The sequence below is a fragment of the Cololabis saira genome, chromosome 10 (genome assembly GCF_033807715.1).
Source record: "Cololabis saira isolate AMF1-May2022 chromosome 10, fColSai1.1, whole genome shotgun sequence".
NCBI classification, from domain to species: domain Eukaryota; kingdom Metazoa; phylum Chordata; class Actinopteri; order Beloniformes; family Belonidae; genus Cololabis; species Cololabis saira.
In genome coordinates, this window is record NC_084596.1 from 6,331,782 (window position 1) to 6,399,551 (window position 67,770).

Below are 67,770 nucleotides of genomic sequence, written 5' to 3' on the forward strand. Positions count from 1 at the left end.
TCACCGATCAAAGAGGTTTTAGGAAATAGTCAAGCATTTGTTTGCATGAAAAGTTCATATGTTGCTGACATCACGTTCATCTGATGTTCTGTTCTAGGCTGGGTGATATGAATAAAATCAGCACCATAAATGAGGCTCGCCTCAGTGCACTGTCAAGTTTAAATAAAGATTACAAACAAATAAAAACTAAATCAAACACATTTTGACCAAAAACCTTTGAGAGAATATTATATAGATGACAATTAGTGCTTTCAAACAATATTGACATATTATGGATATATCACCCAGTCCTATTCTGTTCTCTTGTTCCGCATCATAAGTTCATATGATGCTCTGTTCTCTGGTTCTGATGTTTTTACAGTCTCCTGTTTTGTTTCTGTTGGACTTCAGTGTTTTCAGTTTTTAGCGGTGTCATAATCGTATGTATAGCAGTGTTCTTTTGTTTTCTGTTTTACTGTTGTTACACTATTGTTCCTTGTTGCTTTATTATCTGTAAATGAACAAAGTCATTTAGTGCTGTCTTATGGTTATTTTGCTCTGACATGATAATATTGACAAAACCATTTCTTGTGAAGGTACCTATCTGTCTTGGGATTTATCATCAACATTGACACCCTGATGTTGATGATTCTGGAACAGCTTCAGCGACAGCGGTACATCTGCACCTACCACTTTAGCCAAGATCACTTGGAGCTCCTTTTCAATTCCATCAGGGCATCAGGTAGGGATTTAAATTTTAGTTTTTCACCGGTTTTTCAATGGTTTGATGTCTGTATTCATGCATGCATGTCACCATGGTAACTGTGTTGTCATTACATCAACAGATTGACATTCATGTATTTCTATTTTTTTCAAACAAAAGTCAGACTAAAAAGGTAATTTATGTGAAAGTCCTGTGTGTGTGTGTGTGTGTGTGTGTGTGTGCGTGTGTGTGTGTGTGTGTGTGTGTGTGTGTGTGTGTGTGTGTGTGTGTGTGTGTGTGTGTGCGTGTTTCTCAGGGGGCTGGAATAACAACCCTTCAGCAGGCCAGTTCCAAGCCATTTTCCACCGGCTCATGGTGTGGTGTGGGGTGTCTCCAAGCGGATCAGGAAATGTGGCGATACAGGATGAGACTGTCTGTTCCTGTCTGCTCTACAAACATCTTCTCCAGCAGAAACAGGAGAAACCAATGAGCTTCCATCCCCTTCCACCAGCATCCCTGCAATTGTGCTGGACTTACCGAAACCTGATCAAATTCATGAAGCTGTTTGGAAGATTGCCTGTGAAATGAATCAGGATGACATTTCCTTAGTAGTAAGGAGTGAAAGAGACATTATTAGCCTTGGTGAGTCACTCTACAATGCCAGGAAACCACATGAAAAAAAGGAATGATTACATACGCCAAAAAATGAGAGAGATGGCAAGATTATTGATAACGGCAAGAGCTATGACACCTTTGAAGAGCACAGAAGACCTTGTTATGGCTAGTAACTTTCCCCAGGTCATACAAGCAGTCAGAGCAGTTGCTGGTTATGAGTTGGAAAGCAACTCATATAAAACCCCATCCTTGGCTTTGAAATGGGGGCACAGTTTGGCCAAAGTTGCAGGCATTGGGCAGTGCAATGCCATCATTGCAAATCGCCATGATGTTGCAGAGTTAGCCAAGCAATTTGCTACTTTGTGTGAGAAAAAGTGGACAGAGTCCATTTCAGCTGCTGCATTGGGTACACTTAAACAAGCCAAATGGAATAAACCAAAGGTTTTACCATTTACACAGTATGTAAGAAATGTTGAAATGAAATCACCAATGAATAAAATATAAATATAACAAAAAATGCTTTCCAAAAAGAAGAAATATTCTATTTGATGTTTTGAAAAAAATCTAATCACTTTAATGAAAAATAAATACAAATATTTTTTTATGAAATAAAATAAACAAAAAGGTGTTTTTTAATCGAAAACAACTAAAGAAGGTGTTCCAAATGAAGACGTTTGGACCGTCTCTGGGTCTTCCTCAGGCTGTTAACAGTAAAACTGTGAACAGGTTTCTGGGGAGAGAGATGTTGTCGCTCTGAATGCCAGAAGCAGAAGTGTTGCCAACTCCTCAGTAAGGAAAGTAGCTATTGGCTGTCCCAAAAGACGCTAGAAGTCGCTAAATAAAGTCATCGCCTAATTTGCATAATTGGCAATTTGCATATAACTGTAATGGACGCTGTAGGAGAGAGGAATAACGTCGTGGGAGAGACAAAAGTGAGTAAAAAACACCCTAAATATGTTTAGAACTACAAATGTACACAAATAATGTCAACATTAACAACATTTAATGATTTGAATGCTTTGTCTAGATCCACATTACACACATCAGTTTTGTCCTGTATTGTTAAATGTTATAACAGCAAATTTTATCAAAAGATTGTTATGTAGGGTGAAATTGCTAGCTCTACAACCAACCCTCCTCCTTTATCCGGGCTTGGGACCGGCAAAGTGACCCAAAAGAAAAAAGAAATGTTTACATTTACATCCCGCTCTGCAAGCCAGCGGCGGCTTTACGCAAGCGCATTTCATTTGCAGTCTGGACGCGGATTGGTGAGGGTCTCCTCTCTGCTCTGCTCTGCCCACCAGATAAGTCTCCAATAACACCAGAAAAAGTCGCTAGATTTGTCGCTAGTCGCTTTTTTGAAAAAAAGTCACTATAGGGGTCTGAAAAGTCGCTAAATCTAGCGACAAAGTCGCTAAGTTGGCAACACTGAATGAGCCTCCTGGTGGCTCCGCCTTTATACCCTCTGTTTTTAACCGTCTTTACCGGCTGTTTTACCAGCAACTTTACACATAAATGATTTACTGTCTTAACCCCTTCAATACTCAATGGAATATAATAGTTATTTTATTATTTTAAACCTTTTAACCTTGTTTTTAATAAAAATGAATGTAATGTTTATTTTAATTACTTATTTCAAAATAAAGAACTTTTGACCTTGTTTTTTAAATAAGACTAATTAAAAAAAAATTAATGCCATACTTATTTTAAAATTAAAATCTTTTTAACCCTGTTTTTAAATAAAATAAATGTAAGACTTGAATTTTAGACGAATGGGATTAAGGTTAGGGTTAGGAAAAGGAACCTGTCCCCCAAAGACAGGAGGTGTCCGGTCTGTCCGGGCAGCTCCCAAGGATGGTTGTCATTCATCACTATCATGATTTCTTTATATAATGAAAGAATAATTAGGAAAATGAAAAAAGTGATTCATAATCAATAAAACAAACGTGTGTCAACTCAAATAAATGTGTGCCTCAACGCAACGTTTCAACTCGTTCATTCTTCAGGCAAAGACACAGAAACACTGGCTCAGAGCTGTGAAGCACGTCTGCACTGTCCCAATATAATATATATTAATATAATAATATATTAATGTAAGCTCCTCCTGCTCTATTTATATCTTCCTGCTGCTCTGTCGCTGCACTAACCCTAATCCCAAATCTATTTTTGTGATTCCAGTTTTATTTTCTAATACTAACCACAATTTTATTTTTTGTAGGGGTGTAACAGTAAAACTGTGAACAGGTTTCAAATTCATGGATTTAGATTCAAACATTTTAAGGGACATTTCGATTAACAAATAAAAATAATTCATTCATAATTTCTTAAAATTCCAATTCTTAGGCATTAAAAATGAAAACCCCATGTTTTTATTAAAAACCTTGCAGGTGCAATAAGGTTTTGGAAGTTAAAAATAAAACAGGCGATAAATATAAAATAGGAGCAGAGGTTCTATAAGGAGAGGAACCTTCTCTCCTTCATTTGTGCTCAAGTCAGAGACGGTGAAGGACGTGAAAAGCTGCTCAAGCCTGATAGCTTTGTTGTTCATTGTTTTTGGTGCTTGGCCTGAGGAAGACCGGACACGGTTGAAACGTTGCCCCAGCACACTTTCATTTGTTAATAATTAATATAATCATTTTTAATTATTTTTTACTTTTTGGAAAAAGCTTAGTTTTAAATAAAATCTAATTTAATTTATGTTCCTCGTGACGAGTGATTTGTTTGTTTGTAATTTGTTTGTAAATTTTCTACCATTCATTGAGTATATACTAGATGCCAAAGAAGGAAAGACCTTTCAGTATATACCTATTTTGCAATCCTTGTCACAAGTTCTGAAAAATAGTGACATCCAGGAGAAGGTTTTGAAAAGTGTAAGACATTGTGGTTCTTCATGTCAGTACACTAGTTATCATGATGGTACCAACATCAAGGAAAACACGTTTCTTTGTGGAGAAGAGTTAAGGCTTTCACTTCTACTTTACTGTGATGACTTTGAAATATGCAATCCGTTAGGAACCTCTCGTAAGAAGCACAAGGTAACAGGTGTTTACTGGGTGTTTGCTGATATTCCATCTGTATTGAGGTCTACATTATCATCTATCTATTTATCTGTTTTGTGCAAGGCAGACGACATTAAGAAGTTTGGTTATCAACAAGTGCTAGATCCATTGTTAAGTGATTTGAAAAGACTTGAAGAAGATGGTCTTTTTGTGCCCTGTTTAGGAAAAATAATAAAGGGCACTGTATTTTCTGTGATTGCGGATAACCTTGGTGCCCACTCAGTTGGGGGGTTTATTGAAAGTTTCAGTGGGTCACACATTTGCAGATTTTGTGTAGGAGAAAGATCCCAGTTTCAGGATTTTGAGGTCAGGACAGGAGCATTCTCAGGTAGAACAAAAGAGCATCACAAGTTGGACATTGAAGCAGCATTCTCTGGTAACACTCATAGTCGTGGAGTTAAAAGACAGTGTACAATTACTGAAAGATTAAATCATTTTCATGTGACAACAGGTTACCCACCTGATGTACTACATGATTTACTTGAGGGTATTGTACCTTTAGAACTGGCATTGTGTTTAGATATATTGATAAAGAAAAAATATTTCTCTCTTGAAGAGCTCAATAGAATAATCAAACAGTTTCCATACAAGTGGAAAGACAGGACAAATTGTCCTCAAGCTATACCTCCAACCTTTGCCTCCCGTAAAACCATTGGTGGCAATGCAACTGAGAATTGGTGCTTATTGAGGCTACTTGAGAAGAACAAGCATGACAGTTGTTGATGACACTCAAAGATCTTGTTGAGCTGGTTATGTCACCTACTCACACAGATGAAAGCATTGGTTTCCTCGATAGCCTGATTTCTGAGCACAGACTTAGCAGTGTTCTTCCACAAGCAAACCTGATCCCAAAACACCATTTTGTAGAGCACTATCCCCAGCTCATTAAATCATTTGGCCCACTAGTGTCCTTATGGACAATGAGGTTTGAAGGAAAGCACCGCTTCTTTAAGAAGATTGTAAGACAGACTAGTTGCTTTCGTAACATTTTAAAGTCTATGGCAAACAAACACCGGTCCATGATCGCATGCCATCTCCATTCTTCAGTTGTGAAAAAGCCTGCCGTGTCTGTATCAAAGATGTCAAGAGTTCCATTAGAAGTTGTCAATGAGAATGTACAGGAATTTCTATCACAGAAATTTCCAGAAGAGACAGGTGTTAATTTGTCCAACCAGGCAGAATTTCAGGGCACCAGTTACAGTGTTGGCATGTGTGAGAAAGTGAGCAACCCCTCCCCTTCTCATCATCACCGGACATTTTTTTTAATGTGTGTGGCAGAGTGGAGGATTGGGCGTGGTCTGCGGGGGAGCAGCACACAGGTGTGCCTGGTTCTGCTAATTGGAGCCCACCTGTGTCAAATCAACATCTCCACCCTGCCTGGGGTTAAAAGCAGCGGCTGGATACCAGAAAGGAGTCTGCTGATTTGATGTAGCTTGCTGAGAGGCTATGCCCCTTTGTGCCATTTTTAGACTACAGATTTTGCCTTCACCTGTATGTCTTTGTGTTTTTTTACAATAAAAAGCCTTATTTTTTTGGCATTCTACGCTCTGCAAGGTTCTTTTTACACCTCATCACCCAGCTCCAGTTTTGCCTTGTCCCCTTGTACGTGGGGAGGCCGCTCTGGTTCCTCACAGCATGATGTTGGCATATGGCTCCACTGCTGGATTGCCTGACTTTGCTGAAATATTACATATCATCATTGTTCATGACACCTTAGTGTTTGAAGTGAAACTGGTGCATGGTACTCTGAGCATTTTAGATGTTTCAAGTTGGAGTCCACAAGAGTTGTCAAAGTAATTGAGCAGTCACAACTCACTGACATATACCCATTGGCTGCTTATGCAGTGGAAGGCGATCGTATGGTTTCTCTGAAACACCACATCTGCTTGTCAAACTAGGTAAAATAACCCAGGTTCTTCCTTTCTTCAAGACAGGTGATCTTTATTCACAAAAAAAAAGTTGTTTATATGTGGAGGAGCAGCATTTGGATCAGTAGCAGTTAAACAGGATTGCCAGAGCCTTAGTGGCCTAATGGATAAGGCACTGGCCTCCTAAGCCAGGGATTGTGGGTTCGAGTCCCATCTAGGGTGGCAATGTTTAAAATTGTTCAATTCAGTACTGAGTTCAGATACTAATTTCAAAACAGAAAGATTTTCAGTTGTATTCCTTCCCCAACCTTGGGGCACACTGTCCTGTGTGTCTCAGATGCTACTATTGGGCATCATATGCTCACACCTATCTTACACTGTTTGTTTATTTCCTGCTTTCAGCACACCCTTATACAAGTAGCTGTGTCAGAGCTGTCCAGACCTTGATGACAAGCTCATGATGACTGTTAATTTGAATCAGGTGTGTTGATCCAAGGAGCAGCACAGTGTGACCTGAGGTCCAGGGTTGGGAAACACTGCCTTACTGAATGAACCTCAGCAGCTGAAATTCTTTACTTACTATGCCTGTTGTCAAACGAATTTGACACCTGAGGACATTTTAATGCCTTTATATAGATGTCACTGTAAGTTGTAAGTTTGCACAGTCTCCGAAAACCAACCACTTGGGAAGTAACTGACTGTCAGACACACCACGTAAAGAAATACACATTTGGTCAAGAAGAAGTGGAGTACCCCACGAGTGAAGAACAGTAAAGCATTACAGTTTTTCTCTATTGCTAAAACACAAAACCCAGTACTCTAAACCAAATGACCAGTTGCCTAAACACATTTAGTAAAACTACCCCCCTTTTGCCACAACCACAAACACAATTCACCTGTAGACACTGTTCACAAAACCCATCCCCTTTTTCTCAAAACTCTAAACACATTTTACCGTGCTAAAACACATTTTGCATATAACTCTGCTCCAATATGCATTGTGAAGCTCATGTGATGCAAAATGCTACCCACAATCAGCAAAACTTGAACACAATGAACATACCTGGTGTCAATCAGTAAACACAACGACTCATAATTGAAAACACCTATTGCAAATGATGTGACCACACCTATATAAGTCAGTGCAGTTTGCTGAAGGCTCAAAAACAAAAATGGATGATCAAGACAGAAGAAGAGGAGTTCGTGTCAGACCAGCAGATTCCTGGGCCAGCTGATCTTCCCATATACGTCATCCTCTGGGACAATGTTAGCTTCCATCGCAGCATCCAGGTCAGAGAGTGGTTTACTGTAACATCAATCAGCAATTCATTACTGTAAAAGAAATCGCGCCCTGAACATGTTCTCAATTGTTACTGTACTGTATCTCTTGTGTGTAATTTTTCAATTCAATTCAATTTTATTTGTATAGCATCTAATACAACAGATGTTGTCTCTAGACGCTTTCCAGAGATCCAGAACATGAAAATAAACATAAACATAAACCCTGAGCAATTATTATGTAAACAATGGCAGGTAAAAACTCCCATAGTGGGAGAAAAGCCTTAAGCCAAACAGTGGCAAGGAAAAACTCCCCTTTAGGAGGGAAGAAACCTTGAGCAGGACCAGGCTCATAAGGGGGGACCCTCCTGCCGAAGGCCAGACTGGGGGAGTCGGGGACGTCAGCAGCACACAGCAGTCATGTGGAAGCAGCAGCGGGATGACCAGAGGTGGGGGGGGGGGGTGCAGGCAGGCGGAAGCAGCAACAGCAGACATCCACGTAGGCAGGAGGAAGCAGCAATGGGATGACCGGGGATGGGGGGCGGGGGGGGCGGCACAAGAAACTACAGGACATGACATCACTACATGATAGCTATGAGATATTTATAATAAATAAAAATGGTGATGGAGAAGAGAGGCAGGGAAAAGGAGAGGAGAAGAAGGGTGATGGATCCTCTATGGAGTTTACAGTACTCATTTTTGCATTGAGTTCTGATATTACTGCATTTTCTGCATTATGTAACTATTCCCATGAAATGCACAAATCTATAGTAAATGCCCAAAACATATTTGAGAATAAATAAGGGTTGCTCAAATGCATCATGGCAGTTGTGAAACTGTAAAAAGAACAGTCTCACACTGTGAAAATTGTGTTTTCAATTTTTTTGGTAATGTGGTTAATGATGCTCAGTAGTGTTTACATTTTTGCAAGCCTTGAGTGGTATTTTGGTGTCAGAGTTTGCTTTTGAGCATATGAGCAACTGTTTTGGTGTGATGGGTTGGTTTTTGAGCATATGAGCATCTGTTTTGGTGTGATGGGTTGGTTTTTGAGCATACGAGCAACTGTTTTGGTGTGATGGGTTGGTTTTGAAAAGAAAATGTGAGGTTTAGTGTACGTAGCTTTAGAAAAGTGTTTTGTGTTTAGAGTTTTGTGAAAAGTGAGGGCAGTATCGTGAAATGTGTTTAAGCAATAGAGAAAAACTGTAAAGTCAAGGAACAGACTATCCAGACATTAATGCCTCTCAAACAGTCCACACCTCTTAGAATAATTTTAAGAATTGAATGTGTGATTTAACTTTGGTTAAGAAACCTTCAAAGAGCCTTTCTTTTTTTTAAGCTACATGCCATTTTTCCATTTCACCACCATGAACGATGAATGAATGACACATCTCTAATCTTTCTCTCATCGTGAACAAGACCCCAAGATACTTGAACTCCTCCACCTGAGGCAGGACTTCTCCACCCATGTATGTGTGCTCCATCTCAACACTGGATAGAGGAGAAGGTGAAGACTTGATCCAAACATGTGTAAGAATCCCCATGAGTTACATCCTTACTGTTGTGAGTTTAAAGGCTCTGCTGGGAGTTGAACCCAGGATCTCCTGTTTACGAGACAGGCGCTTTGAGGTACGTAGAGACATAGATAGTGGGACACTTTGCACTAGCAAGCTATAGGCTAGCTTGAGGAGCATAGCAACCTGATAACCGCCATATATATAAATAAAATGGAATTTTGTTCCTCCTTTCATCAAGGCAGGTGATGGTGCAGATTTGAACAATTCCAGGTACATATCAAGGTTTTCTGTTGCAGCTAAAGTTAGTCTGGTTGGCGAAATCGTGAGGATGGATAAATAAAAAAACTGAAAGTTGATTATGACCCTGATGTGAGTTGAACACAAAACCTTCTGATCTGTAGTCAGACGTGCTAACCATTGTGCCACAGAGCCTTTTATGACACGGTCTGAGGTTGTTTAATTAACACAAATCTAATCATAGAGGCCAAACTACAGAAACATGATTTGGAAGTAGATCAAAGTACGTGTATATATATATACATATATATATATATATATATTTATATATATATTTATATATATATATATATATATATATATATATATATATATATATATATATATATATATATATATATAATAAAATATGATTAACCACCCACAGAAATCTGAAGAATTAACACATGAATAAGTATATAAAATTATGTTTACGTCATGAAACAATAAGCAGTATGATCTGCTCTGAAACGCTGGAGGTGTGTGCTGGAGATACTGAACTCTGTCCAGTTGCCTGCAGAACTCCCTTAAACATACACCATTTACAACAAGCCTTGTTTAGAGCAGTCTTAGGATAAACAACATGGATAATACTGAAAAAATAACATTCATTAGCCACTTCAATGTAATTCGGCACATATTTTGTAGGTAAATGTGGACTCATTTCAGTAACAATGTTGAGTTAACTTCATCGCAACCATCGACCATCGTTGTGTTAATTTGAAGGTTTTTTCAATGGAGTTCAGTATTATTTTACTCGCTTCACTGTTGGTGAAAAAAAAATTAAAATAAAAATCCCAAAGTGCATATTCTTTACATAAAGATATTACTGATATTAAAGTTACCAGTTATCGTTAGCTAATCATAAGAAGTTAGTTAGTTAGTTAGTTAGTTAGTTAGTTAGTTAGTTAGTTAGTTAGTGATTTATTCCGAACATGCAAATTATATATAACGTAAATATGAACAAGTAAAACAGAAATAATAATACAAAATAGCCGATCAAGACAATTTTACAAAAAAAACCAAAATAAAACAAAAAAACAGCATAAAACAAAAAAACAGCACAGTAATTTCACTTGCATGTCCGAAAAGGGGTGGGAAGAAGTATAACTTATTTAATCCCGCCCCTTCTCCATAAAATATTAACAATATTTATTTATGTCCTTCTTATTTTTACATTACTCTTTCCTTAATTATATATAAATACATACACACACACACACACACACACACACACACACACACACACACACACACACACACACACACACACACACACATACTGTACGTACATAATATACATATACACACAAACATACAAGTACACATACATACATACACACACATACACTCTTTTTTCGTTATATTTCTTAATTGTGCTGACAACATATAAATAAATAATAATTAACAAAAGAAAAAATATATAAATATACATATATACATATATATATATATATATATATATATATATATATATATATATATATATATATATATATACACATAAACAATGAACACATGGTGACAGTCAATAACCCTCATCCCTGTACCTTGTGAAAAATATTTTTCTATACGTGTTTTTGAAATGATTTATGTTTGAACATTCCTTGTGCTCCTCCCTCAACCTATTCCACAATTTGACACCACACACTGATATACTAAAACATCTTCTAGTGGTGCGCACTCTCTGAGTTTTGAAATTAAAACTACCCCTTAAATTATAACCCCCTTCCCTTACAGTGAATAATTTCAGAATATTTTCTGGTAGTAGCTTGTTTTTAGCTTTGAATAAGATTTTTGTTGTTTGTAGTGACCCGGGCTAATAGCCTCACTAGCTAGCTTCACTATTTGCCACATATGCCGACCATTTTCTTCAAAAAAAGTGTCTGACCAACATAAACACTCGCAATCTAAACTTTTACAAAGTTTTACCCAAATTACGCTTGAGAAAGATGTCGCTTACCTTCTTTTACGTCGAGTTCCTTCTTCCTCCATCTCTCCTGCCCGCTCTCCAACGTCTGAACGTCGATGTCAATGACGTCATGACAGGACCAATCAGGATGCAGCATGTGTGACTGACGGCGCTCTCTCCCAATCAAATGTTAAGGCTGCATCATCTACTGGGTTCAAACTTCGCAACTTAATTTGGGCTTTATGATCGTTTTTTTCCTTACCATTTTCACAAATGTATTCGCTATTGGAGGCAATGGTAGGGGTAGTAGTATTTTTAAGTGATAAAAAGTGCTATATTCTGATATTGGACTTTGTTCAAATAGTAACTTTATTGCTCTCAATTTAATTACCAATACATTAGTTGTTTTTATTTTACATTTTATATGGTTCATGGAAAAAACTGAATTACGTGCATTGGAATACTTAAAATTATTCATAGAAAATATAATTGATATAAAAGCAGAAGGTCTTTGCAGCTTACAATCATACATTTTCAATCAATTCATTCTGAGTACAGTAATACATAATTTAAAAAAAATCTGGTGGATTACAATAAAGTCAACATGATTAAAAACAACCAAAACATTGATCTAAGTCTGAGAAATCAATGAGTGCTTGTGGAGATCTCTTCATTTGTTCTGTCTGAGTTTAGTATGAGATGGATAAACTGAAGCTTGGAGGAGAATAGATTGAGTTTATGGAGAGAGCTCTCTGATTTCTCTGCATGAGATCACAGAGAGACACAAAAGTTGAGAAACTCTGAGAATTATATTAGAGCTTGTTGAGATCTCTTCTGAAACTTAAAAGGAGACTAAATTGAGATTTAGTGCATCTTATTGCTCAGGAGAAAAAGACGAGACACAGGAGAAATAACCCTTAGTCTCAGTTTGGTGTCACACAGATCTCATAGTTGTCTACTCTAGGAGAAGTAAATGAAACATTTTTGAGATCTCTTTTTGAATTTTCTTTTCCTCTGGGCTCTGCCTTTCATGCTGCAGGAGAGCCGTCACACAGCGACATCAGGTGGCAGGAAAGTGACATTACATCGAGAAAAAAAAACATCTTCTTTTTTATTTCAGTTTAAGACAAAAGATAATCAAAGCAGAAAACATGTCTTCGGCACACTATCACTCACATGCATTTAATTTAACTACAGAGGTTCTAAGTAGAACTAAAGAACCCCAGAGCGTCTTCATGTTCAATCCAGATCCAGCCGGGTTTGTGATCCAAGCAGGACACAAGTATCTCCAGGCCCGGAGGAATCCAGATTAGCCTTTATGTTGTACTGTAGTTCTCAGTCCCTGAGCAGGTTTTATTCATGGTTTTATTCATGGACGCCATATCAGCCCGTCTTTGTCTCTGCAGCCACCCAATCACGACTGCCTGATGTAAGAGAGGAAGTCTTAGAGGGTCAAACTGAGGCCAAATGTGACGGATCAGAACCAGATGCTGTCACTTTGGGAAATGGATAAGTTGCTAAATGTATTTATCTGTGCAATGAAGTTGCAATACTTGTTTTTGAGTTGTTTTTAAAGGCCATTAAAGGCCATTTCTGTCCTCCGGTAAGGAATCCAGGGTGGAACACCAGGGGGATCTAAATAGGGCTCACAGAGAATTCCCTGTTGTGTTACTTCGGTAGCACATGTACTAAAATTGGAACGATACAGAGAAGATTAGCATGGCCCCTGGCGCAAGGATGACACGCACAATCGTGGAGCGTTCCCAATTTTTCCTTTCATCCTGAATGTTTTAGATGCCACCCTTTTTTAAATGATCAAATATTGTGTGTATTATTGAAGTCCGTACCCTCCGTGAGGGTAGCTAAACCAAAGTGTCCTCTAAAGAATGAATGTGAGTTAGGAGACCAGGTCTAACTATCTGAAGGCTCTATAACCACAGAGGGACTTGAACCCTCAATCTTCTGATCCAAAGTCAGACGACTTGTCCATTAGGCCATGTGGTCCACGAGTTGCTCCTCTGAGGTGACCGAGAGGTTAGGGTGACTTACTTCACATAAAGCCAGGACAGTAGTGGAACAGGTTTGTGTACTAAATATATCACAGTGAGGTGAAATAAAGCTGCTCCAGAGGTAGAATGAACTTGTTGTGTCAACAGGGTTTTTATAACAAGTTGAAGACGTGTGTTGAGGGCCCTGTGGCTTAGTTGGTCAAAGCATCTGTCTTGTAAACAGGAGATCCTGGGTTCAAATCCCAGCAGAGCCTTTAAACTCATGAAGACAAAGGTAAGGATGTAACTCCTTTAATGTTTGAAACCACGTACTTTGTGGAAAAAAAAGTATCCAATTTCTGGGTTTTCCACACGGTTGGATAAAGTCCTCTCCTCTGTTAGGGAGGAAACTGTTTGTCAACAATTACAATGTTTCTCAGTGTAGTAAGTGCTCATCAGGGAACTGTTGTTGGCTGACCGTCACTGCCAGGGTTTTTGAGAAAGCTTTAAACCAGTCAGGAGTGCGTAGAAAAAGAGAGCTCTGTTCATTCAAATGTCAATTATCAATCTTCTCCAAGTCTATGGTCTCTTTTTAAGAGGATGCCTCTCTGGTGATCTGCCAGGCCCGTTAAAGCTTGGTTGTGTTTCCTTGACGTGCATAAAGCTTGTACAAGGTTGAAAAATGGAATGGCGACCGCCATCCAGCACATGGGTCTTGAACGTGTTAACGGTCGGCTTATGTACGTTACCCAAGCACACCTCTCCTATCACCACTCAGCCCAGATCCAGACGTTGGGCAAAGGGAGCATCATGTGTTCCGTTTATCTGCCGCCTGACCTTGTGTGCTCTGAGCACGTTCCGAGTAGCAGAAGTATTTCAGCCTCTGGGTCCAGCTCTGGAATGTGTTTGGCAATATGAAGGAGATGAGGCTGGTGCAAAACTGCGCTGGGTGTTGGAATCTCCATCCGGTTGTTCGGGATCTCAGGACACTCAAGGAGTGGTGGAAGGGACATGAGGACTTTGCTATCCAGTGACTCGATTTGGTATCCCTCTGCCTTCTTGCCATATGTTTCTATAATGCCAGAGCAAGTTCTGAGATGATACCGAGAATGGTTTGCTCTCCACACTGAACACCTCGAAGAACTCTGGTCTAGCTAAGGAACGATTGCTCTGGTCATCAAGAATTACGTAGGCTTTGATGGCTTTGTTCTTGAAACCCTTGGGATAAATCTTTACAAGGCAGATCTTAGAGCATGAATGACCCCACTGACCTAGGCCACACACTTCAGTGCAGCTTGTCGTAACATCAGTCACGTTAGAATAATCTTCACCCTCCCCGCCATTCTCTTGTGGATGTGGAGGAGCGTTGACGCTCTGAGGTGATGGGCCAGGATACATGGCTGCATCATGATAGGTGCTGTCACATTCAGAGCACTTCACAGAAAATTTGCAGTCTAGCCATTTGGTCATGAGGTCCAATTCTTGGATTGCTGTGAGATGCACTTCAGTTGCTGCATTGGTGAATGAAGACTGCCATGCATGAAAATTCTCTGGCTTATCATTGAATTGGTACAGTCCTGATGTAACAAGATCTCGTCGTGCCAAGTACTGTGCCAAGGATTCTGGGAGAGATGGTGTGATAGCTGGAGGTTTACTTTGGGGAGTGTGGTACTGAGCGTGTAAGTTTATGGGAGAATCTTCCTTTTTGACTTCAGATTTTGCCTCAACTCTGGTTGGCTCAGGTAGGTTTGATTCTGTAATGTTCACAGTTGGTCGCCATGTCTTGAAGCTGTCATGTGATTGTGCAGGTACTGGAGGTTTGACAGGTGGATCCGGTAACTGTGGGGAGGAAGACTGATTTTGAAGGTCAATCTGAGTTTGAACATATTCGCTGGTGCGTTTTATTCGAACCTTTTGTGATTCGGATTTGCCATTTTCCATTATGGCATGTACTTCTGCAGCATCTTCCCACACCTGTGCCTCCACCATGGCTGCATCTGCTTCTCGATGTAGCATTAGCACTTCCAACTCTGTGTCTATCCTAGTTGCTTCCAACTGATTTTGAGCATCTCTTGTTATCCTTTCTGCTTCTCTGGCAGCCTTTTCCATTTTCAGTTTAGCTTCTTGGTTAGCATATGATGCTCTCACCTTGGCAGCTTCGGCTTTAGCTCTGGCGCGGGCCACACTTGATGCCGATGACTTGCTGCTCCTAGAACTGAATACAGACGACTTGTTGCTTGCTTCCATCTTGACTCCACTTAAACATCAAATGGTGCCTTTTCACTGTAGTGTTCTCGTTCAGTGTGTTGAAACTCTGACTAAACACCAAGTTAAACCATCGCTAATGAAGACAGAGTCGTAGTAAGGTTGAGCGTTTACTGTCACACTTCTTCATTAACATCGTGGTGAAAACTGTGAATAAAACAATACAAAATATTCTGTTTTTAACTAAATATTGCATTGTACATGAATTTAAACATGAATTCACATCACTCTATGCACTTTAAGTAGAAATTAAAATGTTTTTTAACATGTAAGTAAATGTAAATAAAACTTCCTTTTTTCCTTTGTTCATCAAATGTAGTTTTTTAACAAAGCATTACTATTTATGTTTTTTAACATCTAAACATTTAAACATTAAATATAGGAATTTACAGCATTTCCTCTATGATGTTTTCTAGCAGACGGAAGCAGATAATGGCCCAATCCCAATCTCCACCCTCGCAGACTCGTAGACTTACGTGCGCGCTCCCACACCTTGCGTAAGGGCTTAGGGCTGTCCCATTCCTTAAGTGGTCAAGTGCGCGAGGGCTCTCGGCAGCCATTTTGAGCCCTTACTGCCCCCTTCCCGCAAGTCAGCATCCCAGCACACTCTGGGAAAGGGAATTACCCACAGTTCATTGCGTTGTGACATGAAAGGAGGTTACCAGGGAGAATGTAAACAAAACAGGGGGCGGAGGAAAAGGAACCATGTGCGACTGCGAGAAGAAAGTTCACCTGTAAATATAAATACATAAATAAATACTGGTGATTTAAATTCAGAAACTGTTGTCCCGTGATGATTTTTCAACGGCCCTATTATTTCCTTTACAAACAAGGAGCGACCAACAAACATATTATTTAACTATTGTTCTTTGGTTTAAATATATATATATATATATATATATATATATATATATATATATATATATATATATATATATATATATATATATATATATATATTTCTCTTTTCTTTTTTTTTAGCATGTTCGAAATAAAGTTCCGATTCATTCAATCGGAGGGAAGAAAACCAAAAAAAAGGACAAATGAAGTTTTGGACTTTCTTCAAGACTAAAGACCAAAAGAGAGGCTGAGGGAGCTGGATGAAAAGGAGGAGGAGAGGGAAAGGAAGAGGGATGACCAGTTATCTAAGTTAATTGACATTTGTGGGAAGATGGAGGTCAAAATGTAGTTTTCTTCATCATTTTTTCATTCATAATTTGAGGTTCAATTTCATTTGTTTTCATTTTATATTAGTCCAATGTTTTTCAATCCTGGTCCTGGTGGGCCCCAGTCCTGCATGTTTTAGATGCTACCCTGCTTCAGCACACCGTGATAAAAGTACTTGTGTCATCAACAGAGCTGTGCAGACCTTGGTGACAAGCTAATGAGGACCTTTAATTAGAATCAGGTGTGTTGGTGCAGGGAAACATCTAAAACATGCAGGACAGGGGCCCACGAGGACCAGGATTGAGAAGCACTGTATTAGACAAATCCTCAGTTGACCTGCTGGTGTTGAATAAACAAGACTTGCTTTTCTTTCATCTGAGTACAGTGTTTGAATTAAGATTCCCTTTGTTAACAGAAATGCATACATGTAAATACTAGCAAGATAGTTTTAGATCCAACACAAACAAGTCAGGCAGTTATTTAGTTATTCATTTATTTATGACCACAAAATTTAAACAATTTCAGCAAGTTGAACAAAAACGTTGCAGTAAATAGTAATAATATAACTGAAATATTTAGCTCAGGTTACAATCAATTTATACGCTCTCTTACAAAAATGAAATGACATCATGCTGAAAAATGGAAAGTAATATTAGATGGTCATAACACAGCTGGAATATTTAACTCAGTTTACACACGCTTACAAAAAAGAAATTACTCGGCGATTGATCCTGGCATACTGGATGTGCTGGTATGGGTAGATTGAAAGAAAGACAATGTTAACAAGGAAATACATATTGTACTGTGCGCATGTTTAAATTGTGTTCTTTGTTGAATTTTATGCTCCTTTATATAGGCTACCACTTTGTTTTCAAACATCCGGATGATCATTCCTAAACTTATAATACCGGTAGGTAACATTTTGATCTGACTAGGAATTTTGTAAATTGAAATTTTAAATAAAGTTTATTGAAAAAAAAACAACAAAAAAACAGACGTTTTTATCTGACTTGTTTCCGGTTTCTGCTAAGTGTGTCCCATTCCTATTTATACCATTTGGAGCCCTCACACCCTCGCACACTTGATCACGTGACGCTGACGTCACTGAAAGTCTGTGAGGGCTCAGGGCTTGAGGGTTTAGGGTGGAGTTTGGGATTGGGCCTATATTCAGAGCATGCACCACATGTCTGCCACCATTTTCTCAAGAACAGGAAGTGCTTAACAGGACGTGATGTCATCAGTGACCAAATCGAAAATAAATCATTCTTTTAAACAAGTTAAACTTATAGCAGATTAATACATCATTTCAAACTGTAATGAATACTAAATAATTATTTAAGAGACAAATAAATAAGAAACAAAAGAATGCCTTAGAGGCAGCACACTCCCATTAAAGGCCATTTCTGTCCTCCGGTAAGGCAACCATTAGAATCCAGGGTGGAACACCAGGGGGATCTAAATCGGGCTCACAGAGAACTCCCTGTTGTGTTACTTCGGTAGCACACGTACTAAAATTGGAACGATACAGAGAAGATTAGCATGGGCCCTGGCGCAAGGATGACACGCACAATTGTGGAGCGTTCCCAATTTTTCCTTTCATCCTGAATGTTTTATGCCACCCTTTTTTAAATGATCAAATATTGTGTGTATTATTGAACTCCGTACCCTCCGTGAGGGTAGCTAAACCAAAGTGACCTGTAAAGAATGAATGTGAGTTAGGAGACCTGGTCTAACTATCTGAAGGCTCTATAACCACAGAGGGACTTGAACCCTCAATCTTCTGATCCGAAGTCAGCCGCCTTGTCCATTAGGCCATGTGGTCCACGAGTTGCTCTTCTGAGGCTACTTTTGCGCCCTGGGTGAACTGTCCAACATTCAGATAAATCAATCACCGCTTAGGAGGCAGGTAACCATATATGGTAAGTATAAAAGTTACCATCGTTCATAGCTCTGTTACTTCACATAAAGCCAGGACAGTAGTGGAACAGGTTTGTGTACTAAATATATCACAGTGAGGTGAAATAAACCTGCTCCAGAGGTAGAATGAACTTGTTGTGTCAACAGGGTTTTTATAACAAGTTGAAGACGTGTGTTGAGGGCCCTGTGGCTTAGTTGGTCAAAGCATCTGTCTTGTAAACAGGAGATCCTGGGTTCAAATCCCAGCAGAGCCTTTAAACTCATGAAGACAAAGGTAAGGATGTAACTCCTTTAATGTTTGAAACCACGTACTTTGTGGAAAAAAAAGTATCCAATTTCTGGGTTTTCCACACGGTTGGATAAAGTCCTCTCCTCTGTTAGGGAGGAAACTGTTTGTCAACAATTACAATGTTTCTCAGTGTAGTAAGTGCTCATCAGTGAACTGTCGTTGGCTGACCGTCACTGCCAGGGTTTTTGAGAAAGCTTTAACCCAGTCAGGAGTGCGTAGAAAAAGAGAGCTCTGTTCATTCAAATGTAAATTATCAATCTTCTCCAAGTCTATGGTCTCTTTTTAAGAGGATGCCTCTCTGGTGATCTGCCAGGCCCGTTAAAGCTTGGTTGTGTTTCCTTGACGTGCATAAAGCTTGTACAAGGTGGAAAAATGGAATGGCGACCGCCATCCAGCACATGGGTCTTGAACGTGTTAACGGTCGGCTTATGTACGTTACCCAAGCACACCTCTCCTATCACCACTCAGCCCAGATCCAGACGTTGGGCAAAGGGAGCATCATGTGTTCTGTTTATCTGCCGCCTGACCTTGTGTGCTCTGAGCACGTCTCTTCCGAGTAGCAGAAGTATTTCAGCCTCTGGGTCCAGCTCTGGAATGTGTTTGGCAATATGAAGGAGATGAGGCTGGTGCAAAACTGCGCTGGGTGTTGGAATCTCCATCCGGTTGTTCGGGATCTCAGGACACTCAAGGAGTGGTGGAAGGGACATGAGGACTTTGCTATCCAGTGACTCGACTTGGTATCCCTCTGCCTTCTTGCCATATGTTTCTATAATGCCAGAGCAAGTTCTGAGATGATACGAGAATGGTTCGCTCTCCACACTGAACACCTCGAAGAACTCTGGTCTAGCTAAGGAACGATTGCTTTGATCATCAAGAATTACGTAGAACAAATGGCTTTGTTCTTGAAACCCTTGGGATAAATCTTTACAAGGCAGATCTTAGAGCATGAATGAGCCCACTGACCTAGGCCACAAACTTCATTGCAGCTTGTCGTAACATCAGTCACGTTAGAATAATCTTCTCCCTCCCCGCCATTCTCTTGTGGATGTGGAGGAGCGTTGACGGTCTGAGGTGATGGGCCAGGATGCATGGCTGCATCATGATAGGTGCTGTCACATTCAGAGCACTTCACAGAAAATTTGCAGTCTTTGGCAAGGTGGGAGGTCGAACCACAACACTTGAAACATATTCCTTTCTCTTTCAGGAAGGCCTTTCTGTCCTCGAGGAGTTTGTTTCTGAATGTCCTGCATTTTGTAAGCGGATGTGGTTTGTTGTGTAGTGGGCAGTTCTTGTTAGGGTCGTTGTTGGTCATAGAGACATCTGTTTTGTGTACTGTGATGGGTTTGTTGGTATTAAAGTTCTTCACAGTGAATTTATCTGGTTTTGCGAGGGCCGTGTTGTTGCTTTGATGAAAGAAGCTAGGGTCATTTCGTTTCTTTGCCTCATTGCACACAAAAGCACAAAAATAGTCAAAGGGAGGGAAGCGGCCATGGTTGTCTTCTTTGTACCATGACCCAGACGACACCCACTTCTCCTGAAGCCCATATGGGAGCTTGTCCACAATTGGTCCAATTCCACGGGAGGTGTCGAGATATGACAAACCTGTAAGGTATCCATCCTCCTTGGCTCCTTGTATCTCCATAAGCAGATCTTCAAGTTCACGCAACTTGGTGTGATCCTTGGCTGAAATCTTAGGAAAACTGTCCAACCGCTGAAACAGTGACTGTTCAATTATTTCAGGGGCAGCGTAGCAATCATGTAGTCTCTCCCAGGCTTTTTGTAAAGCCAGGTTGGGATTTTTTACATGCACTGAGCGAATGCGTCTCACCTGTTCGCCAGACTCTTTTCCTAGCCATTTGGTCATGAGGTCCAATTCTTGGATTGCTGTGAGATGCACTTCAGCTGCTGCATTGGTGAATGAGGACTTCCATGCACGAAAATTCTCTGGCTTATCATTGAATTGGGACAGTCCTGATGTAACTAGATCTCGTCGTGCCAAGTACTGTGCCAAGGATTCAGGGAGAGATGGTGTGATAGCTGGAGGTTTACTTTGGGGAGTGTGGTACTGAGCGTGTAAGTTTATGGGAGAATCTTCCTTTTTGACTTCAGATTTTGCCTCAACTCTGGTTGACTCAGGTAGGTTTGATTCTGTAATGTTCACAGTTGGTCGCCATGTCTTGAAGCTGTCATGTGATTGTGCAGGTACTGGAGGTTTGACAGGTGGATCTGGTAACTGTGGGGAGGAAGACTGATTTTGAAGGTCAATCTGAGTTTGAACGTATTCGATTCGCTGGTGCGTTTTATTCTAACCTTTTCTGATTCGGATTTTCCATTTTCCATTATGGCATGTATTTCTGCAGCATCTTCCCACACCTGTGCCTCCACCATGGCTGCATCTGCTTCTCAATGTAGCATTAGCACTTCCAACTCTGTGTCTATCCTAGTTGCTTCCAACTGATTTTGAGCATCTCTTGTTATCCTTTCTGCTTCTCTGGCAGCCTTTTCCATTTTCAGTTTAACTTCTTGGTTAGCATATGATGCTCTCACCTTGGCAGCTTCGGCTTTAGCTCTGGCGCGGGCCACACAGTCGTTGGCTGACCGTCACTGCCAGGGTTCTTGAGTAACTTTGATCCAGTCAGGAGTGGGTACAAAGAGAGAGCTCTGTTCATTCAAATGTCAATGACAGTTGTCATTATCAAACCTCTCCAAGTCTATGGTCTCTTTTTAAGAGGATGCTGTTTCCACATGTCTAACTGAATATACCTGCAAACATGAAGACAGTAATCTAGAAGTTGTTGTATAAACTGAGGGACAAATGGAGGTAAGTATCTTGTGATATTGGAGAAACCATCATCAAATAGTTACTTTCCCTGACATGGAGACTGCTCATCTGGTCGTAATGCTGGAAAACTGTGACGTCTCATTCAGCAGTTTCAGGTTCTTTCCTGCAGCGTTGGTGGTGTAGTGGTCACTCAGCATGGCTGCTTACCAAGCAGTTGACCTGGGTTTGATTCCAAGCCATCGCAGCAAACATGAGGGTGTTAAGAGTTCTCTTAACGCTGGGGGAAAGTTAGCAGTCTTTATGAAAATGAACTCAAACAGTCATTGGACAACAATACTCTGATCAGAATCACATAAAAGGTGTTTGTGTTTTGTTGAAGTGGAGATAGCAGCTGGGTTTCAGCTAAACATGCGGTGAAGTACCAGGAGAATGCTAGAGACAGACAGGTGGGAGGTGGACGGGTCCCTCACATTGTTCTGCTGCAGCTTGTTCTCCGGCTTCCTCCTCCTTATCTTTCATCTGGACTTTCACTAGTTTTTGTCCTGGCTCAGAGTGAACAAGTCCCACTTTGCTGCCATTAACATTGTTACATTATTGTTGTGAAACATGCAGGTCCCTCGGATTAAGAGTCTGATGCTCGACATCTGAGATACCGAGGTCTTGCATGAGAAATTTGTTTCTGTCTTTCCTCCATTTGTTTTTTTAATAGTTTAAGATGAATATTGAAAATGATGATGTCATTACTTAACAGTCAGAAATAGCTGTCAGCAGTTAATCCACCTGAACAGGGACTTGAACCCTGGACCCTCAGATTAAAAGTCTGACGCTCTTCCAGCTGAGCTACTCAGGTCATATTTGGAGTGTTTTGTTTATTCGTTTTCTTCATGTTTTTTCAAATATAAGGCATTTGAGAGGTTTTGAAAAGTCCTGGAGGAACTTTCAGTGGTTGTTCCTCTTAAACATGACAGGAAATGCTGCTAAATTCTGCTTTAAACGTTGCAGGTTTTTCTTCCATTGAAGTCTTTCTGTCTGGAAAAAGTCAGTCTTCAGTTTTCCAGTATTTAAACTTAATAACTGTGTATCAATGTCATTGGAAAGTCAGTGTCCATCTCATTTTGAACCTTAATATTGTTGCAGGGGATCTGAAAGATCACCATGTCCACCGTGCCCCAAAAGTCCTCTAACCACAGAGTGTCCTCTAAAAAGTGAATGTGAGTTAGGAGACCAGATCTAACTATCTGATGGTTAGCATGATGGTTAGGTTGAGATGAGTCTTGAAAATGATCAAGTTGTTTCTTTACAGTCAGGAACTGTGGTCATCAGATAATCACCTGAACAGGGACTTGAACCCTGGACCCTCAGATTAAAAGTCTGATGCTCTTCCAGCTGAGCTACTCAGGTGATATTTGTAGTGATTTATTTCCTCTTTTCTTCATGTTTTTACAGATATAAGGCATCTCAGAGGTAGACTTTACCTTGTAAGGCAGTGTAAGGAAGTTTATAAGGAGGTGTGACCATGAAGAACCACTCTTCTGTTATTCAGCAGGCGGGCCATTAGAAGGCCGTCTATTAAGTTTGGTAAGATATAAAGACGTTCACAGTCACGATAGCCAGGAACCGAACCTGGGCCGACTGCTTGGAAAGAAATGTAAAACTAACTTAATGTAGGCTGATGTTACCTATTAATGCATGCTGGGGATAACACAAAAAAACCCACTGATTAGTTTTGAAATACATTATCTACAATTAACAACTGCAAGTTGTTAATTGCAACTGCAAGTCTTCTTGCATGTTCAAACATTAACCGTTGTTGGCAGGATTTGAACCTGCGCGGGGAATGGATTTCAAGTCCATCGCCTTAACCACTCGGCCACAACAACTTGTCACATGCTTGAACATTTGGCTGAAATAAATGTGTGTTTGTTTGAATCAGAATCATTAGTCTGAGGTTTGTTCCCGTACTTATCTCACAGCTAACCTGCCGGGACCAATTTCATTGTGAACTATTGATTACAGATTATCAGATGTCCTTGTTAGTATAGTGGACAGTATCTCTGCCTGTCACGCAGAAGACCGGGGTTCGATTCCCCAACGGGGAGAAAGCCTGTTTTGGATATGCATGACTGATACATATGAACAATGGTCAATAAGATATAAATCACTCTTCCACACACCATAGGCAGTTGTGCTTTTCCTGCTAAAAAAGCTGTCATTGATGAAGTTCTTCTAATACAAGACAGTGCTGTAAATCTTCCAGTGGATGATATTCTCTGTTCACTGAGAGGTCCTGATCCAGAAGTTCAGCCAGACAAGGAACCTTTTTCATGTGAGACAAACACGATAGCCACTAAACTACAGAAACTGTGCAACAGGTTATTGATCATCATTCAGTTTCTATTTCTATTCCCCCTTAATGTTATAAAAAACATCCAGCAGGTATGATGTGACCGTGATTGTTTGTTTGCCGGGTATGTGTTTTGTGGCTCGTTGGTCTAGTAGTATGATTCTCACTTTGGGTGCGAGAGGTCCCGGGTTCAATTCCCGGACGAGCCCCAGAGATTTATGCAATTTGTAGTTTTTCTCCTCCAAGTAGCAAAGTCTCATTCATTCATAGTTCATGGTGGTGAAATGGAAAAATGCCATGTAGCTTAAAAAAAAGAAAGGCACTTTGAAGGTTTCTTAACCAAAGTTAAATCACGCATTCAATTCTTATAAAAGAGATGTGGACTGATTGAGAGAGAGGTAATGTCTGGATAGTCTGTTCTATGACTTTAATGCTTTGCTTTTCTTCACTTGTCCAACATGGTGGGGTACTCCTCCAATTCTTCTTGACCAAATGTGTATTTCTTTACGTGGTGTAAAGGTCTCTTCTCTTCAAACGTATAAGTTCATCAGTGGACTCTGAAGTTGAAAACCAGCTCATCTTGGATGAATTGGAGCAATCCAGGATTTCCTTTGTACATGTGCCATCAAGTACTTTCTCTGACAAAACTCAAACATTAAACAAAAGTGTCCATAAAGTGGAAGTACATCAGTTATCCTTTCTTTAAATCTGAAATAAATATGTTTGTTTGATTGAATCAGAAACATTAGTCAACTAAATGTAGTAATACAACCCCTTTAAGAGAGCATAACGTGTTTCCCTGGAGGTCTAGTGGGCAGGATTTGCTGCTTTCACTACCATGGCCCAGGTTCAATTTACATTCAGTGTAGAAATATGATCACTTTCTTCTTCTATTGTATATATGTTTGTGCTTCTGTCTGATTGTTGCGTTGGCTGCCTAACCTCTTTGTAAGTATGACCAATTCAACTGTGCCCATGTCTTCATCAAACTGGACATCATTTCAGCAGTTGAATGTCCACCTGTTCTTCAAGAAAATATGTAAGGAATTAGCTTTAAAAACCAAAAACCGTTAGTTTTTTTGGTTGAAACACAAGTCAGACTTGGGCATTAGCATTGGCCCAAAACAAACACTGACAATGTTTCTCAGTGTAGTAAGTGCTTCCTGTTGGTCCATAACATTATCTAAGCAGTAGAAAGCAGACTGAACTCTCATCACATTTTACCAGCCCTCATGAATATTGAGGTGATTATTGGTCATCAGTGAACAGTCGTTGGCTGACCGTCACTGCCAGGGTTCTTGAGAAAGCTTTGATCCAGTCAGGAGTTGGTACAAAGAGAGATCTGTTCATTCAAATGTCAATGACAGTTGTCATTATCAAACCTCTCCAGGGCCCTCATTTATCAATCGTGCGTAGAAAAGGTCCTAAATTCTATCGTAGGAATGAAATTTAGAATGTGTGTAAGTACAAAAAAATCCGGATTTATCAAACGTGCGGACGCTGGTCGTACGCACATCAGTGATGATAAATCCCACCTGTTCTAAACTGCCGTGCTCGTGCATGGTTACCGTCATTTGCATTCAGAAACGCCTCCAATTGGCCATATATGGAGCAACAACAGCTCCCGCTTGGAGGTTTACAAACTTTATTGAACAAAATTCTGTAGAGTTAACAACAAAAGGCATATGAAACAAAATAATCAATTATCTACAAATATTCAACATTTGGGGGGGTTGAGAGCAAAAAAAAAAAGATACATTTACTGACAAGCTATGGGAAGTGTATTAATAAAAATAAAGAAACAAAGACATTGTTTCATATAAGCTTTTGGCAATATCGTTTTTTTCACGGATTAGTTTTAGAGACGCTTCTCAATCCTGGTCCTCGTGTTCCCTGTCCTGCATGTTTTAGATGTTTCCCTGCACCAACACACCTGATTCTAATTAATGGTCCTAATTAGCTTGTCACCAATGTCTGCACAACTCTGTTGATGACACAGGTACTTTTATCAAGGTGCGCTGAAGCAGGGTATTATCTAAAACATGCAGGACTACAGGGGGCCATGAGGACCAGGGTTGAGAAACACTGGCCGCTAAATACAGTTTACATTCATTTTTCAGATTTACAATGGAGGGTTTGCTGTTATTCCATTTGCATTTATGTATGTGATATTTACCTAGTAAAATAATTATGTTGACCATGTTTGATATATTTCTTGGAAGATTATCCATAAATTAAGATTTGGTTGGAGTCAAAAGCTCCTGCTTGGAGGTGCAAACACCAACCGAGCTGTTCTGCAGAATAAATGAGTCGTGCGTTCAGGCCACCGGGCAACGACGGGCAACAGAGACATAGTTGCATCGCAGATTATTTGTGCATTGATTGAATGAAATCCTTTCATGTTCACGTAACTGAATTCATTATGTGATGGTGCTTTTATGGCAATGTGGGTGCAATCTAGCTCCAATTATGTTTGGGAATCCGGCGATCGCATGAAATCCTCGTTTAATTTCGATTTGGTGATGTGTGTATGGAAACTGGGTGTAAATTATGGCCAGAGAAATTATTGCATCCAACACTGCCGGCATGATTTTGCTTAGTATCGGCTGCGAAATGCCGCATATGTCAAAATGTTCCGGTGGCAAAAAATCCCAGGGTGGACAGGAGCTGGATGTGACTGGGATGGCTTGCGTTTTGTCTCTCGCTCCATTATAGGTTGTAAATCACGGCATAAATCCATCAGAATGTTTTTGGGGAAGCGCTACCTGCTGAGAAGCCGCTCCGTGCTCTCACTGATCAACAGATCAGCGCGCTCTTTGAAAACGCGCTCTCTGCGGAGCGTGTTTTTGCGGAGCGCACGGTCTCTAAATCCTCCAACACTGCAAGATAAGCCATGGTACTTGTATTTTCTTTTCAGGTCGTCCTGCCAAAGCTGTCTTTTATAGCTTGTCACACCAATTATTCAAAATGTCTGATGTCTTATGGATAATTTTTATTAATTGGAGGAAACGGGGAACATGTGCACATGTTCCCCGTTCAGTCACAGTTCAGCGATCTCAAACTTCACATGTAAAGTTTGAGACTCTTTTAATGGGTTCTATTTGTAGTTTCACTGTTCTACCACTATGTTTTGTGCGTACGCATGGTCGGAGCTGTGCGTATATTTACACGTGTTTCTGCGCACAAATACATGTTGATAAATACCATACTTTGCCTGAGAATGCTCGTACGCACGCTTTACGCACAGATCTGTGCGTACGCACTGTTGATAAATGAGGGCCCAGGGCCCTCATTTATCAACAGTGCGTAGAAAAGGTCCTAAATTCTGTCGTAGGAGTGAAATTTAGAATGTGTGTAAGTACAAAAAAATCCGGATTTATCAAACGTGCGGACGCTGGTCGTACGCACATCAGTGATGATAAATCCCACCTGTTCTAAACTGCCGTGCTCGTGCACGGTCACCGTCATTTGCATTCAGAAACGCCTCCAATTGACCATATATGGAGCAACAACAGCTCCCGCTTGGAGGTTTTCAAACTTTATTGAACAAAATTCTGTAGAGTTAACAACAAAAGGCATATGAAACAAAATAATCAATTATCTACAAATATTCAACATTTGGGGGGGTTGAGAGCAAAAAAAAAAAAAAAAGATACATTTACTGACAAGCTATGGGAAGTGTATTAATAAAAATGAAGAAACAAAGACATCGTTTCAGATAAGCTTTTGGCAATATCGTTTTTTTCACAGTGTTTCTCAATCCTGGTCCTCGTGGGCCCCTGTCCTGCGTCATGTTTTAGATGTTTCCCTGCACCAACACACCTGATTCTAATTAATGGTCCTAATTAGCTTGTCACCAATGTCTGCACAGCTCTGTTGATGACACAGGTACTTTTATCAAGGTGCGCTGAAGCAGGGTATTATCTAAAACATGCAGGACAGGGGCCCATGAGGAACAGGATTGAGAAACACTGGCCGCTAAATACAGTTTACATTCATTTTTCAGATGTACAATGGAGGGGTTTTCTGTTATTCCATTTGCATTTATGTATGTGATATTTACCTAGTAAAATAATTATGTTGACCATGTTTGATATATTTCTTGGAAGATTATCCATAAATTAAGATTTGGTTGGAGTCAAAAGCTCCTGCTTGGAGGTGCAAACACCAACCGAGCTGTTCTGCAGAATAAATGAGTCGTGCGTTCAGGCCACCGGGCAACGACGGGCAACAGAGACATAGTTGCATCGCAGATTATTTGTGCATTGATTGAATGAAATCCTTTCATGTTCACGTAACTGAATTCATTATGTGATGGTGCTTTTATGGCAATGTGGGTGCAATCTAGCTCCAATTATGTTTGGGAATCCGGCGATCGCATGAAATCCTCGTTTAATTTCGATTTGGTGATGTGTGTATGGAAACTGGGTGTAAATTATGGCCAGAGAAATTATTGCATCCAACACTGCCGGCATGATTTTGCTTAGTATCGGCTGCGAAATGCCGCATATGTCAAAATGTTCCGGTGGCAAAAAATCCCAGGGTGGACAGGAGCTGGATGTGACTGGGATGGCTTGCGTTTTGTCTCTCGCTCCATTATAGGTTGTAAATCACGGCATAAATCCATCAGAATGTTTTTGGGGAAGCGCTACCTGCTGAGCAGCCGCTCCGTGCTCTCACTGAACAGATCAGCGCGCTCTTTGAAAACGCGCTCTCTGCGGAGCGCGTTTTTGCGGAGCGCACGGTCTCTAAATCCTCCAACACTGCAAGATAAGCCATGGTACTTGTATTTTCTTTTCAGGTCGTCCTGCCAAAGCTGTCTTTTATAGCTTGTCACACCAATTATTCAAAATGTCTGATGTCTTATGGATAATTTTTATTAATTGGAGGAAACGGGGAACATGTGCACATCTCAAACTTCGGTCTCAAACTTCACATGTAAAGTTTGAGACTCTTTTAATGGGTTCTATTTGTAGTTTCACTGTTCTACCACTATGTTTTGTGCGTACGCATGGTCGGAGCTGTGCGTATATTTACACGTGTTTCTGCGCACAAATACATGTTGATAAATACCATACTTTGCCTGAGAATGCTCGTACGCACGCTTTACGCACAGATCTGTGCGTACGCACTGTTGATAAATGAGGGCCCAGGGCCCTCATTTATCAACAGTGCGTAGAAAAGGTCCTAAATTCTGTCGTAGGAGTGAAATTTAGAATGTGTGTAAGTACAAAAAAATCCGGATTTATCAAACGTGCGGACGCTGGTCGTACGCACATCAGTGATGATAAATCCCACCTGTTCTAAACTGCCGTGCTCGTGCACGGTTACCGTCATTTGCATTCAGAAACGCCTCCAATTGACCATATATGGAGCAACAACAGCTCCCGCTTGGAGGTTTTCAAACTTTATTGAACAAAATTCTGTAGAGTTAACAACAAAAGGCATATGAAACAAAATAATCAATTATCTACAAATATTCAACATTTGGGGGGGTTGAGAGCAAAAAAAAAAAAAAAAGATACATTTACTGACAAGCTATGGGAAGTGTATTAATAAAAATGAAGAAACAAAGACATCGTTTCAGATAAGCTTTTGGCAATATCGTTTTTTTCACAGTGTTTCTCAATCCTGCTCCTCGTGGGCCCCTGTCCTGCGTCATGTTTTAGATGTTTCCCTGCACCAACACACCTGATTCTAATTAAAGGTCCTAATTAGCTTGTCACCAAAGTCTGCACAGCTCTGTTGATGACACAGGTACTTTTATCACGGTGTGCTGAAGCATGGTAGCATCTAAAACATGCAGGACAGGGACCCACGAGGAGCAGGATTGAGAAACACTGCGCTAAGTACAGTTTACATTCATTTTTCAGTTGTACAATGGAGGGTTTGCTGTTATCCATTTGCATTTATGTATGTGATATTTGGCTTGTAAAATAATTATGTTGACCATGTTTGATATATTTCTTGGAAGATTATCCATATAAATTAAGATTTGGTTGGAGTCAAAAGCTCCTGCTTGGAGGTGCAAACACCAATAAAGCTGTTCTGCAGAATAAATGAGTGTTGCATTCCTGCAGGCCACCGGGCAACGACGAGCAACAGAGACATAGTTGCATCGCAGATTATTTGTGCATTGATTGAATGAAATCCTTTCATGTTCACGTAACTAAATTCATTGTGTGATGGTGCTTTTATTGCGATTTGGGTGCAATATAGCTCCAATTATGTTTGGGAATCCGGCGATGGCGTGAAATCCTCGTTTAATTTGGGCTTGTTGGTGATGTGTGTATGGAAACTGGGTGTAAATTAGGGCCAGAGAAATTATTGCATACAACACTGCCGGCATGATTCTGCTGCGAAATGCCGCATGTCTCCAATCTCTCTCTGAAATGTTCCGGTGGACAAACATCCCAGGGTGGACAGGAGCTGGATGTGACTGGGATGGAGCTAAATCACAGCATAGATCCATCAGAATGTTTTTGGGGAAGCGGTACCTGTGAGAAGCCGCTCCGTGCTCTCACTGAACAGATCACGCTCTTTGAAAACGCGCTCTCTGCGGAGCGTGTTTTTGCTCCGCAGAGCGCACGGTCTCTAAATCCTCCAACAGTGCAAGATAAGCCATGGTACTTGTATTTTCTTTTCAGGTCGTCCTGCCAAAGCTGTCTTTTATAGCTTGTCACACCAATTATTCAAAATGTCTGAATTACTTATGGAGAATTTTTATTAATTGGAGGAAACGGGGAACATGTGCACATGTTCCCCGTTCAGTCACAGTTCAGCGATCTCAAACTTCACATGTAAAGTTTGAGACTCTTTTAATGGGTTCTATTTGTAGTTTCACTGTTCTACCACTAGGTTTTGTGCGTACGCATAGTCGGAGCTGTGCATATATTTACACGTGTTTCTGCGCACAAATACATGTTGATAAATACCATACTTTGCGTGGGAATGCTCGTACGCACGCTTTACGCACAGATCTGTGCGTACGCACGGTTGATAAATGAGGGCCCAGGTCTATGGTCTCTTTCTAAGAGAATGGTGTAATGCAATGGATGACAACACATGTCTAACTGAATATACCTGCAAACATGCAGCTTATACAACAAGAAGTTGATGTATAAGCTAAGGGACAAATGGAGGTAAGTAGCTTGTGATATTGAAGAAACCATCATCAAAGAGTTACTTTCCCTGACATGACTGCTCACCTTCTCATGTGGCTGGAAAACTGTGACGTCTCATTCAGCTGTTTCAGGTACTTTCCTGCAGCGTTGTTGGTATAGCAGTCAACATGGCTGCTTGCCAAGCAGTTGACCTGGGTTTGATTCCCAGCCAATGCAAGAAACATGAGGTCTTCATAAGTGTAATGCTTTTTGTTGGGGAAGAATATGTTTTGGACAAACAGACTTTATGTATGTGTACATGGCTTCAAACTTTTTGGGGAAATGAGTCCTAATTGTTGACTTGACAGACATTAAATTAGACATATAGTCTCACACATATATGTGCAAGAAGACAGGTAACATATATATTTATGTGGTTCGTTCACTATTATTTAAGTTTGGGATCTGAAGATCTTTTTCTGTTTACCGACAACACCACCTTTGATTAGGGCCCAAGGACCCATACAAGGTCTCCATGACTTGTGTATTCTTCTACCAAGGCCTGAAACTTGTTAAAGGAAACATTTTACATGAATTATTGTCTCCCTTATGCACCACAACAGACGAGGTGGCCGAGTGGTTAAGGCGATGGACTGCTAATCCATTGTGTTCTGCACGCATGGGTTCGAATCCCATCCTTGTCGTGCTTGTTTCCTCCACGCTTTGAGTTGTTCCCTAAAGCTACTATGAGGTGTTTTTATCCCAGCCTGGCATGATGCTGTCCTTGCTTGAAATAACCTAAGATGCTCAGTAGCATTACCTGTAAGCTACACTTTTTCATATAGTATAGGCTGAATTCCAATCTCCACCCTCACAGACTCACACACTTACGTGCGCGCTCCTGCGACTTATGTATGGGTTTAGGGCTGTCCCATTCCTAAAGTGGTTAAGTGCGCGAGGGCTCCCGGCAGACTTTGAGCCCTTACTGCCCCCTTCCCGTAAGTCAGCATCTCCGCAGACTTTTGGAAAGGGAATTACCCACAGTTCATTGCGTTGTGACGTAAAAGGAGGTTACCAGGGGGAATGTAAACAAAACAGGGGGGGGAGGAAGAGGAACCATGTGCGACTGCGAGACGAAAGAAGTTCACCTGTAAGTATAAATACATAGCCCACTGGTGATTTAAATTCAGAAACTGTTGTCCCGTGATGATTTTTTAACTGCCTATTATTTCCTTTACAAACAGGGAGCGACCAACAAACGGAGGGAAGAAAAGCAAAAAAAGGACAAATGACGTTTTGGACTTTCTTCAACACTAAAGACAAGAAAAGAGGCTGAGGGAGCTGGATGAAAAGGAGGAGGAGAGGGACAAGAAGAGGGATGACCAGTTATCTATGGATGGATGGAATTTCTTTTGTTTTCATTTTATATTAGACAAATCCTCAGTTGACCTGGTGTTGAATAAACAAGACTTGCTTTTCTTTAATCTGAGTACAGTGTTTGAATTAAGATTCCCTATGTTAACAGAAATGCATACATGTAAATACTAGCAAGATAGTTTTAGATCCAACACAAACAAGTCAGGCAGTAATTTGGTTATTCATTTATTTATGACCACAAAATTTAAACAATTTCAGCAAGTTGTACAAAAACGTTGCAGTAAATAGTGATAATATAACTTAGCTCAGGTTACCATCAACCCCGGTTCAAATCCGGGTCACAGCACCCCTGTGGCGGCAAGAGTGCTTCTCAAATTTGTGGAAAAAGAAAGAAAAGGTGCCACGGACACAACAAAATCTACTAGTGTTTGGATCAGATTTTCAGACCATTCAAACTTCAATTGATTGCGGTGGAGAGGGGGGGTGCTACGGCCCAGACACTTAGCCAAGGACAATGGACTCTGCCAGTGGTAAGGACCTGGCAAGCGGCGCATAAGGGAGACAATAATTCATTTAAAATGTTTCCTTTTCCCAGTTTCAGGCCTTGGTAGAAGAATACACAAGTCATGGAGCTGTCAACATGCATCCTCCTTCGATAGCTCAGTTGGTAGAGCGGAGGACTGTAGAACCAGTAAAACAGGTATCCTTAGGTCGCTGGTTCAACTCCGGCTCGAAGGACTGCCATTATTTTTCATCTTCCCAGAGCGGGACTCGATTTCATCACTGTACTCGGCTATGGCTTTGGCCACTGCCATCTACTGTGGTTGGGACTTTTGAGTTGTTACACCATGTGTGTTTCCACATGTTACAATCAAAGAGGGCTAGTGGCGCAATGGATAAAGCGTCTGAGTACGGATCAGAAGATTCTATGTTCAACTCCTGGCTAGCTCAAAAAATCCTAATCTTTAATACTCTCCCAGTCACAGCCTTGGTATTGTACAAGTTTCTTCTTCTGTCATTTATTTATTTACTTGCTTTTTTCATTTGTCTCTGTGTATGCCCGGAAATGTACACTTCAAAGGTGCCGCAGGATAGACCGTCTTCCATAATGTTTCCAAAGCTGCCCCGGCTCATGCATTATGTTTGTCTTTCATGGGACCTCTTTTATTCATTCTCTTCTTTCCTCATATCTCATTCGAAGCAAATGCCCTTACCTGACGACAGGGGCGGCACACCTCCGTAAACTCTTCTTCCAACCTCACACTGTGTTCACTGACATAACTGCAGAAACCGAGCACATATCTAAAGCTGGGTACACGTACCATTTCAAGCTGTGATCGTATAGTGGTGAGTACTCTGCGTTGTGGCCGCAGCAACCCCGGTTCGAATCCGGGTCACAGCACCCCTGTGGCAGCAAGAGTGCTTCTCAAATTTTTGGAAAAAGAAAGAAAAGGTGCCACGGACACAACAAAATCCACTAGGGTGTTTGGATCAGATTTTCAGACCATTCACACTTCAATTGATTGCGGTGGAGAGGGGGGGTGCCACGGCCCAGACACTTAGCCAAGGACAATGGACTCTGCCAGTGGTAAGGACCCGGCAAGCGGTGCATAAGGGAGACAATAATTCATTTAAAATGTTTCCTTTTCCCAGTTTCAGGCCTTGGTAGAAGAATACACAAGTCATGGAGCTGTCAACATTCATCCTCCTTCGATAGCTCAGTTGGTAGAGCGGAGGACTGTAGAACCAGTAAAACAGGTATCCTTAGGTCGCTGGTTCAACTCCGGCTCGAAGGACTGCCATTTTTTTTCATCTTCCCAGAGCAGGGGTCCGTTTCACAAAGCAGGTTCAACAAACACTCAGTACGTGCACATGCAGCGATTCAACCTGGTTGGAGATCATTTGCACACATCGTACTGACTTTTAAACTGCATGTGAACACCTTAAGTCAGTCCAGTCAATCTGATCAGACCGGATTCATCAACCTACTTGCAGCACCTAGATAAGCCAGTCCCAAGCCAGTCGCAACCGCCTTGTTAATGCCATGTGAACGGGGACATGGATATTACAGTCTGCGCATGCTCGAGATTTTCCCCCGGGTGGGGTTTTCCCCCGGGGGAGGAGATTCACCCGGAAGTGAAAGGAGGCGACACGGCGCTGCTCAGTAGTAGCACGTCGTAGTAGCAGCAATGTCGTCAAAATTTCCTATTCTGACATTTCATATATAAATACTGTATTTTCGCGACCATACGGGCGCCGTGTGGAAAGGCCTCAGTCTTGTGTCATTTCTGTATTTGAAACACACACGGCGCACCGACCGAAAAGGCACACACACAAGAACACACACACGCACACAAGCGTGCTATTTAAAAATACAGCGGGAGCAAAACTTTGTTTGATTGTAGGCTACTTTATTTCAGTTTTTACATTAATCAAACCCATCGAAGTCCTAATCCTCTGTTTCTGCATTAAAGAGCTCCGCTAAATCAGCTGTGCCAGTCCGAACTCCTCGCTGTCAGTCTCGTTCCGTGCCCTGCGGCGCCACGGAAATGCACGCTTTTGCAAAAGCTCGCAAAATAATCCCAGCAAACACGTTAGCCCACGGATCAACAATCCATCTGCAAACTGTGACATAACTGGCCCGGCGTTGCTTCCACTCCTGGAGAAACTCTTCTCCTCTTAAGTCATCCGTCGCTCACACGCCGCCTGCAGCCTTTAAGGCTGATTTATGGTTCTGCGTTAACCAACGCAGACCTTATGGCGTAGGGTACGCGGCGCACTCACCGAACGGTGCGCGTCGCCGCGTACCCTACGCCGTAGGGTAGATTTTACGCGGAACCATAAATCTGCCTTTATTCACCTGCCCGAGACTCTCCTTTCATTCTCCCCACCAACCGCCCGTGCGCTCCCTTTGCAGCTCCCTGTCCATCTCCCTCCAGCAGCTGAACTTTATTGAGGTTTTTGTAGTGAAATGAGGAGGAATCATAGAGATAACTTCTCATTTCAACTAACTGGATCAGCCGTTCCTCATCATGATTGTTTCCTACAGCGCTTTTAACGCAGGCGGCAGGAAGAGAATATAAGCAGGTCTAACGTCCGACCAAAGTGGGGAAAAAAACGAACAAAATAACGGCGTGAGGTGACGCAATGAAACAGCGAACAGCTGGAGTGAGCGGTGTGTTCGTGGTGTTAATGCAGAAAACATGTCAGCATCTCAGATCATTACTGGGATGTGGGGAAAGCAGAGGACACGAGAAATGATCAAATAGGTACCAGATCTTGTTGGATCCGGCACAAATTAAGCCCAAATAAGATTAAGATAAGATTCTTGTTAGGCTATATCTTATTATTTTATCAGAACCTTCCAGCCTGGCATCTCCCTCCAGCCAGCTGCCACTTTATTGGGGTTCTTGTGTTGAAATGACTGTTTCCTTCAGCGCTTTCAACTTTTTTTTCCAACTTTCAACCGGCTTTCAACGCGACCGACGGGAAGAAAATAGAAGCAGGGCGTGCGACAAAAGTCCAGCTCAAAACGGCGCCGCGTCGCTCGCAACCAGTGTAGACAGTGCAAATAAAACATAAAGCAATGGAACTGTTTTTGACGCTGACGCTCGCTCGCGTCGCATGCAGTGTGGACACGGTGTAAGATTCGCATTTACAGTCAGAGCGATGCAGCGCGGTTTTTAAATATATTTTACTCTGGGGTGTTGTGAGATTTTATTCACTTTTGAAAGGTGTCATGACTGAAAAAAGGTTGAGAAAGTCTGTTTTAGACATATTATTAATAGGAAAGCAGTGAGAAAGCACTTTTTCCTTTCCTTGTTGTTGTTAAGCGGAGGTCAACCGGAAGTGGCTCTTTGTTGAAATGGTTACCATGGTTACCTCGGGTACAGCACCACCTAGCGTCACGGAGTCAGCCATGCTCTGGTTACAGTGGCTTATTCAATCTGATCCAGTCTGATCTCAGAACAGCATGTGTAATCAGACAAGTGATCCAATCTTCTGCATGTCATTATCTGATCAGATCTGCAACCAGCTTGAATCGCTGCATGTGCACGTACTGACTGAGTCTAATCCTGAACTCTTAGTTGATCTACTCTGAGATCGGAAACTCTGAGTTTTCGGTTCCAGAACAGCGGATTTGAGGTAATTTACTCAACTCTAAGTAGTTTCACCTGGAGTTAAGCTTGTGCGTGAGGGAAATCAAAAGCCATCATCAGTAGAGCGCTGATACAAGGATTCACCATGGCAACCGGCGACACAAAAGAGCACAATACATTTTCTTTTTTTTCTTTTAAACTTTATTTATCTTTTCAATTTACAAAATCCCTTTGAGGAGACATTAGTTTGCATCTCAAGATCCACATACTTCACGCCACTGGAGTTAGAAGTGTTAATACGTACATATGGCGAGTATGAGAGCATATTTTGGAAAAAAAAATGAAATTTTATTGTCATTTAGATCAGGGTCGTCAATTGGGTACGGCAGCTGCCACACCTCGGCTTCAGGGGAAAATGTAAATTTTTTTTTTTTAAATACATTTATGGAATTACTCTGCATCTATTTGTATTTATTTATTCTATTATTTAATACATATAAAATAACTACAAATGCATATCAGAACAACATGATGGATTTCAGTAGGTAGGCTATTATCTTTCCCAACACTTGTACCCCCCCCCCCCCCCCCTCATATCTTGAAATGTCCCAGCGTCCCTGACGACAGTGGTCGCTATCAATCTGGTTTTTAGCTCTGCAGTGTTACTAACTTACAAAAATGAAAAGGAAGCAGACAACCACGCAATAAAAAAAAAGAAAGAAGCAAGTGATGGGTCCAGAAGATATTAACGAGGCTGTTAGCCACTGATGGATTAATTATGAAGTTCATCTCAAAGTAAGATATAAATCCTCTTATACATCTGTTTAAGGGAAATATTTGACTTTTTTTTACTCTCCCTCTCCTTTTTGCATTTGGACTTTAACTGTTTGAAGTTAAAATCTGATGTCCCTGTGATATTGTTGCACTGACATAGTGAATAAAGTGAACGAGTTAAATTGCGTTTGTTAGATAAGCCTTTTCTGCTCTCTAACTCCGCCGCTTGCTGTCCGTGGTGCAGAAAACGGATGTGTATTGCGTAAAGACCCATTGGCTGAATTGACGCCACTGAGGGAGGAGACGGAGAGAAACTCCAGGTTCGCTGAAATAAACCTGGTCCCGACCAGGTTAGGTTCAGAGCGTCTGTTACTACGGTAACTGACCGAGAGCTTAAGTTACCCCTCTTTGTGAAACAGGCTAGAGTTACCTCTCTTTCTCTGGTTTGAGTTACCTCCCTTTGTGAAACGGAAAACTCAGAGTTTCCCTCATTTCAGGGTTAACAGACTCAGAGTTTTCACTAAACCTGCTTTGTGAAACGGACCCCTGGACTCTATTTCATCACTGTACTCGGCTATGGCTTTGGCCACTGCCATCTACTTTGGTTGGGACATCTGAGTTGTTACACCACGTGTGTTTCCACATGTTACAATCAAAAAGGGCTAGTGGGGCAATGGATAATGCGTCTGAGTACGGATCAGAAGATTCTAGGTTCAACTCCTGGCTAGCTCAAAAAATCCTAATCTTTAATACTCTCCCAGTCACAACCTTGGTAGTGTACACGTTTCTTCTTCTGTGTCATTTATTTACTTGCTTTTTTCATTTGTCTCTGTGTATGCCCGGAAATGTACACTTCAAAGGTGCCGCAGGAGGCCGTCTTCCATAATGTTTCCAAAGCTGCCCCGGCTCATGCATTATGTTTGTCTTTCATGGGACCTCTTTTATTCATTCTCTTCTTTCCTCATATCTCATTCGAAGCAAATGCCCTTACCTGACGACAGGGGCGGCACACCTCCGTAAACTCTTCTTCCAACCTCACACTGTGTTCACTCTCATGACTGCAGAAACCGAGCACATATCTAAAGCTGGGTACACGTACCCTTTCAAGCTGTGATCGTATAGTGGTGAGTACTCTGCGTTGTGGCCGCAGCAACCCCGGTTCGAATCCGGGTCACAGCACCCCTGTGGCAGCAAGAGTGCTTCTCAAATTTTTGGAAAAAGAATTAAAAGGTGCCACGGACACAACAAAATCCACTAGGGTGTTTGGATCAGATTTTCAGACCATTCACACTTCAATTGATTGCGGTGGAGAGGGGGGGTGCCACGGCCCAGATACTTAGCCAAGGACAATGGACTCTGCCAGTGGTAAGGACCCGGCAAGCGGTGCATAAGGGAGACAATAATTCATTTAAAATGTTTCCTTTTCCCAGTTTCAGGCCTTGGTAGAAGAATACACAAGTCATGGAGCTGTCAACATGCATCCTCCTTCGATAGCTCAGTTGGTAGAGCGGAGGACTGTAGAACCAGTAAAGCAGGTATCCTTAGGTCGCTGGTTCAACTCCGGCTCGAAGGACTGCCATTATTTTTCATCTTCCCAGAGCAGGGGTCCGTTTCACAAAGCAGGTTCAACAAACACTGAGTCTAATCCTGAACTCTTAGTTGATCTACTCTGAGATCGGAAACTCTGAGTTTTCGGTTCCAGAACAGCGGATTTGAGGTAATTTACTCAACTCTAAGTAGTTTCACCTGGAGTTAAGCTTGTGCGTGAGGGAAATCAAAAGCCATCATCAGTAGAGCGCTGATACAAGGATTCACCATGGCAACCGGCGACACAAAAGAGCACAATACATTTTCTTTTTTTTCTTTTAAACTTTATTTATCTTTTCAATTTACAAAATCCCTGTATGACCGGAGCAGGAGCTTGGTTCGCATTGCCGGCAGTAAGTCAGACCTGTTCCCGGTGCGTGTTGGACTCCGGCAGGGCTGCCCTTTGTCACCGGTTCTGTTCATTATTTTTATGGACAGAATTTCTAGGCGCAGCCAGGGGCCGGAGGGGGTACGGTTCGGGAGCCACTTGATTTCATCTCTGCTTTTTGCAGATGATGTGGTCTTGTTGGCTCCCTCGAGCCAGGACCTTCAGCATGCACTGGGGCGGTTTGCAGCCGAGTGTGAAGCAGCTGGGATGAGAATCAGCACCTCTAAGTCTGAGGCCATGGTTCTCGACCGGAAAAAAGTGGCTTGCACCCTCCAGGTCGGGGGAGAGTTCCTGCCTCAGGTGGAGGAGTTTAAGTATCTTGGGGTCTTGTTCACGAGTGAGGGGAGAACGGAGCGCGAGATCGACAGGCGGATCGGTGCGGCGGCCGCAGTAATGCGGTCATTGTATCGGTCCGTCGTGGTGAAGAGGGAGCTGAGCCGAAAGGCAAAGCTCTCGGTTTACCGGTCGATCTACGTTCCCACCCTCACCTATGGTCATGAACTCTGGGTCATGACCGAAAGAACGGGATCCCGGATACAAGCGGCCGAAATGAGTTTCCTCCGCAGGGTGGCGGGGCGCTCCCTTACAGATAGGGTGAGGAGCTCTGTCACCCGGGAGGAGCTCGGAGTAGAGCCGCTACTCCTCCACATCGAGAGGAGCCAGCTGAGGTGGCTCGGGCACCTGTATAGGATGCCCCCTGGACGCCTCCCTCGTGAGGTGTTCCGGGCATGTCCCACCGGGAGGAGGCCCCGAGGAAGACCCAGGACACGCTGGAGTGACTACGTCACTCGGCTGGCCTGGGAACGCCTTGGAGTCCCCCCGGAAGAGCTGGAGGAAGTGTCCGGGGAGAGGGAAGTCTGGGGATCCCTGCTCCGACTGCTGCCCCCGCGACCCGGACTCGGATAATGCGGTGGACAATGGATGGATGGATGGAATTTACAAAATCCCTTTGAGGAGACATTAGTTTGCATCTCAAGATCCACATACTTCACGCCACTGGAGTTAGAAGTGTTAATACGTACATATGGCGAGTATGAGAGCATATTTTGGAAAAAAAAATGAAATTTTATTGTCATTTAGATCAGGGTCGTCAATTGGGTACGGCAGCTGCCACACCTCGGCTTCAGGGGAAAATGTAAATTTTTTTTTTTTAAATACATTTATGGAATTACTCTGCATCTATTTGTATTTATTTATTCTATTATTTAATACATATAAAATAACTACAAATGCATATCAGAACAACATGATGGATTTCAGTAGGTAGGCTATTATCTTTCCCAACACTTGTACCCCCCCCCCCCCCCTCATATCTTGAAATGTCCCAGCGTCCCTGACGACAGTGGTCGCTATCAATCTGGTTTTTAGCTCTGCAGTGTTACTAACTTACAAAAATGAAAAGGAAGCAGACAACCACGCAATAAAAAAAAAGAAAGAAGCAAGTGATGGGTCCAGAAGATATTAACGAGGCTGTTAGCCACTGATGGATTAATTATGAAGTTCATCTCAAAGTAAGATATAAATCCTCTTATACATCTGTTTAAGGGAAATATTTGACTTTTTTTTACTCTCCCTCTCCTTTTTGCATTTGGACTTTAACTGTTTGAAGTTAAAATCTGATGTCCCTGTGATATTGTTGCACTGACATAGTGAATAAAGTGAACGAGTTAAATTGCGTTTGTTAGATAAGCCTTTTCTGCTCTCTAACTCCGCCGCTTGCTGTCCGTGGTGCAGAAAACGGATGTGTATTGCGTAAAGACCCATTGGCTGAATTGACGCCACTGAGGGAGGAGACGGAGAGAAACTCCAGGTTCGCTGAAATAAACCTGGTCCCGACCAGGTTAGGTTCAGAGCGTCTGTTACTACGGTAACTGACCGAGAGCTTAAGTTACCCCTCTTTGTGAAACAGGCTAGAGTTACCTCTCTTTCTCTGGTTTGAGTTACCTCCCTTTGTGAAACGGAAAACTCAGAGTTTCCCTCATTTCAGGGTTAACAGACTCAGAGTTTTCACTAAACCTGCTTTGTGAAACGGACCCCTGGACTCTATTTCATCACTGTACTCGGCTATGGCTTTGGCCACTGCCATCTACTTTGGTTGGGACATCTGAGTTGTTACACCACGTGTGTTTCCACATGTTACAATCAAAAAGGGCTAGTGGCGCAATGGATAACGCGTCTGAGTACAGATCAGAAGATTCTAGGTTCAACTCCTGGCTAGCTCAAAAAATCCTAATCTTTAATACTCTCCCAGTCACAACCTTGGTAGTGTACACGTTTCTTCTTCTGTGTCATTTATTTACTTGCTTTTTTCATTTGTCTCTGTGTATGCCCGGAAATGTACACTTCAAAGGTGCCGCAGGATAGGCCGTCTTCCATAATGTTTCCAAAGCTGCCCCGGCTCATGCATTATGTTTGTCTTTCATGGGACCTCTTTTATTCATTCTCTTCTTTCCTCATATCTCATTCGAAGCAAATGCCCTTACCTGACGACAGGGGCGGCACACCTCCGTAAACTCTTCTTCCAACCTCACACTGTGTTCACTGACATAACTGCAGAAAGCGAGCACATATCTAAAGCTGGGTACACGTACCAATTCAAGCTGTGATCGTATAGTGGTGAGTACTCTGCGTTGTGGCTGCAGCAACCCCGGTTCGAATCCGGGTCACAGCACCCCTGTGGCAGCAAGAGTGCTTCTCAAATTTTTGGAAAAAGAAAGAAAAGGTGCCACGGACACAACAAAATCCACTAGGGTGTTTGGATCAGATTTGCAGACCATTCACACTTCAATTGATTGCGGTGGAGAGGGGGGGTGCTACGGCCCGGACACTTAGCCAAGGACAATGGATTCTGCCAGTGGTAAGGACCCGGCAAGCGGCGCATAAGGGAGACAATAATTCATTTAAAATGTTTCCTTTTCCCAGTTTCAGGCCTTGGTAGAAGAATACACAAGTCATGGAGCTGTCAACATGCATCCTCCTTCGATAGCTCAGTTGGTAGAGCGGAGGACTGTAGAACCAGTAAAACAGGTATCCTTAGGTTGCTGGTTCAACTCCGGCTCGAAGGACTGCCATTATTTTTCATCTTCCCAGAGCGGGACTCTATTTCATCACTGTACTCGGCTATGGCTTTGGCCACTGCCGTCTACTTTGGTTGGACATCTGAGTTGTTACACCACGTGTGTTTCCACATGTTACAATCAAAAAGGGCTAGTGGTGCGATGGATAATGCGTCTGAGTACGGATCAGAAGATTCTAGGTTCAACTCCTGGCTAGTTCAAAAAATCCTAATCTTCAATACTCTCCCAGTCACAACCTTGGTAGTGTACACGTTTCTTCTTCTGTGTCATTTATTTATTTACTTGCTTTTTTCATTTGTCTCTGTGTATGCCCGGAAATGTACACTTCAAAGGTGCCGCAGGATAGACCGTCTTCCATAATGTTTCCAAAACTGCCCCGGCTCATGCATTATGTTTGTCTTTCATGGGACCTCTTTTATTCATTCTCTTCCTTCCTCATATCTCCTTCGAAGCAAATGTCCTTACCTGACGACAGGGGCGGCACACCTCCGTAAACTCTTCTTCCAACCTCACACTGTGTTCACTGATATAACTGCAGAAAGCAAGCACATATCTAAAGCTGGGTACACGTACCCTTTCAAGCTGTGATCGTATAGTGGTGAGTACTCTGCGTTGTGGCCGCAGCAACCCAGGTTCGAATCCGGGTCACAGCACCCCTGTGGCAGCAAGAGTGCTTCTCAAATATTGGGAAAAAGAAAGAAAAGGTGCCACGGACACAACAAAATCCATTTTTGTTTTTTCCTGATTGGTCCAGGTGTCTGCAGGATGCTGCTCTCTGATTGGTCCAGGTGTCTGCAGGATGCTGCTCTGTGATTGGTCCAGGTGTCTGCAGGATGCTGCTCTCTGATTGGTCCAGGTGTGGCCGTCAGCAGGTACTTAAGCTCAGGTGTGTCTGTCCTTCTGCTTCTGTCTGGCTGCTTCCTCCACCAGGTAACGTCACCTCAGGTGAGGAACAGAAACGCTGTCTAGGTTCAGGTTCTGGTTTCATTTCATTCATGTATTTAAAAGGGACAACGCACATTAATTAACATGAGCACTTGAGTCCATAGTGTAAATGTGCCAGATTTAGCCATACAGGCTAATTTACATCTGCAGGTTGACGGTATATATAAAAACATTGAAATAGAACACACTAAAACACTAGCGCACAGAGTACAAACAATTAGTAAAACCATGACATAGCTCTGAATAATGACAAAGATTAATGAAGAACAAGAGCAAACAAACACATTAGCTCACACAAACGGGTAGTAAAAACCATAACCTGATTATACCAGATTATGACGGCATGTTTGATTATCAAGTAACCACTGTTTGGTGTTTTTAGAGAAGGAATAAAGAGATGTGATGTTAGTTCTATGGGTGTATCAATCAATCAATCAATCACTTTATTTGTCCCAAGGGGGCGATTATTTTCGCGACAGGAGAAGCACACAATGGTAAATATACATAAAATATAACTAATAAGTTACACATCATAGTACAGACCTAGCTATAGTTAAGAGGGAAGGCTTTTTCACCCACTACCTTTTCCTTCCGGCATTTAAAAGAACAATAGCGGAGGAAACAAAGTGTTTGTATCTGTTTGTCTTTGCAAAAGGGAGTGTAAGCAGTAACTGATGGTAGAAACTGAAACAGTTTATTAAGGGATATGAAATCAGACAACATGGAGTTCTTGATCAGCTGTTTGTTATAAAGTTCTTGTAAAGTTTGTTGAGCCGACCCAATGATTTTACTGCTCAGACCAGTGTTTCCAACCTCGGCCCTCAAGGCCCACTGTCCTGCATGTTTGAGATGTTTCCTGCTTCAGCACACGTGATAAAAGTACCTGTGTCATCAACAGAGCTGTGCAGGCCTTGATGACGAGCTAATTAGGACCATTAATAAGAATCAGGTGTGATGATGAAGGGAGACATCTAAAACATGCAGGACAGTGTTGCCTCGAGGACCAGGGTTGGGAAACACTGGCTTAGACTGACAACCTTATTGAGCAAGTTTTTGTCTTTGACTTTCAAAGATTGAAACCAACAAATGAAAGAAAAAGTGATAACAGATTCGATAAAAGAACAATAAAACATAGTCATCAGGGAAGAATCCACCTGGAATTTAGAGTTTTCGAAGACAAAAAAGGCGCTGCTGGCTCTTCTTTAGTGTTCCAGGTACGAGCTGCTCCATAGGAACATTTTTATTACTTTTGACCCTCCTTTTGTTTATATCCTTGCTTTACATCTTATCTGTTAATTGAGATATATATATATATATATATATATATATATATATATATATATATATATATATATATATATATATATATATATATATATATATATTGCATTTTTTTTGTTTATTTTTTTTTAAATTGAAAAAACACACGTGTATATATACAGTATGTGAGTGTTTTTTTAATTTAAATATACATGTATGTGTTTTTTTTAATTACATATATATTTAAGTGTGTGTGTGTGTATAATTAAAAAAACACACACGTGTGTGTGTAAAAATTTATGTATACAGAATATTCCTCAAGGATTTATACAATATTCAAGTGTTCAGTCTAAAATAAATAAATATAAACTAACGTCGTGGTCGTTTCACCAAAGGCCCTTTTTCTCTGTGCAGTTTCAATCCCCTCTGGTTGTTAGCGTTAGCATTAGCTCTGCTCGAGGAGTTTTGATTTGGTTTAATGAACTCATTGAGTAGACGGGCCAGACCATGAAGGATTTTATATAAAATGTCTGCAAACTTCATTATATTTCCCCAGTTTAAAACAACATATGTAGTTAAAATATTACAATTATATAAATTTAACTTTCTCCTGATTTGTAACGCGGTCCTACCTGTCTGGACCAGCTAGTGAGACAGTCGTTCATGTGCGAAAGAATCGTGGTGTTGATGTAGAACTTTGCAGCCTCAGTTGTTCAGATTATTCCTTCTGGTTCTGGTTTGGTCTCAGGTGTCGCCGTGGCAACCTGGTTCTGGTTTGGTCAAAGATCCTCTATACAGAAGATAACGCATTACCGTTACTGCCAATGGTATGAAATGGTATACACTTCCGGTCTCCTAAGTGGGCGTGGTCACCCCTCTGACCTCACTTCCTGTCTCCTAAGTGGGCGTGGCCGCCCCTCTCCCCACATCGTTTTGGAACATACAACACTACATACAGTACAACTTTCTTCCAAAAAGACTTAAATAATAAATATAACAGTATTATTAAGCAAATAAGCAAGTTTTATTTTAATTTTAAACTTCATTTTATCCGATGGGAAAACGATGAGAGCCAAATCTTGCGAGTGTGTGTTGCTCAGACAGAGACAGGTCTCAAACAAAGTTCATTTTCTCCTAATCTGTCAGTCTGAAAATTGCCATTTTGGTGTCAGAATGTTCAGAAGGTTTGTGGCTTTTGAAAAATGGGTCCCATATTTACTTAGGTTACTATGGGGCGAAGGAATTGGTAATAATCTGTGCTCACGTTCACTTTTCCCATAGGACTCGATAGACTCAGGACCTACTTCCGGTCTCCTAAAGGTGCGTGGCAGTCACGTGACACAGATACAGGAAACACAACCGTAGTGGGCTGTAGAGTTTATTGAACGTCTCTGGTTTGGTCTCAGGTGTCGCCGTGGCAACCTGGTTCTGGTTTGGTCTCAGGTGTCGCCGTGGCAACCTGGTTCTGGTTTGGTCTCAGGTGTCGCCGTGGCAACCTGGTTCTGGTTTGGTCTCAGGTGTTGCCGTGGCAACCTGGTTCTGGTTTGGTCTCAGGTGTCGCCGTGGCAACCTGGTTTTGGACCTGAGTTTAGTCAAAGATCTTCTATACACAAGATAGCGCATTGCCGTTACTGGCAATGGTTTGAAATTGTATACACTTCCGGTCTCCTAAGTGGGCGTGGCCGCCCCTCTCCCCACATCGTTTTGGAACATACAACACTAGATACAGTACAACTTTCTTCCAAAAATACTTAAATAATAAAAATAACAGTATTATTAAGCAAAGAAGCTAGTTTTATTTTAGTTTTAAACTTAATTTTATCCGATGGGAAAACGATGAGAGCCAAATCTCGCGAGAGTGTGTTGCTCAGACAGAGACAGGTCTCAAACAAAGTTCATTTTCTCCTAATCTGTCGGTCTGAAAATTGCCATTTTGGTGTCAGAATGTTCAGAAGGTTTGTGGCTTTTGAAAAATGGGTCCCGTATTTACTTAGGTTACTATGGGGCGAAGGAATTAGTAATAATCTGTGCTCACGTTCACTTTTCCCATAGGACTCAATAGACTCAGGACCTACTTCCGGTCTCCTAAAGGGGCGTGGCAGTCACGTGACACAGACACAGCAACTCGAACCTTAGTGGGCTGTCTCGGTTTATAGAACGTCTCTGGTTTAGTTGAACAGGGAACCTGCTTCTCTGTCTGGAGCCACCTGAGACGAGCCCCGGTGCATTCTGGGTAAGAACACCTGAATAGGGCTTCCACCTTTCAGGAATAGAAATACGGGACGCCCCGATTTCAGCAGTGCAGGCGTGAAAAGAGACATCCCCAAAACTTCTAAACTGCATAAAAATGTGTTTATTTTATATGAAAAAACAAAATGCTTTGATTTCAAGTTTAAAGTCCCTTAATAGCATTGAACTAGCATGACTGTACAGACTAGCAACCATGCTAGCAACTGAACTAGCCTATGCTAGCAACTGAAACGGCCTATGCTAACAACTGAACTGGCCTATGCTAGCAACTGAAATAGCCTGAAACAGCCTATGCTAGCAACTGAACTAGCCTATGCTAGCAACTGAACTGAAAAGAGGCCCGGCTAGCTGCGGTTGAGGCCCGGCTTGCTGCAGTTTATAGTTTATAGTTTTATTTGGATCTGCATTAGCTGCAGCAAAACTTCAGCTGTTCTTCCTGGGGTCCGACACATAATATACAAGACAAAAATTAAAAACAAACCTAAAGAGGTAGTAGGAGGAAAAAGAAAAGACACATAAAAAAAGTACATTCTACTACAAAATATATTCTAGATTTCTGTCAAATAAGACCAGTGCTCCTTTTGACACTCACACTAAGGTTACAGTCATTCCGAAACATTTAGATGTAATGCATTTACAATACAAAAATTGGAGGCCCGGCTAGCTAACGATAGTGTTAGCGGGTCTGACACGTCTGCGTGATGATGTCATCAACACGCTTCCTGTTCAGACTCAGAACGGTTCCAGCATGGAGGCAGGTTAAACTCCTGGACAAATATCAATTTAAATGCAATATGAAAAGAAAGGAAAATAAAAAATGGGGATTCTTGTAAGGAATACAAAAAACAAGGCACTCTAAGAATTAAAAGGTGCATATGAATAACAAATTAAATTAAGCATTTAAATTCACATAATGGAGCCTAGAAAAGGAGAGCAATTATTAAATTAGAATAACAATGTCTAGACTTATTTTACTTGCATTTTTGTTTTCTACTCTTGAGACGTGTGAAAAAAATCTTAAAATGGTTAATAAAACCCCGGAAGGAAGGAGGGTTTACAATTTCTCTTTGGCACAATGAATATGGAACTTACCCAGTAACAAAATGATATTAATATCAAAAACAGAAAATTCCAAATCATTCATGAAGAAAATAATATGGCTTCATTCAAAAAGGTGGAACATTATTCATTTGAAGAGATATCCAATTGTCTGTCTGTCCAGAACAATGAGACAAAGGACATTGATAAAACAAATGATCCAGTGTTTCTTCATCCTTTTTGCAGAAAGAACATTGATCTCCCTCAAATTAAAATCTTTTTTTAAGAAATGATGCCACAGAATATACCTTATTCATCATTTTAAAATGTACTTCTTTAACTTTAGGCAAAATTATAGAAGCACATTTCCGCCAGTAAAAGAAAAAATTAAGATAAACTTATGAAAACCCACGATAAATCATAATTATGACATCAAAACTATGGTAAGTCGTAATTTTGGCTTTCTATCTCATAATTTCGACTTTTTATTTTATAGTTATGACTTATCGTGGGGATATTTTTATTTTTAAGGCTAGGTTTTTATCTTGTTTTTTTTTTTTTTCTTTTACTGGCAGAAATGGGCTTCCATACAAAATAGACTCCTGGTGGTCCAAACCAACCAGCAGCTTCAGAACTAAGTAAAGTAAATATGATTATTTCTGCTCTGAAGCTGAAGACATTTTAACCTGGAGGTTAAAGGAGACTCGCTCTAGCGGCCTCTGGCGGCCAGTGGAGGAACTGCAGTCCTGCAGGAGCACCAGTGAGCTGGTTCTGGTTGCAGCAGGTCCAGAGCTGGTATCACATCAACGGGGGTAAAAACCTCCAACATGAAACATTTCTGCATAAAAACTGTCCAGAAGTTGATCATGTGGTTGTTTTTATGTCACAATGTTGATCTAAAAAGTCTGTTTTTCAGCTTTGATAAAGTTGAATATTGGTGAAAAATTGAACTTGTCTTTTCTATTATATTTGCATGTTTGAACAGCGTTTGAAAATGACTTATAAGATTAACCTTGAAGTAAGAACATAACTGTAACTGTGATGCAGGAAGGAAAAGATCAGACTCGCCAAAATAAGAGCCGTCAGGTGTCGTCGGTATAAGTCTGGTTGGTCCTTCAGATCCAATCGGATCAATAACGATCTTTTCTGACCAGAATCCCGTCGTTCAACGAGTCTAAAATATCATTTTAGGGTCGATGGATGAAACTGAACCGGTTTCAGCCTCAAGGGTTTGTTGACGTGAACCTGGTCAAGAACTGGTTTTACTGTAGGTTTCTAGAGTTAGTTAGTTTAAATTTATTGTCCTTTCGAAAATTCTTTTTGCATCTGTGGCAGCCAGAATACAAGGTGAAAAACAGAATATACAAGACAATTCCACATAGAACGATTAAGTGCAGTGAAGTCCAACGCTATCCTAGGGGTCTCCCACCTTTTTTAGTCCCTTGGATGAGAAAAAAACAGAGCAGGGACCCCCGCTTGGAATTCAGATTTTTACCCTTTTTTTTTTTTTAACGCGCCAAGTTTTAAGCCTGGTTTATAATAACTTTTGAATGCGTTTTATTCTGCTTATATCACCTTATTAGCCAATTCCTGACTGGGTTATTAACCTAGCCTAGGTTATTTGGCCTCGTCAGACGTGGAAGGAGTAACGTTAGGCCGAGCTGTAACGTTACAATCTCCAGCTTTAGACTTCGTTATTGTCACTAATTTATCCGTCAGGTCTAATTAGTTAAATAGGAAATAGCCAAGTCAATTTCGCAACAAATTTTCTTTTCTTAACCAGCTAGCTAGCTCGTTTTTCCGCTCTAAACTTGACATTAGTCACATGGGAATCATTTATGTAGAGTTGTAGACTTAATGGTTAGTGTCAAAAGTAGATTATTATCGCCTGTTAATGGAGTTTTCTCAATTTTTATGTATGTATGTATATATATTTTTTACATTTTTTTCTCTTTTCTCTTTTTCTTTAAAATTGCCTTTTTCTTTTTAAGTTGGACCCCCCCTGCAGTACCTCTGCCGCCCCCCTAGGGGTAGCGGCCCCCGGTTGAAGACCCCTGCACTATACAATGCTAAAGTGCTTCACACCAAACCAAGTGGATTATGAGATTAATAATGCATCTATAATTTATTTAGCAGAGCTATAGGCTACTAGAGGGTATAAAAGTACCTCCGTCCTGACGCTGACGGCAGACGTGAATAAAGTTGAAATTTTGCCTTTTTTCCCTTTTTTCCTAACATTTCAACTTTATTCACAAAATTTTGACTTTCTCAACATTTCGACTTTTTTCTCAACATTTCGACTTTTTTCTCTACATTTTGACTTTTTCTCGACATTGTACTTCAACATTAATCTTGATATTTCGACTTTTTTCTCGACATTTCGCCTTTTTTCTTGAACTTGATCTACATAATAATCTCATGCAAAAAGTTGACTTTATTTTTTTTTAAGTAGATCAAGCACAATATTTGTATCAGTGCACCTGGACCTGGACCTGGTCCCGTCCCCACCTGTCCCCGTTTGTCCTCCGCAGGTCCAGTATGGCTGCGAACAGAGCTCCTCCGGCTCACCTGGGACCCGATGGAGGGATCCCCCACCCCCGTCTGGCCGGGGGGGTCCTGCAGGACCCGGGTCTCCACGGGTCGGTCCAGGACCACCAGCCCCCGGTCCTGCCCCGGCCCATGTTCTACCTGCCCCCCCCCCCCCCCCGCCCTACCTGCCCTACCAGTGGCCCCTGCCTTTCTCCTTCAACCCCTTCGGCGGCTGCCCCGGCATGGGTGAGTCCTGGTGCCTCCGCCGTACCGTTACACCATCCCACAATTCAGATTCAATTCAGATTCAAGAAACTTTATTCATCCCTGAGGGGCAATTCAGGACAACAGAGCAGCAATACAAGACAGTAAATCCGCTCAGCTGCCGGCCGGTCGACCACAACGAGCAGCGACCCGAAACCGGAACAAAGCAGAGAAAGGGTGACATTGGGGGTGGGGGGGTGGGGGGGAGGGAGGAGGGAAAAAAAATGCATCTTCACACTGTGTATGTACACAGTGAGAAAGTGCAAAAAAACACCTCGGCACAGAAAGCACATGACAATTTTACATCAACTTCACAAGACCTATAGCCAGGAAGGCGTTGAAAAATAGGGAGGTGTGTGGTTATCAGCAAGTGTATGTGTAGCGGTGAGTCCATGAACCCGCTCCTCAGCCAGTGTCCTTTGTGTTATCAGACGGCTCGGTCAGTTCTGAAAACAGGTCCGCGGGTGATCTGGAGGGGGAAGGGTTATTCCGGGGCAGAGTCACCTGTTTACATTCCTCCAGGGAGATTGTGACTACAGCGATCAGACAAACCGCTGTGTCAAGGCCTGATTATAGAATCAACAATTTTTATTGAAAAAAAAACAGGCAGAGCAGTAATTTTCCGTCAACCTTAAGTCTCTGGTTCCTCAATGGCGACTCCAAACAGACGGATTTGTGATCAATTCCCGCCAAGCCGAGCTTCCAACTTCTCCAAGTTCTTTTCCATCTTGCCAATGAGCTCAAAGACCGCCGCCAGCCTGCAAAAGCCTGTGTCCAGCTTGCGGCCTTGCTCCAACACCGTTAAAGTAAAAGTGTTAGTCGCAGCGCTCATCCCTTCAGTCACGTCAGGCAGCTCGGAGAGGGCCAATGCAGCTGTCACCGACTTACGTGTTTGTCGATAGACCAGGAATCCCCCCCCTCCAATTAGGAGAAATCCTGCTATCATAAATCCAATTATGAAGGCATCTTCAACGTCCTCGACAGACAGGATCTTGATGCATAAAGGCTTCCACTGTTTCCAAGAATCCATTATATATCCAGAAAAGAATGTCCCGTCTGGGCAAGAGGGCTCCCTCACCCCCTCACTTCTCGTCGCAAAAATTTGGTCGATTTGTGCTGAGAGACCAGTTAATCAATTCCATGATTGTAGAGCTTCGGAGGAGTGAAAAGAAAAGACTCTGAAGGCGAGACAGGACAAAAAGCAGTAGCAGGGCAGATAGATAAGGGAGAGGGAGCAGAGAAGCGTCCGCCTTCGCTGAGAGCCAGAAGAGAAAATCTGACCCCGACTCCTCCAGACTGGATTCAGACTCTGTGCATCTCTGTCTCTCGCTACACCTTTCTTCGCCTGAGAACTTCCCCCATTGCGTCTGGTCTTCCTCTTCAGGCGTGGAACTTTTAAGGCCTCCTTGTCCTTTTCCATGTCCACTTCCTGACTCCCACTGTCATTTCCTCCTTCACTTACATGTCTGTCCTTCTGCTTTGCACTCTTCTCTTTTCCTCCTCCACCTGCCTGCCTGTTCTTCTGTTTTACACTCTCCTCCTTTCCTCCTCCAACTACCTGTTTGTCCTTATGCCCCTCGCCTGTCTGTTTATCCTTTCGTTTTTCACCCTCCTACTGTCCCTCACTTGCCTGTTTCTCCTGTTCCCCTTCACCCCCCTCCACCATTTCTCCTCCACCTACCTGTTTTTTCTGATCTCCTTTTTCTACCTCCACCTGTTCTCTGTCATCTATCTGTTCGATCTCCTTTTCCTACCTCCACCTGTTGTCCCTCACCCACCTGTATGTCCATCTGTGTCTCTGTCCTGTCCTGCCTGTGTCCTCCCTCAGCGGACTGTTGTTTTGGAGCAGATATTTTTTCTGCACAAGCTCTTATAAGGTGCCCCTCTCTGCCACAACTCAAGCACTTGATATTTTCAGACGAAGCAAAAATCAAGTAGTCAAGGTCGTCTACTGTGATATTAAAGGCCAGGCTCAGCTCCTCAGTCCTGTTGTCTAAGATCATCAGCAACTGTCTCCTGTGAGACACCACATGTTTTAGCTGCAGAGACTTGCAGCCTGAGGGGACTTTCCTCATCTGGGACACGACTTTTCCATGTCTGGATAACTCTCTTATCAGTACCTCATCACTGATAACCGGGGGAACATTGGACAAAGTGAGTTTTCTCGCGGGCGTGTCGAGCGGCAGAACAGGCACGAGCGTATCGTTCACCACAATCCCATTCTGCACCACTGTAGTCGCCTTCATCACACTATCTACAAAAATGACCACCGCATTATTCATCCGAGCAGCGGACTTGATGCTGCTGTGACCCACAACCTGCCCCACGGCCAGACTGCAGTCCTCCACCAAACAAGGAAACCCCGGCGAGACCTTAATACCATGTTTCCTTGTCAGTTTGGTCAGGTCCATGGTGGCATTTCAGACACCGACCAGCGAGACGCCAGCCGACAAAACGCACAACAAGGCCCCGACAAAACTCCCAAAAAAAACTCCCAAACTGAACACACACTATCACACCATTCACAAAAATAATGAAAAAAGATAAGAAAAATCACGCTCTCACAGACCGCTCCCCTCACTCCGTGCCTCCAGTCAGAGAGATAGAGAGATAGATGGATGGATGGATGGATGGATGGATGGATAGATGGATAGATAGATAGAGAGAGGGGTTTCCACTGACAAAAAACTGTCTCCGGGTCAGAAGAACCGGTTCCAAGGTAGCACCAACTCTTAGCTGGGCTAGAGGAAAGAACCGCTTACGTAAGGGTGGAGACGGAGACATTTTCAAATAAGAATGAATCTGGATGCAGCAAAGCATCATGGGAGGAGGAGGAGATGACCTGTCTTTTAGAGATGTGTCCACGGAGGAGCTACGAGGACCAAGTCCTGTTAGAGCAGATACCTGGTTGTTGCTGCGTATTTCTACAAACGCAGAGACGTAAGTGACGTAACTGACATTTGCAGCGACGTAACTGACGTGGCTCCCCTTAGCACCCGAGCTGTGGAAAAACAAACCGGTTCTCAGCACTGAACCAGCACCAGCACTGGTCCAGAACCAGCTCTGGAACCGGTCTGGAGTCTTGGCCCGTCGGTACAGTCGGGTCCTGGCCTAACGGCATATGGTGGTGTGCTACTGGTGGAACCGGCCAGGGGCAGCTGGGGCCCTAAAGTGGGGCAGGGGGCAATGGCCCCCTGCCCCCCAGTTCCGGTGCTGTCAACCACATCTTTCCCTGTATTTTCCTGCTTCCTGTTTATTTCATGCTGGTTGTGTGCTCCAACAGCCTGAGAAAAGGAGCTAGACATGTCTGAATGGTTTCATGGTTCTGACTCTGCTGCAGCAGATGTTGGTGTGAAACCGTGTGAATGTCCTCAGCTCTCACCTGCTCCTGCAGCCTCAGCCTGCAGGTGAACCGGGAGAGTCTGCAGAGCCGCCACGGCTGACAGTTCTCCTCCATGTGACTCCTCCGGTTCCCCGTCAGGGTCACATGTTGCAGCTCAAGCCAATCGCCACGTCAGCGATCCTACAGTCGTGTTCAAGAGTTCAAAAGTTCACCCTCCCTCTCTCAGGTCGGAGGTTTTTACATGTGTGAACAATAAAAATCATCTGATTGATGAGGAGGAGAATATGATCTCAAATAAACGACACGACCTTCAGTCACCAACCACCTTTATTATGTTCCCCAGGTAATAAACTGGCTGCTGCGTTGCACCGTTTTACCATCGACTGATCAAAAACATGCACTGGTTCATTTATTTATCTTGAAATGAAGGTAGATTATTCTATTAATTGGTCTAAATCCACTGTTTTGTGTGTTAACTGCAATTTTAGGAATATAACAAATACTCAATTACAATCAGGGAACATTAGATATTTAGGCATAAACATCTCCCCTAGGTTGTCAGAGTTAATAAAATTAAATCATGTTCAGCTTATAAAGAAAATAGAAGATGATCTTACCAGATGGAGCTCTCTCCCCATTTCGCTCATGGGTAGAATAGCCACCATTAAAATGATGGTTTTACCAAAAGTAAATTATTTTTTCTCAATGATACCATGCAAACCCCCTCTTTCTTGGTTTAAATCATTGGACTCATATGTATCAAAATTTCTGTGGAAAAATAAAACTCCACGTATTAGTTTAAAGACATTGCAAAAATCCAAAGAATATGGAGGTTTAGAATTACCTAATTTTCAGTATTACTTCATAGCCAGTAAGTTACAGTATATTGTAAAATGGTCAAAAGATCATCCTTTAGATAGTCAATGGCTGGACTCAGAGCAAGTGTTTTGTAATGAACTAGAAATCTCAGAGTTACCATTTATTAGTCAAAGTATCAAACGTCATCAATGTTTCAAAAGCATTAATATTAGCACAACTTTATCAGCTTGGTGGGAATTTCTTAAAATAGCTAAAATTTAACTTTTTCCATGTGACCGTACACCCATATGGAACAACCCAGACATCGTGAAAAATGATAAAAAGATGGTTAACTTCGTTCAATGGAGGGATCAAGGAATACGGTACTTACAGCACGTAATTGTAGGAGGACAGTTTGTACCTTTCAATACACTTATTGTTCAATACGGAGTTAGCAGGAATACATTTTTAGAGTATCAACAACTTAAGGCAATAATAAATAAAACATACAAAATTAGCCAATTAGATTTACAACTTCCCGCTAAGATAATAGATTTATTGAATCTAAGCACGTTAAAGTTATCAAAACTCTACAGGTTAGTGTCTAAACTGGACGATTCAGTCTCTCTCCCGATCTCCAAGTGGGAGGCGGATCTCTCTCTGAATACCGACCAGTTTTCTTGGTCACAAATATGCTTAAATACGTTTACTATGACTAAAAACCCAAACCTACAACTTATACAGTACAAAGTTCTTCATAGAATACATTATACTGGACAAAGGGTGCCTGGGGTGCCTTCTGGCGGTGCTGGACCCCCCGGGGAGGGGGAAACGGTGCATGATTGTATGTCTGTGTCGGTGAGAATGCGGTATGGAAGGGTCCTGCCATGGAGGATCTGAGCCTCCATTGGCAGGACATCAAAACTTAATAATTTATGAATATTATATTATACAAAGATGGTTATTATTATTATTAGTAGTAGTAGTAGTATTATTATTATTAGTAGTATTATTATTATGTATAGTATATTATTATTAGTATAGGTATCGGATAGGTGAATGGATGAATGAATGGGATGCCTGGGTCTGGGGCCCTCCGTTGTCGGGCCTGCACGGGTGTCGCCTTGTTGCAGGGTTCCCTCTCTCCGGGCCCGTCTCCGGTCCCCCCCGCTGCCTCTGCGGCGGGGCGCCCCTCTGGTCTTGGAGGGCCACTTTCGTGGGGGACGGGTGCGCCTGTCCGCGCCGGCGGCCGGGGCGGCTCTGTCTCTCCGGGCAGGCTGGCCCCCTGCCGGGTGGGGGTCGTTGGCCTGAAGGGTGAGGGCCTCCTGGCCGCGTGTCCGGCCCGGACCGGGTGGCCGGGGATTTCCTGGGTCGCGGTCCGCCGGCAGGGGTCCACCTTCTGGAGTATATTAGCACCAACATTTTATAAAATGATTCTAAATGCTAGGGAGAATAAAAGCTTACCCTTAAATATGAACTCTGCTAATATTAGTCTTTTATTAAAACCGGACAAGGATCCCTTGCTCCCATCGAGCTACCGCCCAATTTCATTGATAAATGTAGACCTTAAAATAATTAGCAAGGCCATTACTGAACGTCTGAAAAGAGTCACCCCTTCTATTATACATCCGGATCAAACAGGCTTCATTAAAGGTAGACATTCGTCTACTAATATTCGCAGATTATTAAATATTATAGACTATTCGAGTATCAATAAACAGGAGACTACTATTATATCCTTAGACGCGGAAAAAGCATTTGATAAGGTAAATTGGAAGTTTCTATTGGCAACTCTGCATAAATTTGGATTTGGCGAATCTTTCATTGACTGGATAAAAATATTATACAGCTCTCCCAAGGCACGTGTAAGGACAAATGATCAAATCTCTACAAGTTTTACCTTGCAAAGAGGCACTAGACAGGGTTGCCCTCTCTCTCCCTCATTATTTGCAATATTTATTGAACCTTTAGCAGCAGCTATTAGACAAAATCAAAATATTAAAGGTATACAATGTAAAATATTAGAGCACAAAATAAGTCTTTATGCGGATGACGTACTCCTCTTCCTCCAGAACTCACGATCTTCACTATCACAGACAATTGCACTTATAGAGGGATTTTCATCTCTGTCTGATTATTCTATTAATTGGTCTAAATCCACTGTTTTGTGTGTTAACTGCAATTTTAGGAATATAACCAATACTCAATTACAATCAGGGAACATTAGATATTTAGGCATAAACATCTCCCCTAGGCTGTCAGAGTTAATAAAATTAAATCATGTTCAGCTTATAAAGAAAATAGAAGATGATCTTTCCAGATGGAGCTCTCTCCCCATTTCGCTCATGGGTAGAATAGCCACCATTAAAATGATGGTTTTACCAAAAGTAAATTATTTTTTCTCAATGATACCATGCAAACCCCCTCTTTCCTGGTTTAAATCGTTGGACTCATATGTATCAAAATTTCTGTGGAAAAATAAATTACGTGGACGTGGGGGTCCCACCCGGAGGGCCCGGCCCTGCCTGGGTGGGGGGTGGCTGTCTGCGCTGGGGGGGCATTGCTGCCTTGGTCCTCCGTCGCTGGGCGGGGGCCAAGTGCCCCTGCGGATGTGGGGACTCCGGGACCCTTGGGGTGTCCGCCAGGGTGGCCTCGGGGGGGGGTGGGGCCGGGTCCGGGGAGCGGGCCTCCCCTGACCGGGGGGTGCACGGGCGGGCGCGACGGCGGGGTGGCACCATTCCCAGGTATCTATGTCTTATGTTGTCAGTATGAATGGGAGGATGTTGGACCGTTTCCCCCTCCGTCTGGGGGCTCCGGCGGCGCCGGGGGCGCCCTTGGAGGTACGGTGGGGCCCTTGCCCGGCTTGGGGGGCCGGCCCCCGTCTACTGGACGGCCGGTGGGGGGACGCGGGTGTCTTATCAGGGCCGGCTTTGCTGGTCCTGCTTCCTGGCTTCGGCCTCCGCTCCCCCTCTTGCCCCCCCTACACGATTCATACGCACATAGGCGAAAGGCGGGGGGTCCGGGTCGTGGGGGGCACTGTCCCGCGGGGCCTGGCACTCCCCGCCTCACGGTTTTAACAGCAAAATAGACACTGCACATTCAACACTTAATAAATACATTTGACAAGGACACGTAGTTCGGGAGGGGGGGGGGGTCTGTGTCAATCGATACTTGGCCCTCCCTCCTCCCTGTTTTTATGGCATTAATCACATGCACTCAACACAAGGGGCGGGAGGGGGTCCCACATCACCCGCGTTCCCTCACCGGCCTGGGCCTGGGACGGGTGGGTCGGGTTACCCGGGCCTGGCGGGGCCCGCCGTGCAGCCTGGGGTGCCTTCTGGCGGTGCTGGATCCCCCCGGGGAGGGGGAAACGGTGCGTGATTGTATGTCTGTGTCGGTGAGAATGCGGTATGGAAGGGTCCTGCCATGGAGGATTTGAGCCTCCATTGGCAGGACATCAAAAACTTAATAATTTATCAATATTATTTTATACAAAGATGGTTATTATTATTATTATTATTATTATTAGTATTATTATTAGTATTATTATTATTATTATGTATAGTATATTATATTATTATTAGTATATGTATCGGATAGGTGAATGGATGAATGAATGGGATGCCTGGGTCTGGGGCCCTCCGTTGTCGGGCCTGCGCGGGTGTCGCCTTGTTGGGGGGTTCCCTCTCTCCGGGCCCGTCTCCGGTCCCCCCCGCTGCCTCTACGGCGGGGCGCCCCTCTGGTCTTGGAGGGCCACTTTCGTGGGGGACGGGTGCGCCTGCCCGCGTCGGCGGCCGGGGCGGCTCTGTCTCTCCGGGCAGGCTGGCCCCCTGCCGGGTGGGGGTCGTTGGCCTGAAGGGTGAGGGCCTCCTGGCCGCGTGTCCGGCCCGGACCGGGTGGCCGGGGATTGCCTGGGTCGCGGTCCGCTGCCGCGAGATCCCTGGCTGCTTCTTTCCGCGCCGTGGGGGCCCCGCCCGCGGGCCCCCTCGGCCGCCGCCGGGTGGGGGGGGGGCCTCGCAGGCGGTGGGTTGCCTCCCTCCTACTTCTTCCCTCTGTGGGGTTGCCGGTGGCCTGGGCTCCGGGCTCTTCCTTGTCGGCCTCTGGTCTCGCGGGTGGCGGGGTTGCTCCCCCCCCTCCCCCACTATAGATACACTTCAGGTGGAGCTTTGTTTGGTTTATTACACACACACACACACACACACACACACACACACACACACACACACACACACACACACACACACACACACACATATAGTCATTTAGTCACATGCACACACACACACACACACACACACACACACACACACACACACACACACATGCATGATCATATACATACACACACACACACATAGACATACACACTGGCTTGTTCACCTGCATGCTGGCTCTCTAGTTTTTGGGTTTAGGTAGCGGTAGCGATAGCTTAGCTCAGACTGCGATCAGATCTCAAGATTTAGGTCGATTGCTGTTCGTGTTTTGGATGGCTCCGTGCCGGTTTCGTGCTTTGTTTGTGGTTTTTTTGTTGCAGATTTCCAGTGCTTGACGTGTGTCTCCGTGTGTTCCTGCTTCCTGGATTTGGCAGTGGATGTCGTCACCCCCTCCCCCCCCCAAAAAAAAAAAAAAAAAAAAAACACTGGGTTTGTATGTGTATATTTATGTATGTGTACGCATATGTGTGCGTATATATATGTATATATTACATATAGTAATAATGCACATATATACACTTTTGGTTTCTACCGTCATGGTATCAATCAATAATATGTGTGCAGACAAGGTAAAAAAAAAAAAAAAAAAAAAAAATAGAATTAGCTTGGTTGCGCTGCTAACCCAGGCTAAAGTTAGTTTAGTTCTGCTGACATCAGTTTAGTAGCTTATGTGTGTGTTACTAGTAGCCTGTGAGTGTTACTGGTAGCCTGTGTGTGTTACTGGTGGCCTGTGAGTGTTACTGGTAGCCTGTGTGTGTTACTGGTAGCCTGTGTGTGTTACTGGTAGCCTGTGTGTGTTACTGGTAGCCTGTGTGTGTTACTGGTAGCCTGTGTGTGTTACTGGTAGCCTGTGTGTGTTACTGGTAGCCTGTGTGTAGTACATGATGGGATTTTGGTCGAGCTGCAAGTGTAATAAGTTCATATTGACCCATGTTTGAGTGACTGTATGAAATGTAGACACAAATATAGCATTTGAGACGTGTTGCTGTTCCCCATGTGTCTAAATGAACAGCACACTTGGCTTCTTTTGTAACATTAGCAGCATGTTTAACCATGTTTACATTCAGTGACGGTGTTTGTCCTCTCTTTGTGTGTTTATGTTCCGTCAGCACGTTGATATGTTTAACTGGTCAGTTATATGTGCAGCTTTATCATACGTAGAGTCTGCTAGCTTCAGGCTAAAGCAGCACATACCGTTATTAATGTAAATATTGGTGAAGATATTTTTTATACCTTTTTTTTTTTAACTAAAACTGACTAAAACTGGACTAAACCCTTTTTGAGTTTCCGTCGACTAATACTAGACTTAAACTATCACATATAGAAATGACTAAAGTGTAACTAAAACTAATAGCATTTTCGTTATTAGGTTATTAAGAACAACGGCAATAGTAAGACTGTGAGACGGAGACATTTTCAAATAAGAATGAATCTGGATGCAGCAAAGCATCATGGGTCTGAGGAGGAGACAACCTGTCTTTTAGAGATGTGTCCACGGAGGAGCTACGTGGACCAAGTCCTGTTAGAGCAGATACCTGGTTGTTGCTGCAACTTTCACTGATGTTTGCAGAGACGTCATGACCTGGATCCCCCTTAGCACCCGAGCTATGAAACCGGGAGCATCTGCAGAGCCGCCACAGCTGACGGTTCTCCTCCTCCATGTGACTCCTCTGGTTCCCCGTCAGGGTCACATGTTGCAGCTCAAGCCAATCGCCACGTCAGCGATCCTACAGTCGTGTTCAAGAGTTCAAAAGTTCACCCTCCCTCTCTCAGGTCGGAGGCTGTTACGTATCAGAACAATATCTGATTTGATAAGGAGGAGAATACGACCTCAGATAAACGACACATGACCTTCAGTCACCAACCTTTATTATGTTCCCCTGGTAATTAACTGGCTGCTGCGTTGCACCGTTTCACCATCGACTGAACAAAAACAACATGCACTGGTTCATTTATTTATCTTCCAAAATGAAGGTAAATCTGTGGAAGTTTTGTTGAACTTAAAGTGTGGTTCTGGTTCCTCTGTGATAGCCTGTTTTAAAAAGATAAACTCTCGATGAAAAGGATCCACTTTTCACCTGATCTTACGATTGACATTAAAAAATACACACCAACATTAGAGTGGGACAAAAATTAGTAAGTTTAGGGCGTCACAGACAAAACCTGGCTCAAAACGAAACACCTGACCCTGATTCATGATGCAAAACTGCCAAAATCCTGCACAGCTCCAGATGTAAATGAGGATATAACCCGGACCTTGTCTGTGTGAGCAGAGAACTATCATCCAGAGCTGTGAAAGAGATCCTGGACCCAATCCCCCCCACCCAACACCGGCCATAACCAGAACCATCCGGTCCGTTCTACAAGCAACAAGCGTCCCCTTCTGCCGAAGGCTGACCGTCTGTCATTCCAACAGGAGACCCAAGAGTCCATCCCCAGCATTTCACCACACCCCAACAACTATACCATGTTCACAGAGCTGCTGAACCGGTCAACCAGGAGACACAGACCCAGAGGATGCCAGACCCAGTATATCCTGGCTTGTTGGAAACATCCAGTGATCTACTTATCGCCTACAGCGGGGAAAACCATGAGGACACTTTCTCCTCCACCACCAGGGAACTCGGAGAAATCCTGCTGAACAACGTCAGGGACGATCTTATATATATAATCCAGAATCACGGCATACACTTTCATTGCTATGCTGATGCCATCCAGCTCTATTTGTCTATGAAGCTGGATGAAACAGAACCATTAGTTAAACTTCAGGCATGTCTTAGGGACATCAAGGACTGGATGTCTGGTTTTTTTTTGCTTCTAAATTCAGATAAAACAGAGGTTATCATTTTGGGTCCAGAGCATCTTAGGAAGGGATTAGATGGTGTTGCGATGGCTTCCAGCGCAACTGTGAAGAACCTTGGTGTTGTTTCAATCAGGATTTGTCGTTTAAACAATATATTAATCAGGTTTGTAAAATAGGAACTTTTCCATCTCCGTAATATCGCAAAGTTTAGTTGTTATTAGCAGGATGTCCAAGTAATTTGCTAAATAGGCTCCAGCTGATCCAAGATGCAGCAGCTAACACTAACCTCTAATTAGTGTTAGTAAACCTCTAGTTAGCGTAAACTTGAGTTTACGCTAGTCATAGTAGCTATGCCAGTAGTCATAGCTGCAGCTATAGAACAAGACTATAATAGTTAGTCTTGTGGTCAGGGCAGCTGCTAGCCCTGGGCCCCCTTAAAGAATATTGCCGTGGGCCCTTTTTTTTATTTGTGTAAACAACAACAAATCTAACAAAACTTTTTTTGTTGTTTTTGGCTACTCAAATGTTGCACTAATACATCTTTACAAGACCACATTGATCACATCATGATAACATAACGGACGTTCGTTTGATGCTCATAATTACTGATTAGGCTAAAGAAAAAAAAATTACTGATTAGACTTGAATGCGTCATAATACAATCCACTGCATGTGGAACGATACTAGAAAAACAAGAATATTTAAAGTGTATTTCAAATGCTTTATTGCAGCAATATTGCTGCAGAACAAAGAAAATGCTACATTTAGTCTGGGCTACCTCACCCATCAGACAATCTAGCAACAGATGTTTCTTACCCTGAAAATAAAACGTAGAAATTCAAACTAATTTTATCTATACAGCTCAAAACCATCACTAAACATGACAGTCATTTCAAGTGGAATGATACCAGTCAAACAATAATATTTAAAGTGTCTTTCAAGTGCATTTTTGAAGCAATATCGCTGCAGAACAAAGAAAATGCTACATTTAGTCTGGACTACCTCACCCATCAGACAATCTAGCAACAGAAAATAAAACAGAGAAAAATAAATAACAAAAATAAATATGACCATAAATATAAACTTGGTTGTGCTTGAACAACTTCCGAAGATCCATCGTTACTTTGTGTTAACGGAGCAGCAGAGAGCAGCGTCTTGCTGGTGCAGGAAACTGCTGGAAGCAGATGAGTGACGGACACTGAAGGCTGATTTATGGTTCCGCGTTGCACCAACGCAGAGCTTACGGCGTAGGATACGCGGGGACGCAAACGTACGGTGCGCGTCGCCGCGTATCCTACGCCGTAAGCTAGGCCGTCGATTTAACGCAGAACCATAAATCAGGCTTAACAAGCGTGCATTTGTCAGTTTTCTTTTCAACTGAGCATGCAAACACATAAACTGAAGGTGCAATGCTTAAAGAGCATATTGCAGGTTGGAGACCCCTGTGAATCAATGTGTAGGAAAATAATGTAGGAACTGAATTTTCATTGAAATACGCATAAATATATACTACAGTGACCTCCAGAGTTGTTTTTGTGAGAGTATTTTACTTCCGCATCTGAAAAAGTTGAACCGGAAGTGACGTGGCATAGGGGAGCGCGGTGAATTCAACAATAGGAAAAATAATGGATCTTAATGTTAGTTGTGACACTGAAGAGGTTGTGAATGTGTATTCACACCAATATGACGGGCCACAGCCTTATAATTACGTTACCCGTTAGTCCCCCCATGTTCTTTTGATTGACAGCTGAAACTCTCTTTTTAAAAGGCTGATTTATGGTTCCGCGTTACACCAACGCAGACCCTACGGCGTAGGGTACGCAGCGACGCACAGAACGCTGCGTGCGCCGCGTACCCTACACCGTAGGCTACGCCGTAGATTTTACGCGGAACCATAAATCCGCCTTTATTCACTACAGCACCCGCCCGTGCTCCTGAAAGAAACTCAGAAAATAACTCCTAAAAGATGGGTGAGTACTTGTAATCTGTCTACGTTTGTACTTTCTAAACAGAAAACAGGCTTATTATCTTCTCTTTTTTCTGATTAAAGCATCCGAAATAGCCGGGTATTTTTAAAACCGAATACTTCCCCCCCTTCGTTTATCCACATTACATCGTTGTTAAAAAAAAAAAACCTTCCACACAGAACCGAAGATCTGCGTTTTCGACCACATTCATAAGCATTCCAAACCTGTAGATCATCTGGTCTTCCAGCCTCCGGGCCGCCTCTGTTGTGCCGCTTCCCCGGGATCCGCGCCTCCTCCTCGGGTAACGAGCTGTAGTTCTGGGTCGCACGTTAGACGTCAGACTCAGAGCAGATTTGTTGTTGTTTTGGAGCATAATGTGACGTTCAAAAACGCAGAACTGCTCTCTGTCTCTGTCTACACGCATATACATAAACGGAGTTTTCAAAAATCTTCACTTTGCCCGGAGTTTTTTTAAACATTCGTTTATTTGCGTTTTCATGTGGATGACAGGTCCAAACGTAGGAAAATATCTTGGGTTTAGCAGATACCCGGCTACGTGTGTACGGGGTCTGGGCAGTCAGATGAGGCAGAGCTGTGGAGATGCTCCCTGGTGTGACGTCATATGACGCGGTGGTCGAAAAAAAAAAAGCGTTTGTAGGAACTTGGCTAAAATCAGCCACTTTTTCCTCTGAATAAGTGCCCTTATGTCTTGTAAAACATATCAAATCCTACATTAACTTCTCACATAGTCATTTTCACATAAGGTCAGGTATCATTTTTGAAAAAATTCTAACCTGCAATATGCTCTTTAAGTATGGAGCCAAATCAAGGCCAAAAGTTTTCCTAATTTGAAAATAAAATTTGAACCTGAAAATTCTTTTTTTCAGTTTCAATTTTATTTCTTTCAGTATCAGATCTTTTTTTCAGTTTCAAATCTTTTTATTTCAGTTTCAAATCTTTTTTTCAGTTTCAAATCTTTTTTTTTCAGTTTCACGTCTTTTTTTTTAGTTTCACATCTTTTTTTTTCAGTTTCACTTCTTTTTTTTTAGTTTCACATCTTTTTTTTTAGTTTCACATCTTTTTTTTTCAGTTTCACTTCTTTTTTTTCAGTTTCAAATTTTTTTTTCAGGTTCAGACTTTTGGCCCCCATCTGGCGTGGGGGGCGTGGCATCATGAGTGACAGCAGAACAGAGAAGGCGGGGGACGTTCCTCAGTCATGTTGCCTTCAGGAAACGTAGGTTGCAGAAGTTATCAGTAGAAGTATGAATCAACACTGTATATACACCATATTCACGTGATTGGCAGTGGAAAAAACTGATATTAGTGACACATTTCTGTTTAAAAAACTGTTTTAGACCGTACTTGGCACCAATCGCAGTATAGAAGCAATAAACTATCCCAGACTGTACAGTTCAACAGCCACACTTTAAAGTTTGACATTTCCCACTTCCACATACTACCAAGTACGAAAAAAAGATTTGAAACTGAAATAAAAAGATTTGAAACTGAAAAAAAGATCTGATACTGAAAAAAATAAAATTGAAACTGAAAAAAATAATTTTCAGGTTCAAATTTTATTTTCAAATTAGCAAAACTTTTGGCCTTGATTTGGCTCCATATTTAAGCACCCTCGTAGAACCGGGCCTGCCCGGATTTGTACTTTTTCACCATCTAGCTGCTGTGCATCTAGTCCAGCTGTGTTCTCACGTTTGCGCAGCGCGCTGCTCACTTGCACACAGCTGGGTGGACCAAACCATTTTTAAGAAGGGAAGGGGCAAAGGGAATTATTAAAGTGATTTAAATTAGAGAATATTGTGTGACTAGTGGCTCTGTTTGAATTTGGATTCATTAGTATGACTATATATTGTGTATTATGTATGCATAATCATTTTTTCATAGGTTACTGGGGGGGCCATGTGTGGGCCCTTGTGGGCTGTGGGCCCTTATAATTGTCACCACCTTTCCCCCCTTTACGATGGCGCTGCTCGTGGTAGATATGCAGCTATAGGCCTATGCTGCAGGGGGGCACCGACATGATCCACTGGGCAGAACCTCACCATTCTCTTCTCCTCTTCCATTTTCTATTAATTACACAGTGTAAGTATCTCATAGCCATCATTTTTGTCCATCGTTCTTGTAATATAATGTAATTCTTGTAATAATTTCTCAGGGGTCAGGTTCTGGGTCTCTGGAAAGATCCTGGAGACAACTGTTGTAATAGACGCTATAGAAATAAAATTTAATTGAATGGAACCTGCCACATCATCACAGGATGTCTAAAGACAACGCCAGTCCCGTGCCTCTATGCCATAGCTGGCCTCGTCTCCCCCGACATGAGACGATTCATCATCACGCAAGCCGAGCGAAGAGCACAGGAGTTGGATACCAGGCCCCCCCACCATGGAAACACAGCACCCCAACCCCGACTGAGATGCAGAGCCAGGTTTCTACAGACAGCTAGATATATTTTAGCATTAGCATTTTATCTCCTGTGTCCAACTGGACTCTCAGTAGTCTGACCAGCACTGATCCAGCTGGACCTGAACTATGTGTTTTTGTGCTTGTGTTGTTCTCTCAGATGGAAGTGGATAAAAGCGTCTACTAAATGACAGTAGTAGTAGTAGTAGTAGTAGCTGTGGTAGTAGTAGTAGTAATAGTAGTAGTAGTAGTAGTAGCAGTGGCAGTAGCAGTAGTAGTAGTAGTAGTAGTAGTGGCAGTAGCAGTAGCAGTAGTAGTAGTAGTAGTAGTAGTAGTAGTAGTAGTAGTAGTAGTGGCAGTGGCAGTAGCAGTGGTAGTAGTAGTAGTAGTAGTGGCAGTAGCAGTGGTAGTAGTAGTAGTAGTAGTAGTAGTAGTAGTAGTAGTGGCAGTAGCAGTGGTAGTAGTAGTAGTAGTAGTAGTAATAGTAGTAGTGGCAGTAGCAGTGGTAGTAGTAGTAGTAGTAGTAGTAGTGGCAGTAGCAGTAGCAGTAGTAGTAGTAGTAGTAGTAGTAATAGTAGTGGCAGTAGCAGTAGCAGTAGTAGTAGTAGTAGTAGTAGTAGTAGTAGTAGTAGTAGTAGTAGTAGTAGTAGTAGTGGCAGTAGCAGTAGTAATAGTAGTGGCAGTAGCAGTAGCAGTAGTAGTAGTAGTAGTAGTAGTAGTAGTAGTAGTAGTAGCAGCAGTGGTAGTAGTAGCGGTAGTAGTAGTGGTAGTGGTAGTAGTAGTAGTAGTAGTAGTAGTAGTAGTAATAGTAGTAGTAGTAGTAGTAGTAGTAGTAGCAGCAGTGGTAGTAGTAGCGGTAGTAGTAGTGGTAGTGGTAGTAGTAGTAGTAGTAGTAGTAGTAGTAATAGTAGTAGTAGTAGTAGTAGCAGTGGCAGTAGTAGTGGCAGTAGCAGTAGCAGTGGTAGTAGTAGTAGTAGTAGTAGTAGTAGTAGTAGTAGTAGTGGCAGTAGCAGTAGCAGTGGTAGTAGTAGTAGTAGTAGTAGTAGTAGTAGTAGTAGTAGTAGTAGTAGTAGTAGTAGTAGTAGTGGCAGTAGCAGTGGTAGTAGTAGTAGTAGTAATAGTAGTAGTGGCAGTAGCAGTGGTAGTAGTAGTAGTAGCAGTAGCAGTAGCAGTAGTAGTAGTAGTAGTAGTAATAGTAGTGGCAGTAGCAGTAGCAGTAGTAGTAGTAGTAATAGTAGTGGCAGTAGCAGTAGTAGTAGTAGTAGTAATAGTAGTAGTAGTAGTAGTAGTAGTAGTAGTAGTAGTAGTAGTAGCAGTAGTAGTAGTAGTAGTAGTAGCAGCAGTGGTAGTAGTAGCGGTAGTGGTAGTAGTAGTAGTAGTAGTAGTAGTAATAGTAGTAGTAGTAGTAGTAGTAGCAGCAGTGGTAGTAGTAGCGGTAGTAGTAGTGGTAGTGGTAGTAGTAGTAGTAGTAGTAGTAATAGTAGTAGTAGTAATAGTAGTAGTACATACAGTCCCACATCTCCAGACAACCAAAGAAACAGCAACTGGTCTCTAACCACAACTGACCACATTTACTCAA

At 42.4% G+C, this 67,770-nt stretch overlaps 19 non-coding genes across 19 annotated transcripts; 14 read left to right on the plus strand and 5 right to left on the minus strand.

Annotated features, from left to right (window-relative positions):
• The first annotated feature begins 6,373 nt into the window (after positions 1 to 6,373).
• trnar-ccu (transfer RNA arginine (anticodon CCU)) lies at positions 6,374 to 6,446 on the plus strand. The gene has a single exon. It is a non-coding gene; the product is annotated as a tRNA-Arg (tRNA).
• A 6,423-nt stretch (positions 6,447 to 12,869) lies between these two features.
• On the plus strand, positions 12,870 to 12,976 carry LOC133453195 (U6 spliceosomal RNA). Its single transcript, XR_009783318.1, has one exon. It is a non-coding gene; the product is annotated as a U6 spliceosomal RNA (small nuclear RNA).
• A 159-nt stretch (positions 12,977 to 13,135) lies between these two features.
• Positions 13,136 to 13,208, minus strand: trnaq-uug (transfer RNA glutamine (anticodon UUG)). The gene has a single exon. It is a non-coding gene; the product is annotated as a tRNA-Gln (tRNA).
• Positions 13,209 to 13,393: 185 nt separating this feature from the next.
• trnat-ugu (transfer RNA threonine (anticodon UGU)) lies at positions 13,394 to 13,467 on the plus strand. The gene has a single exon. It is a non-coding gene; the product is annotated as a tRNA-Thr (tRNA).
• A 4,642-nt stretch (positions 13,468 to 18,109) lies between these two features.
• On the plus strand, positions 18,110 to 18,216 carry LOC133453218 (U6 spliceosomal RNA). The gene has a single exon (XR_009783340.1). It is a non-coding gene; the product is annotated as a U6 spliceosomal RNA (small nuclear RNA).
• A 157-nt stretch (positions 18,217 to 18,373) lies between these two features.
• On the minus strand, positions 18,374 to 18,446 carry trnar-ucg (transfer RNA arginine (anticodon UCG)). The gene has a single exon. It is a non-coding gene; the product is annotated as a tRNA-Arg (tRNA).
• Positions 18,447 to 18,721: 275 nt separating this feature from the next.
• Positions 18,722 to 18,795, plus strand: trnat-ugu (transfer RNA threonine (anticodon UGU)). The gene has a single exon. It is a non-coding gene; the product is annotated as a tRNA-Thr (tRNA).
• Positions 18,796 to 22,389: 3,594 nt separating this feature from the next.
• Positions 22,390 to 22,462, minus strand: trnak-uuu (transfer RNA lysine (anticodon UUU)). Its single transcript has one exon. It is a non-coding gene; the product is annotated as a tRNA-Lys (tRNA).
• A 478-nt stretch (positions 22,463 to 22,940) lies between these two features.
• Positions 22,941 to 23,013, minus strand: trnak-uuu (transfer RNA lysine (anticodon UUU)). The gene has a single exon. It is a non-coding gene; the product is annotated as a tRNA-Lys (tRNA).
• A 404-nt stretch (positions 23,014 to 23,417) lies between these two features.
• trnas-uga (transfer RNA serine (anticodon UGA)) lies at positions 23,418 to 23,492 on the minus strand. Its single transcript has one exon. It is a non-coding gene; the product is annotated as a tRNA-Ser (tRNA).
• Positions 23,493 to 24,093: 601 nt separating this feature from the next.
• Positions 24,094 to 24,165, plus strand: trnap-ugg (transfer RNA proline (anticodon UGG)). Its single transcript has one exon. It is a non-coding gene; the product is annotated as a tRNA-Pro (tRNA).
• A 7,516-nt stretch (positions 24,166 to 31,681) lies between these two features.
• trnas-gcu (transfer RNA serine (anticodon GCU)) lies at positions 31,682 to 31,763 on the plus strand. Its single transcript has one exon. It is a non-coding gene; the product is annotated as a tRNA-Ser (tRNA).
• A 1,322-nt stretch (positions 31,764 to 33,085) lies between these two features.
• Positions 33,086 to 33,174, plus strand: trnay-gua (transfer RNA tyrosine (anticodon GUA)). The gene is given in 2 exon segments: positions 33,086 to 33,122; positions 33,139 to 33,174. It is a non-coding gene; the product is annotated as a tRNA-Tyr (tRNA).
• Positions 33,175 to 33,766: 592 nt separating this feature from the next.
• Positions 33,767 to 33,838, plus strand: trnah-gug (transfer RNA histidin (anticodon GUG)). Its single transcript has one exon. It is a non-coding gene; the product is annotated as a tRNA-His (tRNA).
• A 305-nt stretch (positions 33,839 to 34,143) lies between these two features.
• trnay-gua (transfer RNA tyrosine (anticodon GUA)) lies at positions 34,144 to 34,232 on the plus strand. The gene is given in 2 exon segments: positions 34,144 to 34,180; positions 34,197 to 34,232. It is a non-coding gene; the product is annotated as a tRNA-Tyr (tRNA).
• Positions 34,233 to 38,417: 4,185 nt separating this feature from the next.
• trnah-gug (transfer RNA histidin (anticodon GUG)) lies at positions 38,418 to 38,489 on the plus strand. The gene has a single exon. It is a non-coding gene; the product is annotated as a tRNA-His (tRNA).
• Positions 38,490 to 38,794: 305 nt separating this feature from the next.
• Positions 38,795 to 38,883, plus strand: trnay-gua (transfer RNA tyrosine (anticodon GUA)). Its single transcript is given in 2 exon segments — positions 38,795 to 38,831; positions 38,848 to 38,883. It is a non-coding gene; the product is annotated as a tRNA-Tyr (tRNA).
• Positions 38,884 to 41,434: 2,551 nt separating this feature from the next.
• trnac-aca (transfer RNA cysteine (anticodon ACA)) lies at positions 41,435 to 41,507 on the plus strand. The gene has a single exon. It is a non-coding gene; the product is annotated as a tRNA-Cys (tRNA).
• A 754-nt stretch (positions 41,508 to 42,261) lies between these two features.
• trnay-gua (transfer RNA tyrosine (anticodon GUA)) lies at positions 42,262 to 42,350 on the plus strand. Its single transcript is given in 2 exon segments — positions 42,262 to 42,298; positions 42,315 to 42,350. It is a non-coding gene; the product is annotated as a tRNA-Tyr (tRNA).
• The last annotated feature ends 25,420 nt before the right edge of the window (positions 42,351 to 67,770 follow it).